At 44.7% G+C, this 60,948-nt stretch overlaps 3 protein-coding genes and 8 non-coding genes across 13 annotated transcripts; 3 read left to right on the forward strand and 8 right to left on the reverse strand.

Moving 5' to 3' along the window:
- The first annotated feature begins 1,075 nt into the window (after window positions 1-1,075).
- On the forward strand, window positions 1,076-4,058 carry LOC129327323 (neurotrophin receptor-interacting factor 1-like). Of its 2 annotated transcripts, none has more exons than XM_054975867.1 (4): window positions 1,076-1,124; window positions 2,416-3,377; window positions 3,693-3,798; window positions 3,964-4,058. In XM_054975867.1, exons 2-4 carry the CDS (start codon window positions 2,610-2,612, stop codon window positions 3,972-3,974), a joined length of 885 nt encoding a protein of 294 aa, XP_054831842.1. In that variant the 5' UTR covers window positions 1,076-1,124; window positions 2,416-2,609; the 3' UTR covers window positions 3,975-4,058. The 2 variants fall into 2 exon arrangements, with proteins under 2 accessions (XP_054831842.1, XP_054831843.1); XM_054975868.1 differs by having other exon boundaries at window positions 1,088-1,174.
- Window positions 4,059-25,940: 21,882 nt separating this feature from the next.
- Window positions 25,941-57,998, forward strand: LOC129327777 (zinc finger protein 721-like). Its single transcript, XM_054976532.1, has 6 exons — window positions 25,941-26,782; window positions 28,656-28,785; window positions 32,116-32,565; window positions 34,656-35,351; window positions 40,581-41,630; window positions 56,711-57,998. Exons 1-6 carry the CDS (start codon window positions 25,997-25,999, stop codon window positions 57,961-57,963), a joined length of 4,365 nt encoding a protein of 1,454 aa, XP_054832507.1. The 5' UTR covers window positions 25,941-25,996; the 3' UTR covers window positions 57,964-57,998.
- LOC129327322 (zinc finger protein 239-like) lies at window positions 39,114-43,163 on the forward strand. 2 transcript variants are annotated; one of them, XM_054975866.1, is made up of 3 exons: window positions 39,114-39,216; window positions 40,414-40,469; window positions 40,581-43,163. In XM_054975866.1, exons 2-3 carry the CDS (start codon window positions 40,436-40,438, stop codon window positions 41,681-41,683), a joined length of 1,137 nt encoding a protein of 378 aa, XP_054831841.1. In that variant the 5' UTR covers window positions 39,114-39,216; window positions 40,414-40,435; the 3' UTR covers window positions 41,684-43,163. The 2 variants fall into 2 exon arrangements, 1 of the variants encoding a protein (XP_054831841.1); XR_008596809.1 differs by lacking the exon at window positions 39,114-39,216 and having other exon boundaries at window positions 40,411-40,488; window positions 40,581-40,663.
- On the reverse strand, window positions 46,508-46,579 carry TRNAE-UUC (transfer RNA glutamic acid (anticodon UUC)). The gene has a single exon. It is a non-coding gene; the product is annotated as a tRNA-Glu (tRNA).
- Window positions 50,790-50,861, reverse strand: TRNAE-CUC (transfer RNA glutamic acid (anticodon CUC)). The gene has a single exon. It is a non-coding gene; the product is annotated as a tRNA-Glu (tRNA).
- On the reverse strand, window positions 50,946-51,017 carry TRNAE-CUC (transfer RNA glutamic acid (anticodon CUC)). Its single transcript has one exon. It is a non-coding gene; the product is annotated as a tRNA-Glu (tRNA).
- Window positions 51,102-51,173, reverse strand: TRNAE-CUC (transfer RNA glutamic acid (anticodon CUC)). Its single transcript has one exon. It is a non-coding gene; the product is annotated as a tRNA-Glu (tRNA).
- TRNAE-CUC (transfer RNA glutamic acid (anticodon CUC)) lies at window positions 51,258-51,329 on the reverse strand. The gene has a single exon. It is a non-coding gene; the product is annotated as a tRNA-Glu (tRNA).
- TRNAE-CUC (transfer RNA glutamic acid (anticodon CUC)) lies at window positions 51,414-51,485 on the reverse strand. The gene has a single exon. It is a non-coding gene; the product is annotated as a tRNA-Glu (tRNA).
- TRNAE-CUC (transfer RNA glutamic acid (anticodon CUC)) lies at window positions 51,570-51,642 on the reverse strand. The gene has a single exon. It is a non-coding gene; the product is annotated as a tRNA-Glu (tRNA).
- Window positions 53,086-53,158, reverse strand: TRNAI-UAU (transfer RNA isoleucine (anticodon UAU)). Its single transcript has one exon. It is a non-coding gene; the product is annotated as a tRNA-Ile (tRNA).
- Window positions 57,999-60,948: the final 2,950 nt, after the last annotated feature.

Below are 60,948 nucleotides of genomic sequence, written 5' to 3' on the forward strand. Positions count from 1 at the left end.
CCCAAAGAAAATCAAATCAAGTGTGTGACTAGAAAGACATGGTCACAGTGGACATGAAGTCTTGAGCCACTCCTGTAGGTCGGTCTCGGCATGAATGTTGAAGTCCCCAAGGACAACAAACTTCAGAGTCCATAATGCCAAATATGAGACTACCTCTGTCAGCTCAGGCAGGGAGACCATTGTACAGCAGAGTGGGCAAATCCCCATTCTAACCCAACTCCCCAGCATCAGGTACAATTACTCTAAATTGGAGCTCCAGGTGACAAAACACCTGCTGAGGGCCACAGATATCCAATAAACCACTGCCATTCTTTGTTGGTGTCCCTATTATGGCTAACAACTGCCTGGAGAAAAAAATGCCCGGTCCTTGTAACAGAGGTTTAATAGGCCATTTATTTTATTTTTCTTTATTTATACCCCACCTTTCTCTCCAATAGGGATCCAAGGTGGCTTGCATAATTCTCCTCTCCTCCATTTTTTTCCTCACAACCACCCTGTGGGTAGATTAGGCGGCGAGTGTGTGACTGGCCCAAGGTCACCCAGCAAGCTTCTACAGCAGAGCAGGGATTCGAACCTGGTTCTCCCAGATCCTAGTCTGACACGCTAACTTACCAGGTGATTCTACTTTCCTCCATGCCATGAAAAGCTCCATCTTCCCATTTCCATACATTAAGCCACTAGTGATAGGACATTTTCCTACAGGCCTGTCGGCATCTGGAGCTACAATGGTCCCCAGAAAAATAATTCCTCCAAGCTCCCATCACCACCCAGACTAAACCAACCCAAACAAATCATAAGACCTGTTAGCGAAGTTTCTAGTTGGTTCTTGAGGCTTTCACAAGCCCTGATGATGTGAGCACTCAGAAGGAAGAGGCTGCCTTGGAGGGGTTCTCACCTCTCCTTCAGACGTCCCCTTGCAAAACACAAACTAGAGCTCTAACCTGCAAAAGCCTTGAAATCAGCTGAGAGGTGTCTGCAAGGGTTAAATCCTCTGAGTTCTGCTCTCAGTCCTAGAGAGACCAGGAAAATGTGAAAAGGGATGTATTGTAAAATGATTAGAGAAACTACTTCCCTTCTTTACAACTGGTGGGAAAGCAGCTTTTGAATCTCTATCCTGCCCTCAGGTAGGATGGGGGAAATTCCATTGCATTGCTAAAGTCCTGCATGGGGAGAGGTGAGTGGAAAGGGGGATTGTTTTTGAGGAGTGGGAAGTGCAAGTCTGGGGAGAGAGAATAGAACTGCAGGAGATGCAAAGAATTCCTGGATGCAAAAGATGCAGAGGAGTTAGCCGTGTTAGTCTGTGGAAGCAAAATCAAAAAGAGTCCAGTAGCACCTTTAAGACTAACCAATTTGATTGACTCTAAATCAGGGATGGCTTGATAGTGCCAGAGCAGCAACAAAAAACCCAACAAAGTTGCCTTCGAGCACTTAAATACACACACAACCTTTACTGGCATGTTAACCTTCCAGTACTTTAAAAGCTGACCTTGGGGGAGTCTAGGGTGGATCGTAATGATCTGGAAGGATGGAACTTCAAGGCCGTGTGTAAGCCTTCACTATCCCCTGTTCTAGAAGAGTCAAAGTAAACTAATGGTGCAGCCGTATTTATTTATTTAGATATTTATATACAGCTGTTCTTCCCAATGGAGATCCACAGTAGCTTACAGCGTCATTCTCCCCTCCTCCATTTTATTCTAACTCACAACAACGTTGTGAGGTAGGTTAGGCTGAGAGAGTGACTGACCCAAAGGTTGCCCAGCATCTGGCAGAGTGGGGATTTGAACCAGGGTATCCCAGATTCTTAACCACTGTACCATGCCAGCTATGCAGAATTACTCCATTTTAAGCTAACTGAAGTCCCTTGTTCCCATTCAACGCAGAAAGGAGTAAATCTGTATAGGACCGCACTGTTAGTCATATAAGCTAGTTGGTTTTACTTTGTGCAAATTCTATAGGCCTAAGAGTTTTATCTTAATGAAGAATGGAAAGAGTATATTTAAGACTTTCATTGCTAACACAATCCTGATACCAGGATGGGGCCTGGAATGGAGCCTGTTGTAGATCACGAGGAGGAACTCAAGTGGGTATTGGTAGACATTTCAGAGGAGGATAGAAGTGCTCAGGAGGTGTTTTGGGCAGGACAGTCGTGAAGTGGATCTTTGATATACAGTTTAAAAACTTGTGGGCAGGGTTAAGCCCTTTATGTCCCCAAAACAAAATGAAAACAAGCAAACATATGAACCAAATAACCCCACCTTCTGGTCAGTTATCTTCTCCCCTTCATCAACTGACAATTAAATTTGAGATTCGGTTTCCTGAGTGTTTGATGGCAGCGGGAATGTTAGCCTAATATATGAGGAAGAATCTCCTCCCGTCTGCACATCCTATCATACATATTTATTTTTCCCCATGTAGAAGAAATCCTGTCTCCCTAACTGGACCCTTTTTCTAGAGATCCTGCGTTGTCATTCAGGACTCCACATCGATAGGTTGTAGAAGTGTGAGACCCCACCGTATGGACTGAAGGAGGCTCAGCCTTAGAGGCTAAGTCGTCACCTGACTCTCAACGTTTTAAGCCTGTGAGACAAATCTGAAGTGTGAAAGTGAAGATGTCTGTTGGGGAGGGGGCAGGAACACTCCTACCGACGGTGAAGGAGAATCTAGATGCCTTTAAATTGTGTTCAGATATAGAGGGAACAAAAGCCCCACGCATTCTACATGTAGGAAGTGTTGGAGAATTACAGAATATAATATCTCCTCATCACATTAAAAAGGAACCAGAGGATGGGGAGCAACAGTGTTGGGAGACCCAGTGGCAGGAATTCCTCGGGTCACTGCAGGCTCCTCACTCAGTATGGGGAAACACACAGATGTCTGAGGAGCCCACACCATGGGAGGACGCTAAAGCTTTCCTGGACTCCTTTGAGCAAGTTGCGTTGGCATGCCGATGGCCTCAGGAAAAGTGGGTGACCCTCCTCTTACCAGCCTTCAGTGGAGAAGCCAAGCAGGCCTTCAGCAGCCTCAGGGTCCGAGACACAAAGGATTATGGGAAAGTGAAGGCAACCATATTGCAAGCAGCAGCCATTGCAAGAGAAAAGCAACGTCAGCGCTTCAGGCAACTATGCTACCAAGAAGCGGACGGCCCAAGAGCAGTTTATGGGCAACTCCAGCAATTGTGCCATCAGTGGCTGAAAGCAGAGAGACACTCAAAGGAGGAGATCTTGGAACTGCTGATCCTGGAGCAATTCCTGACTGTCCTGCCCCAGGAAATGCAAAGCTGGGTCCGGGAACATGGCCCTGAGACCTGCATCCAAGCTGTGGCCCTGGCAGAGGATTTCCTGTTGAAGCAGAAAGAGGCTATAAAACCAGAACAGCAGGTAAGAGAGTTTGATGGTGATATTTCCAAATAGGCCCAGATTCCCTTCACAAGGACTGAAAGTGGATTCAGATAATCATTGTTTGCTTAATGTTTGCAGTTCCTCAGTCACCACCACACTGTCTGCCATCTAGATGTTGACCGCATGTTTAGAATTGATTGGTGGTAGGTTCCTTGGAGGATCAGCTGGAGCCCTTGAAGGATCTATTGCAGAGGGGGGGAGTCTTGGGGTGGGGGCAACTGATTTTCGGAGGATCTCTGTTTTGCTACCTGGAAGCATTTCCTACTTCGAATGAGGTTTTCACTGCTGTTTTAGGTGCCAGAAGGTGCACAGGAGGTTGTCAGCTGTGTCCCTCCACCAGATAATTGGGACTTTGACATCGAGGTCAAGCAGGAGTGGGAAGGAGAAGACAGATTATTAGGTAAGAAGAGGCTACCTTTGAATTGTTTTCTCTCTTAAAATTTCAAGCACTGAAGAATGGAAACGACATTACCTCAGGGGAACAGGCATGTGCCTCTAACGTTTTGTTAATGTAATTGATTTATTTATAATGTATTTTAACCTGCCTTATCTCCTCTGATTCAAGGTGGTTTGTGAAACTGATGCTCCCTCCTGTCTAAAGAAGCTTTGGATAAAGCACTGATCTTCAAGTGGGTTCTTTAACAGTAGAGAATGGGAAGAAAAAACATTTTCCTAAATACCTGTACTCCACCACCAATCCACTCACCTGTCCCCCTCCTTCCAAAAATTTCAAATTTCCTTCCTTCCGTTTGCCTGTTTTTCATTATTTTGTTGTATAACAACATTCCTATTCACAAAGGGTGGTGTTTTCCACTTGTGGGGGGGGGGAGAGGGTTGGTTCTGGTTCCATACCACTTTGGTTTATCACCTGATTTCTGCACATTTTTTTGCCGTTATTTTTCATTTCTTTTTTTTTAATCCTGGTTCTTTTGAGACCACTTTTACCCCAATCTTTTTTTGAAGTCAATTCTGAGTCACCTTTGTTCCTCATGCATAATGTTCCTTTCAGTTTGGTTTGTCCTGCCCACTCCCACCCACTTCTATCCCACTTTTTAATAATTGGATGTTAATCATTGTCAAACCATTCCTCCCCTTGCCTTGCTTTACCTCCTCCTCCTGTTTTGTTTTTGATCACTTTAATATTGCTATATTGACTTTCCATTGTAATAATAGATGCAGTCTCTAGCCCCTTCATTTGCAGAGATATAAGGAGAAAGGCATGCCTCAGCAATAAATAGACTTTTTTTAAAAGCTGGGAATTCAGACAACTTGCTGCATCTATTATTACAATGATAGGTCAATATAGTGATGTGAAAATGATGATTTTTAAAGGAAAAAATGCAAAAGCCCTGGTGGCTCATGGGAGATGCCCACTTCCAGCACCAGAAAAAACAGCACAATTTGAAAGGGACATCACTGCTGCTGCTCCAAGTTCTATCCCCATAGATGTCAGTTTGCCCATGGGGTACTACTGGCCATTGCTTTCTCACTCTGAGAGTGGAACTACAAGTGACAAAAGGCACAGATTGGACACTTGTCAGCTTCCTTCAAGTTTTGATGGGAAATGTAGGCAGCTTGGCGGAATGTTGGACAAGTGACAGTTGAAAAGTCGATTGGACAGCAGTCAGAGAGCCAAGCTGCAAGACCAGGATGCCTACATTTCCCATCAAAACTTGAGGGAAGCAGACAAGTGGCCAATCTGTGCCTTTTGTCACTTGTAGTTCCGCTCTGAGTTGGCCCAGGTGGGGAGCTCCAGGTTGAACCATGGTGGGAGGACGTAAGCATGGTGGCAGAGTACTCCCCCCCATGTCCTATGGAGGTTTTCCCATGTCCTAAACAAAGACAGATATTGTGTTCATTTTTGATCTTTAAAAAAAAATTCAGTCCTTATACTGATGCATCGATATAATAAAAAGGTGTGTGTGTGTGCTGTGATGCCACTGATGACAACAGCACCCCTCCCTTGAAAATCCTGATTATTTTAGGTCCATAAGGAAGAAAATAAATGGACTCTGTAACTATAAAAATGCACAGGGAGGGGAGACATGTGGAAGAACTGTACCCAAACTGATTCCAATGCTGGTGGATTGACTGCTAAGAAAATCAGGAATAAGGTGAGCTTATGGAAAAGGCCCATGTGTGGGTTTCATTTAAAGGTGTCAAATTTGGTTGAGAAAGAGAACTGCAGTCTTTCACAGCTACTTAGGCCTAATTCCCATGGAAAATAGGAACATAAAACAAGCCCTGCAGGATAAGGCCAGCAGTCCATCTAGTCCAGTATCCTGATTCTCAGAGTTGCCAGCCAGTTACTTTGGATGGCCAACAACAGGGCATAGAGGCCGAGAACTTCCCCTGATGTTGCCTCCTGGCACTGGGATTCAGATTTACTGCCTCTAAATGTGGAGGTTCCCTTTAGTCTCCATCGCTAGTAGCCACCGATAGGCTTCTCCTATATGAATCTGTCTAATCCCCTTTTAAATCCATCTGTGCCAATGCTCATCACTACATCCTCCAGCAGCAAATTCCACATGTTAATCACTTGTGTAAAAAGTATTGCCTTTTGTCCACGCTGAATCTACAGCCATTGGATATCCCTGAGTAGGGGTTGTGCACTTTTAAAAAATGGTATTGTTCAGATATATCTTTGGCATTCCAAATAGGGTTCACCGTAAGTCAGACAGGGCTTGCGGGCACTCTCCACCACCATTCCAAATATACAGATCCAAAAATACTGGTATAGTATTCGGATTTGGGTTTTATTTGGAATTCTGAGTATATTCAGCTCCATTATTCCCTATGGGGAAATATTTCCAGGGGGCTGGAGGGGTCATTTTTCAAGCGAACTACACCAAAATGTCAGGGAACCTAGTCCTGCATGTCTACTAAAGACGCCTCCTCCGAATTTTAAGTGAATTGGACCAAAGAGACCATTTTTACAGGCCCCAGAAGAAGTTGTATCCAGTTACTCTTTGTTTCCTGGGGTGGGAGGGAATTCGAGGCTTTCTCCTGGACACAGGAAGCTTTAGATAAACACATAACAGCAAACAAGGACCAAAAGCCTCCCAATGCAAAGAGAATCAAGAAAGCCCATCAGAACCAACATCAAATCAGAGAATCCCAGCAGAACCAAACTGAAGCAAGGGACACTGTTACAAGCCAACAGACCCAGTGTCACTCAGAGATGCAGGCAGAACCCAGGGCCAATGAAAGTCCAACAGAACCAACACCAAACCAGAGTATATCCGCATCCAACCTAGTAAGCCAGTAATACCAATGCAGCAGGCAGACTTGGCAATGGCATATGACAAAAAACCAACACTGACATATACACACTTTAATGCTGCCTCCCTCCCTCTCCTCCTGATGCCTGGGAAGCCCATGGGCAGGGCCGGCGTGCCCATAGAGGCCAGGTAGGCAGTGGCCTCAGGTGCGAGGGCCCTGGAGAGGTGCCGGAGGGGGTGTCGGGGGAGGAGGTGCGCGCCGCAGAGCTGGCGTGGCTGGCCCGCAGCTACTGCAGCCAGCAAGCCCCGTGCTGCGGCCACTGCCACCACCACATGCCCCCAGCCGGGCGCAGCAGCCACGAGCCGCTGATGTGGCAGCATGCGGAGCACACAGCAGCCTCCGCCCGCCACCCCAGCCATCTGCCGGCAAATGCCCTGGCTTGCACTATGCAATGATGTCATCGTGCAGTCTGTGGTGTGCGTGCGCTGTGCACGTGCGCGGGAGCAGGGTTGCCGCAGGCGCCAGAGACCCTGTTGCCGTCAGTGCCCATGGGCGGGGGGTGGGGGGAGGACAAGCTGCTGCAACATTTAAAATGAGATTCCTGGATATTCCCCAATTTATTTATTTATATTTAATTTATATTCCGCCCTCCCCACATCAGCAGGCTTAGGGCGGATCACAACCGAGTTTAAAACATATTTCATCACATATACAATTTAAAATCATAAAACATCCCAATACATAGATTAAGATACATGTAAACATATTCACACACATGCACGCACACACATATATATGTGTGTGTATGTATGTAAACACAGCGGCACATATATCCAGATTATTCAGGTATGTAAATACTGGTTTATCAGAATATACCCAAATAAGCCAGATGTATCAGGATATACCTAAATAACACCAAATCGGTATTTTTTCTTTGTTTATATATTCGGTTTGGGAATACTGAATTGCACACCCCTACCCCGAGTTCTAATATTTTGGAAGAGGAAAAAAAGTTCTCTGTCTACTCTCTCTATCCCATGCATAATTTTATAACCATCCATTGTCATCCCTCCCCCCTTAGCTGTCTCTCAGCAAAGGTACTCCAACTCCCTAATAATCTTGGTTGCCCTCTTCTGTATTTTTTCTAAGCTCTGCAATGTGAATGTTCCACTTTTCTCCCCAGTGGGTACCCATAACAGCTTACAACGTCATTCTCCTTTCCTCCATACAAAAGGGTCACATCATGGAGAAGGCTAGGCTAGCCACCGTTTCCTTCACGAGATATTTTTCTTCGTGTAGAGTTACCAGCCCAGTGAGAACTGGGCCTTAGACCCCTGTGTCTAAAGCAGATAAGCCTGAGGTGGGTATGATTACTCTGCTGAGAGAAAAAACAGATAATGGTTTGGATCCAGTGATTAAGTTTCCACTAATAGAAGCCCTTTCCCCTGCTGAATCCCCCCTTTCACTGCAAATTCACCCCTTGTGGTATACCTGAGGGTCCACTGTCCCTCCAGAGCTGCATTTCAGTGAGCCCTCTGGACTGCAGTGAGATAGAGGAGCTGAGACACTCTCCGGCTGAGGGAAATCCCTTCCACCAGCTCCAACCCTATATTTGCACAGAGGCATTATCTCCTTTCACACCTTGCTCTTCACCTTCTGGATCTCCATATTCTTTACTGTCTTTGCTGTCTGCCTGGCAAGTTTCCCCAGGAAAATGCGGGTGGCTGTGTTTCTTTCCGCAGGTGATGTGCAAGTGTGTGTGATTCAAGTGGACAAGTTTCATCAGAGTGATCCTCCACAAGAGGAAATGGAAGAAGACGCGTTGCTAAAGAGAGGGCCTGCCTTCCTGTATGGTGATGAAGGGACAGGGCTTCTGAGTCAGGAGACACTGAACACCAAGCAGATAACGGAGCACAGGAGAAGTGTGGATCCCATTGGCAGCAATTTGTGTCAGGAAGAAGCCCATTTCTGCCAAAATACCCACCACTCTGGCTGTAGAGGAAGCTTCAGAAATAGCCCAGACCTTAGAATGCATGATCAGACTCCCACTGGAGAGAAATCGTACAAGTATTTGGAATGTGGGAGAATGGTCTGCGGTTCCACTGAACTTACAGCCCACGAGAGGATTCCTACAGGAGTGACACCTTATTCAGCATGCCAGGAAAGTGTCTCTGGGGGTTCCAGGCTTCTCTTGGGGAGCAAATGGAAACAAGAGGCGCTTCCCCGTGTTGACAACAAGAAGCCCCCTCAGTACCTCCTCCCCTCTACTCCTGCAGGCCCATCGGTACCAAAGGCAGCAGTCCCTATCAGTTCCAGCGGGAGGCGTGGGGGGAAACGGCGCAATTCAGCCGTGTGGGAGCACTTCCGCATGAAGGAGGATCCCCGATTAGCAGATTGCCTTCTATGTGGGAGGGAAGTCAGCCGGGGAAAGGTGATGGGGCATCTCACCAATTCTGGCATGGTGCATCACCTCAAGACCCGGCACAGCTCTGTGCTAGGGATGTGTACACATTTCCAAGCAAACGAAAAAACAAAGCGGAAAAGCCCCATTTGTTATGTTCGTTAGGACAACAAAAGCAAATGGAAATAACGAACGAACAAATGCTATTTGTTTCCCTGGTGCCTGATAATCTTCAAGGAGGATGCGGCGGAAGGGGGAGTATCAGATGATATTACACTGACATTGAGGCTTTCCAACCATCCAGCCAATTTTTTAATAGATGACATATCTCAAAACTGAACAGGATTTATAGGTCAATTTTGTCTTTGTGTGTGTGCTGGAAATGTGATGTGAATGATGCAGGGTTCGGACATACCCAATGGCTTAGCCTCAACGAGGATCTGGAATAGGGTCATAAGACAGATTTATGCAATATATGGACACAAGGTCAGAAATTCATCTTGTGTGGTCTTTTCCCCGGGGGTAAATGTCAATGCAGATTCATTTGTAATGCATTTATTAACGGCATCAAAGAGGCCACATAGTAGAAATCTATGATAGTAACAGGACCGAGAGCACATTGAAGTAAAATGTGATGGGCAACAAAAGTGGAGAAACAGAACCATATTAAGCAGACCTCTGAACATGGGAGGATTTGTGACTGGTCATTAATATCTGCTATATAGTAAGATGCCACAATGTGTATTTAATATTCTGTACATGGTCTATAATTTTTTATGGACACAAGTTAACTAATTACAAGAAGACTATGTCAATTAATTAATGTCATATTACAAAGGTGGGCTACCGGTGTCATGTTTGTGGCTTTACAAAACAAAAACAGAGTTTAAAAATATTTCTGAGAATGTCACCTGCCACATCCAGAAACATAACTAATTGCCTCTAAAACTGGGTCCCTTCCTCCTAACTGTTTGGCGTTTAGCTATGGGGATCTCTCATTGAGGATTCTAATCTGTGAAAGTTTTGTTCTCATTGAATGGAAAATGGTGACATCCATAAACTTATTTCCCCTAGCAAGAAACGGGAATGCTAATGCATACAGCAATGACAATAAAAGAGGGGGGGGAGGTGAAAACAAGCTGCTGGAAAAACAAAGATTTTCCATCCTCGAATATCTTTTGCCTTTATTGCCTGTAAAAACAGGGTGGGTCACATGATACATTTACTCGAGCCTTGCATTCTTTATTTATTTACTTCAATTACAGCCCATCTTTCTCACCGAGTCTCAAGATGGATTACCCAAATAAAAACAATGCAATCTGAGCATTATAATAAGTGCAATAAAATGGGATGACAAAATTAGAGAGTAATGCACAAAAAACATACAGTAAAACTGTATAATAGATGCAACACTGAAACAAACTGGGTCATTCCTTGCGGGGTGGGGGGGAACATCAAATCCCTGCATTGCTGGCCGGGGACAGGTGTGAAAGAGTTCTTCAAGAACCCTCCCCCCCTTGACCCAAATTATATTTCCAACTGCTGTCCAGTTCTTTAGGAGCATTATCTGTCCTGTGGGGGGACATTACTTTTAAAACAGACATGTGGAAACAAGACAGCCTTCTAACTGAAGAGGAATCAGAAGTTTACTTTTATTCCAGGTGTAAAGTGAAAACTATGTATCCCAGCCCAAAATCACTCATTGTTATGTTTAAGGCACCTATCAGCAAATAATCATTCAATACAACAAGGATAATGAAAGCAGATAAGCATACATGTCATAATCCCTTATTCTACATATCTTGGATTTAAAAAACAGAATACCATTTTAAGAATCTAACGAAAGCGTTTTCTGAAAGATTAGTCTCATGCAACTCATGTGTGAGAGATTCAGGGGTCTTGGGTTGTGGTTATCTAATATAGGCTCAGTGATGTGAAACCAAAAATCCTATACCACAATCCTCTGATTTGTCAAATCCAGTATTATGACATGAGCTCCTTTCTGAGCTTAAAACGTTTTCTCATGCTAATATATGTATTAAAGCATTTATTATTATCAGACTTAATTCTGGGCAACTGTTCAACCTTTTCAAAAAATTATCTTTTTGAGGCTAGAACAAGAATTTTACACTCCGTTTTCAAATATATATAAAGCAACTTCCAGGCCTGCTTCCTTTGTTTAATCCATACCATGTCATCAAACAAATGCCTGCAACACAATTGCAAATCTTCCCTTTCTGAGCATCGTGTTGAATAAGGGGTGTGTGTGCTTAATTCCAATTGATTTTCTAGCCGTTTCAATCTAGTTTTCCACCCAACAACGGGCTTGAAACGACCTTGTTTAGAGATCTGCCAGTACAATCCCATTGGCTCTCCCAGGCCTCTCAGCTTTTTTCATGACTGTGGTATCTTTTTGGATCTCCTATACGAATCCTTGGGGTCAGGAGGCGAAGTGCTGTGAAGGTTCTGTTTCTGTGTGGGAGGATTGCTCCAAAAGGTATGGCTGAGGGACTACAGCTCTGGGCATGGCATTTTGCTATAGGATGCTACGGGATTTTGTCTTGTCCTCTTAACATCTACCTGAATCTCTGGGAATTTGGAATGTTGTACCTTTATGACACTGATAGCACTCAGCTGTACATTTTCTTTTCATCTAGTGTGAGGACATGAATGTTCAACACCAATGTCTGGAGTCCATAAAGGGACCAGATGGGGGCAAAGAAACAGATGCTCAAGATAGGGTCACTGTTGGGGAGCAGGGTTACTAACCAAGGTGATAGAATTAGTCTTGCACTTTAGAAGTGCCAGCTCTCTTCCAAAGGGTAAAGTCAGTAACTTGGCAGGGTTTTTATTAGGTTCATCTTTTCTGACAGAAACGGCACCTATGTCTCTATATGCCAGCTGCAGCTCTTTCCTGGGAAGCATCCTTTTCCCACAGTGATCCATACATTGGTAACATCAGTGCATTTTTTTTAAAGGTACAAGTTCTCATATACACGATTGTGTTGCTTCTCCTTAATTCTCCCCTTCCGGCTCAGATGCCCACTAGGTTGTTTTGGAGCATCCATTCTGTCTTCTGGCTGAATAAAGTGAGCCAGCACGTGAAAATCAGGATTTGGGAGATATCTGCCGGTACTCAGTACTGGTGAATACTGTCACAAAAAAAGCCTGAGGTAACATGAAGGTTAAGAGTTCTGAAATGGGTTATGTGTGGAGATGTCTTTGAAAAGCGTTTGGAAACTGCAGCTGGCTCACAATACAGGTGCCACGTAATTGACTGAGTCTGGCGAAGCTGATAACATCTCATCAGTGATTTTAAGATTTCTACTGGAAACAAAAGCAGAGGTTTTGACCTATAAAGGAACAAAACTGGAGAACCTGCCATCTTATAGGCACCAGGGAAAGACATCTTTATCTCTCCATGCCTTTTGCAATGTTATTCACCCAGCCCTCTTTTATTTCTGCCGGCTCATTTGTCATTTTTATTGTTGCTTAGAGTAACCGTGGTGCTTTATCTCTGCTGTTCTCTTTCTGCCATTTTTATTGCTAGTTTTAAATTAGGACACCGCAGTGCTGTTTTTAGCTGATTTTTATGCCACTGGTTCTTATTTGCAGCCAAGTGGATTCTGTATGCTGCCTCTTTGGCGTGTTTTTCATTGGGTATGGTGCCTTGTAAAATAGTTTAAATAAAGAGTTTTTCTCAAGGAATGTCTGCTCCTATATGAACTTTTTTTGTTACAGATCTCATCAAGATGATGAAGGCCATAATCTTCAGAGAGAATTTATTTATATAGAAAAAAAATTATACCACCTCTCTAGTGGACCCTCTCCAGACAACTTACAAAATAAAAATAATAAAATCAAAATAGTAAAAACCGTTGATTAAAATCCAGCATTAAAAACCCAACCATAGCATAAAAACAAAGAACACTGGGCAGCTTAAAATAGCCATATCCAGACTAAAAACATTAAAATGATTATTAAAAACTTGGGTGAACAGAAACATTTTGGCCTGACACCTAAAAGAGAGCCAGTTTGGTGTAGGGGTTAAGAGCAGCAGGACTCTTATCTGGAGAGCCAGGGTTGATTCCTTGTTCCTCCACTTGAAGCCAGCTGGGTGATCTTGGGTCAGTCACACCTTCCTAGAGCTCTTTCAGCCCCACCCACCTCACAGGGTGATTGTTGTGGGGATAATAATAAATAATATACTTTGTAAATCACTCTGAGTGGATGTTAAGATGTCATGAAGGGCAGTATATAAATCAAATGTTGTTATTGTTGTTGTTATCGGCATAGGTGCCAGTTGAGACTCAAGGGGGAGGGCATTCCACAAATGAGGTGTCACTACTGAAAAGGCCCTGACTCTGGTCCCCACCCACCTCACCTCTGAAGGCAGGGGCACAGAGAGCAGGATTTGTGAGGAGGATCTTAACTGGTGGGCTGGATAGTATGAGAGGAGGCAGTCTCTTTGGTAGCCTGGCCCCAAGACTCTTAGGGTTTTCAAGGTAAGAACCTCCAGGAATTTCCCAACCCTATAATTACCCACTTACACTGTGATCTAATTTTCTGGCAAGCCTGGGATTTAATTCTGCTTGGACAACACTCTGCACACGTGAAGAGACTCTCAGAATGAGATGTCAGATTTTTTAAAAACATCGAACGGAAGTTGGCAATTGCATGCTGAACAAACGGCAGGAGATTTCTAGAATGTGAATATGCCAGGTCCAGCCCACCAACACTTTTCACAAGGGTGAGCACAGCTTTGCAGTGAGTGCAGAGTGCAGAGGTTAAATGCGCCGAGTTCATCTCTGGAGTCCTAGTGAGACCAGGAAACGTGAGAGAGGATGTATTATAAAATTATCAAGGAAGCCACTTTTCCTCCTCAGAACTAGCATCCAAATAGCTCTGGTATGTTCTTGGCCCCAGGTCAGGAGGAGTTGCACTGTACAACCCCTGCAGAGAATAGTGAGTGAAAAGGGGGTTTGAGCTGGGAGTGGAAAAGAACAAATCAGTGGATATGGACAGAAAATAAAATTGTTGGAAAGACAGAAACTGCAAAAGAACCTGAACCAGGGTGGCCCAAATTGAGGAGGGGGGAGAGAAATCATGCTTTGCCTCCCCCAAAGACTGTCTCCTCGGCCATCCATGTTCCCTTTGAGAAACCAGATGAACCACTGGTCTGATGCAGCTCTAGTTTCCTCACTTGCGCCATCTTCTCAACATTTACTAGAGATGCTCCCTATTTAGGGTTGCTAACAGCCTGGAGGGGGAAAATGCCTTGCCCCTTTAACAGAAGTTTAATGAGCTGCTCTCTACCAGCTGATGTGAAGCTATGAAAAGCTTCAGCTATCCATTTCCATGTATTAATCTGTTAAAGAGACAGGAAAATCCCACCCTCCGTTGTTGACAACACTTCCAATTTTCTATTCCCTGTAAATCGCTGGTCTTTTAGAGAGATGTCAAGGGTGCTTTTTAAACACTTTGTTGATGTGCGTATATTGGGTTTACCTTCTTCCACTGTGTAAATATTAAACCTCTGAGTGGACATAAGCAGTGAGAGTTTTGCTTCCATCTCTCTGAACCTTGTATTCAGTTACACTGCAGGGGCAGTGGTGTCCATGGTGCCCTGGTGCCCACCAACACCTTTCCTGGCACTCATTGGGTGCTTTTAGAAATTGGGCAGGGCCAGATGGGGCTTTTGCCCAGCACAGCTTCTGATTAGCTGTGCAGATTAAAAGGCATCCTGTTAATTTGATTTTTTGATACTGAAAAAAATTATTTCTGTATTAGAGGGAGAGCCTCATTCTCTCTGCATATCCCCTTATATTTGTGTACATCTTTCCCTTCCCATATGAGAAATCCCATATCTCTGACTAGAACTACCTCTTTTCATAGAGAATCTGCTTTGACATCTTGAAAGAGAGGTGTTGATTGGCTAAGAGGTAGGGGCCCTACAATACAGACATAAAAGAAGGAAACGACCCAAGAAGTAGAGAGTTGTCTGAGAGCCAAAACAGACGTGACGAATTTCCCAACGTTTCAACTGGGTTATGAGTAGAAAGATGGAGATGAACATGTCTGTAGAGGAGCAAGCAGTGATAGTCCCATGGCTGGTGAAGGAAGAGGAAAATATCGACGCCATTACCTTGTGGGCAGAAATGGAAGGAGAAAAAGCCCAACAAATTGCACATGTATTGGGGAATTATGGACAACATCATCTTCACATCTTATTAAAATGGAACCCGAAGAGGGGTTGCAACAGCAATGGGACACCCAATGGCAGGAATTCCTGGGGTCACTGCAGACTGCCGACTCTGAATGGGGGGACACTCAGATGTCTGAGGAGCTCACACTATGGGAGGACGCAAAGGCTTTCCTGGCTTCCTTTGAGCAGGTTGCATTGTCGTGTTGGTGGCCTCGTGACAGACCCTACTCCTGCTGTCCCTAAGTGGAGAGGCCAAGCAAGCATTCGGCAGCCTCAGTATGCAGGACACAGAGGATTATGGGAAGCTTGCAAGGGGCTGCTATTGCAAGGGAGAGAGCAGTTCTGCTACTGGGAAGAGGAGGGTCCAAGAGCCCTTTATGGCCGTCTCAGCATCTTTGCCACCAGTGGCTGAAAGCAGAAAGACACACAAAAGATGAAATCTTGGAACTTCTGATTCTGGAACAGTTCCTGACTGTCTTGCCCCAGGAAATGCAGAACTGGGTCAAGGCACAAAGTCCAAAGACCTGCATCCAGGCAGTGGCCTTGGCAGAGGATTTCCTGTTGAAACAGAAAGAGGCTATGAAACCAAAAGAACAGGTAAGAGGAGATGGATGGATGGATGGATGGATGGATGGATGGATGGATGGATGGATGGATGGATGGATGGATGGATGGATGGATGGATGGATGGATGGATGGCCTCCAAGACACACAGATGGACAGATAGAGATACTGTATTTCAAAGGGTTCCAGACATTTTGCAGAGACCAAAATTGGATTCAGATAACCAGTAATTCCTCAGTCCTTGACTGGTGAAAATCCAGTGAGGTTTATAATCTGGGTGATTGTTGTGGGGATAATAATAAAACACTTTGTAAACTGCTCTTAGCGGGCATTAAGTTGTATAAATCGAATGTTGTTGTTGTTGTGAAGGGAACCTGTGTGTAAGAGGTTTACTTGCTACCACACGTGCTGATCTGCTTACTGTATTGATCTACTGTATGATTTATGCCGTGCTCACTTTGTGCTTTGTAAGGTAGCCACATATCATGCCATTCTTGGTTTGCCTAAAACCAAAAGTACTAATGCTGATTTCACAGAGAAAGTAACCAGCCTGTTATCTCTGAAAATATGTGGTGCTGGCCTTGCATTGCAGCTGGAACCAAAAATGTAACCATTTCCCAGGGGAGAAAGACTTTGCTTTCTTTGCAATCTTCTACTGTTTCTATCCAGACTAAGCTATTGTGTTCTCACACAGCTTCTTAGATTTTCGCGCCTAAATGCAAACTGCTCCAAGGGAGGGGGGAATAGTACTCCCTATATCAATAGTGCCTTTGCTTGTGTATTCATTTCTGCCAACCTTTCCCATCTATGGATGTACCCGTGAACTTTTTTTTATAAAAGTTTTTATTGGTGAATACATAAAATATTACACAAATTCCCCATCTTACCTAAATTATATCAGCCCCCACCCTTCCCCCCTCCTTATAGACTTCCAACAGCTTTCCAACCCTTAGCCCCTCTTATTATTTAAGTTACTCTTAACTATAATTTTTCTAAATCTTATATATATTATATCACTTATTCTAAGCATATTCAAATTCTTCTATATCTCCAATTTACTAATGTATCTAATCTACATCTCCCTGTTTAACCTATCTATTTTTAATATATTCTTCTTAATACTAATATTAGCTTAGATTAATTAATAACTAAATTTCCCCATTAATGGTAAAGTTACTTCTCTCTCCCCTTTATAAAATCACACATTAATAATTCTCAAACTGCCACAGTCCTCCTTTCACATCCCATTTTTTTTCTAGGTATTGTTTCAATTTCCCCCAGTCTGCAATATATTCTCCTGGATCAAGATCTTTCAATCTTCTTGTCATTTTGTCCATTTCTGCCATGTACAACAATTTGTAAATCCAATCTTCTATAGTTGGTATTTCTTGCACTTTCCATTTCTGCGCATACAAAAGTCTTGCAGCTGTAGTCATGTAAAATAACAATGTTCTGTACTGCATTGGAACATCTTCCATTCCCAAGTTCAGTAGCAGCAATTCTGGGTTCTTATTTATTTGGGTTTGCAAAACCTCATTAATTATTTCTATTATATCTCCCCAGTATTGCTTAGCTACCTCACAAGTCCACCACATATGATACAATGATCCTTCATGCTTTTTACATTTCCAGCATTTATCTGACATGCTTGCATTTCCAAGCGCAATCTTCTTAGGCGTTAAATACCACCTATACATCATTTTGTAAACATTCTCTTTAATATTAGTACAAGTTGAGATCTTCAGAGTGTTTTTCAACAAGTATTCCCATGATTCCATTGTTATTTCTTTATGAAAGCTTATTGCCCATTTCACCATGTACCCGTGAACTTAATGGATCTCTGAATAAAGACCTTTTCAACCAATGTACTGGAGCGCTTGCTGTGAGAGGTCTGGGGGTCTATCTGCCATGGACTGCTGTCCCTAGAACTGGCACAAGAGAACAGTGTTTTCACTCTATTGGGGAAAGAGGAGGAGAACCCAGATGCCCTCAAACTGTGGGTAGAGATGAAGGTAGTTGAGTACCTCACACATAATAGGACTGTTGGGGAATTAGAGCCTGTTGCATCTTCACCACAGGTTAAATGTGGACAAGATGAGGAGGGGCTACAGGCATGCTAGGAAGCTCAGTGGCAGGACTTTCTGAGGTACAAAGTCTCCTTCCATAGCTCTAAACCCTCAGGTGCTTGATGCTACTTAGTAGGGGAAAGATAAGGAGGAAGTGAGGGAGAAATAGGCATTGTGGCAATATCCAGGCCTCATCTGGAGGTTGGCAACCATCCTGCCACCAGATACTTGGCACTTTGTCATGGAGGCCAAGAAGCAGGAGTGGGAAGGGGGCAAGATGTTTGTGGGTAAGTACACGTGTTTCAGCCTTGTGTTTTTCCTCTAAATTTTCAATTTGAAAAGTAAAGCATCAAATCAGCTATGACCAAATGCATATAACTTCTCGGAACCAACGATATCAACCCTGCCTCATAACGCATACTCTGTTTCCTATTCCACAGAAGCTTTGGGTAAATTATTTATTTACTTATTTATCCATATCTTGTTTTTCTGTCCAATAGAAATCCAAAGTAATTTAAAATACAAAAAAAAAGTATAATAGAAATAAACGGGGTTGGGGGAAGGGGGAGGATTCTGTATACAGAGTAGGTTCACCTCTCTCTCCTAATGGATCTTCCTGCCGGCTCAAAGCTGCGACCCCCTTGGGCTAAGAGGGTATTAATTGTCAGCCATGTGTTTTCTGTCTCTCTTTTACCCATAAAAAGCCAAGAAATACTCTCTCTTCTAAATTCCAGACTTTTATAAATCATTCCTTAAGCTTGGGTATCTCTCTAGATTTCTTGGGGGGCGGGGTGTAGAAAAAATTCTAGCCACCATGTCTGCATTCAGTTGATCCTTTTCAAAGTTTGGACAGTACCTCTAATGTGTGTGGGTTTGTATGTACATATACAATATAAATTATTGATGCTTTGCCCCAGATCGAAGCACACAATCCATGTTTCTGGTTATGGGGAGATGGACAGGGACGTTAAAATTCTCTCTCAACAGCTTTCCATACCTTTTTGTATTACATATCAATGTTAATTTAAAAACTGTTCCAGTCATTAAGAGTAGATTTTTTTTATTTAAAAAGGTATGTCTGTATAAAAGAAAAACCACAACAATATCTTTCAAAAAATCACGTTTCTCCTGTCCCATGAGATGCCTCTTTTTGAATATCGGCAGGCTGTCTTCTAATAATTTATCTGGCAAAAAGCCTCCCAGCCAAGATGCTTTCTGAGGCAGCATCCATTAAAAAAAAGGACTGCCATCATTAAAACCTCTCAACACAGAATCATAAATAGTTAAACAGCAGCCAGAAGCATAAAAAGCCAATTAAAATATATTGGTCAATAAAAGCCAGCGAATAACAGAGTCAAACGAATCAACGAAGCAAGGAAAAAAGAAATCCTGCAGCAGCTTCACTGATGGCTAATTCTTTCTCCATAAGCGCATGATTTTCAGAGGCCACCCAGCTTCTATTATGCCCAGGCACTGGGTGGTTACAGAGAATCTCTTTGCCTCGTATATGCACCAGTGTCCATGGTAAATTTGTCTCTTTGCTTGACCAGAGGGAGGACTTTGGTTGTCTTGTACAGACTCAGACAGAGATACTGAAACCACCAGCAAATTTGGAGATTGATTTCGAATTATGTCAGTGTTGTGTTTTATGAGACCTACAAAAAATTATCATCGGGGCGGGGTGGGGTGGAGTGGGGAGTGGCTGTTAATCGACTGGGAAATTCCACCTCTTCAAATTCCCCCATAATGGGGGTTAGAGGAGAACAATCCTGTTTCCCTAATCCTGAACTTCCGAAGTCTAGCACAATTGCCCCACAGAGCTGACTACTAAGGAGGATGCTACACATCTAGCCCTGAATCTGACTGGGACAGCATGTGGGACGGTGGTGGTGGTGGTTATCAAGACAATTTACTACCTCACTCCCTCTCTTCCCCAACCCACAACTGATGCTCACAGTCCTGCGATTTCTGGAGAGCACCACATGTCAAACCATTATGGCAGATATAGGAAGTTTCTTTTTAAAAATTTGCAATGCAGGACTTTTCTGCTTTCCTCAGGATTCCCGAGTATATTTTGTTTGAGGGGGCCCCTAAAGGTTGCCAGCTGAAGAAAAAATGTCTCTTTAACAGAGGCTGGAGGAAAACATGTCTTGTCCCTTAACAGAGGCTTAACAGGATGATATTTACCCAGCAATGTTGTTTACCTCCAGGCCATGAAAAGCTTCAGTTGCCCAATTACACACACTTTATGCTTCTATTAAAGGGACGGGACATGCTTTTCTTCAAGTCAGTTCTTCAAGCTCCATTTTGCTGCCTTATTAATCAGTCCTAGTTAGAATGTCACACTGGGATCTGGGAGGCTCAGATTTGAATTCCCCACTGCGCTACGAAAGCTTGGTGGGTAGTCTTGGGCCAGTCATATCCTCTCAGCCTAACCTACCTAAGAGGATACAATGGAGGAGAATGATGTATGCCGTGGTGGGTCCCCGCTGAGGAGAAAAGTGAGGTGCCAGGACTTGTGCTTTCTCTGTGGTAGCCCCAACCTTATGGAATGGCCTGCCAGAGGAGGTCAGCAAAGCTCCCACTCTCCTGGCTTTCTGCAAACTATGCAAGACTGAATTATTCAGGAGGACTTTCTACCCAGGTTATAGGACTGTGTCATAAGAAAGAGCTCAAACAGATGCCTTGGTAAGGACAGGGACAATACACTACACTGTTGCTGATATAGAAATGTGACTACTGGGGAGTTTCCACATTGCGAAACATGCCATGTAAATTAGTTATGCTTTGTTTCAGAAAGGTTTCATCTCTGGGCTCAGCTTTATGCTTGTTTTCAAACTTTCTGCTACCATAACTTGAGTGATTCCGCACACGTTGGATAATGCACTTCCAATCCTCTTTATAGATCATTTGGAACAGAATGTCCTAACTGTTGTTCATTATTGTACTTCGCCCAGCGAATGTCCTAGCTTGTTGATTATATTGTATTTAACTCGCACTGTATAATCTGCCTTGGATCTCAGTGAAAATGGCAGACGATAAGATAAATAAATAAAAATAAAGTGAATATATAGATAAAAATACAGTTTGTAATTAGGAGTGATAACTGAGGGTCCATGAGGAGTCAGGAAAGGGGGCAACAACGTGACAATCTCCACCTTCCAAATTTTGTCTAGGATTCGGTAAATCTTCCAGGGGTCTAAGCAGGCCAATTTCTCCATTCCCTCTGTTACCTTCCTCCACATTCTTTGGTTCCCAAGAGGTCTCACGCCTTGTAGAGTATATTAAGTCCTCATTAAGTCTTTAATGGTTTTTAATTAATTTGCAAGGTCGTTTTTTATATCTAGGAATTTCCCTATGTTGAAACCCCCTTCCAGGCCTGTGAGGGGTTTGTGACTGCTTATTCTTGCAGGAGATAGACATAAAAACATCTCACACTTTCAGCAAGATCCCTAGGAGGCTCTGGAAACTGTGAATAGGTGAATGGAGGCAGTTTGGGGATTGATGAGGGATAATAAACTGATATTTAATCCGGGCAAAACAGAGGTGCCCCTGGTGGAGGGAAGGTCTGACCTAAGAAATGGGATGTCTCCTGTTCTGAATGGATTGCACTTCCCCTAAAGAAGCACGTTCATAGCTTTCAGGGGATATTGAAAAAAGAGACAGAAGAACTTATATTAGACGCACAAGAACACGCATTAGGAACAAACTATACGAAAGCAAAAATTGAAAAGACCATGAATGACAGCAAGTGTAAATTATATAACAAGGCAGATAAAATGGCTGACCATCAGCGGGCACAGAAAGATCGTACAAACTAGCTATAAGAAGCACCATAAGAAAATAGCTACAAAGCTGCATTGGAATTGATCCAACAAGTACAAGCTACCATCTGTGAAATACTGGTAGGAATATAAACCCAAGAGAATTATTGAAAATGAGGAAGTTAAGATCTTGGGGAAATTCAAAATCCAAATGGATAAGAAGCTAGAACAAGAACATAATATTCTGGATATTGCTGTGGTTGAAAGTAAAAAAGTGAAACTGATTTATGTGGCAATCCCAAGTGACAGATGAATTGGAAAAAAATAATCAGAAAAAATAAAATATTAAGATCTAAGTTTTGAAGTTCAGCTTCTCTGGGAGAAACACGGGCCATTTCCACACATGTTGAATAATGCACTTTCAATGCACTTTCGTAATCCTTTAGAAGTGGATTTTTTGTTCCACACATGGAAAATCAGTTTCAAATGTTCACGAAAGAGTATTGAAAGTGGATTATCCAACGTGTGTGGAAGCAGCCATGCAACAGTTATTTGAGTAGTGACAGGAGCACTGGATGTGATTCCAAAAGGACTAACTAAACACTTACGCAAAATTGTCAAGATAACAACTGGACAGTTGTAATCAGCTGCACTACTTGGAACATGTCACATACTAAGACGATACTTCACTAACTCCAAGATTCTTAAATAAAATCCAAGTTGATGAGGGACAAAAAATTCCAGCCCAAACATCTGGTGATAACATAAGAGAATAATAAACATGGTTTTATATTGTAACCTGCCTCGAGCTCCTGCAAGGTAGAAAGGTGCCTAATACATGCTTTTTATAACAACAACATCATCCTTTGTGCCATTAAAATCGTAAGCTGCCCATTTCCACACACAGGCCTCTGTTCAAAGGACGGGACATTGTTCTCCAGGCCTGTTGGCAACTCTGTCTACACCACACCAGCTCTTCTTATGCAAGCAACTCTAACGTGTGAATGTTGTTCAGAAATAAAACAGGAGGCCAGCACCATCCTAAAGATTAACAAATCCCAGTCTTTTTTTTTTTAAACAAAATTCCTGCCCTACTTCTGCTGCAACACTCTAAAGGGCGCAACGCGGCTGCCCCTCCAGTGCTGGGGTGTCCGCACAGCTAGACACATTAGGCCTGCTCTGAAGACGTAGGGTTGTAGCTCACGAAAGATCATATTAATATACATGTTTTTCTTCTTTAAGATGCCTCGGGGCTGTTTTATTTCTCTACGATATAGACTTAACGCTGCCACACCTTTGCAATTATGCTTCAATGCAGCCTCTTAAAGTACAGGAGCGAAGACTAAGCACGACCAATCCACCTCCTGGAAAAGAGGGGAGAGTTGCCAGCAGCAGGGGTTAAACACACCGAGCTCTGCCTTCAGTTCCTAGAGAGCCCTGGAAATGTAAAAAAGGGGACGTGCTGTAAACCACAAAAGGCTGCAGTTTGGATGGTGCTCTGACATAACGTCCGATACTCAATCGCAGGTGGGAGAGGTACGGGTGGAAACCTGTCTTAAGATTGCATGTAGAAATTCAGTTATCCATTTGATTGCAGGAGAAAATGCGTTTTTTTCTGGCAATGCCTCCCCCCTCCCAGCATAACCTCAGAAGAAACAGAAATTTAACCAGCGGTGGAAATGATTTTGCCTGTTGACTTTCCATCTACCTCAGTCTAAGGTCACAAAATAACTGTTATGCTTTTATTGCTGTGCCTTGAAAGTTTATCCAGTTATTCCCTCTCCCCCAAATAAGAGGGAGATGGGTTTCAATGATAAGCCAGCATGTCATAGTGGTTAGAGTGCCAAACTAGGCTCTGGGAGACTCAGGTTCGAGTCCCCACTCTGTCATGGAATCTCACTGGGGGACCTTGAACCAGTTATTTTCTTTCAACCTAATTTATCTCATAGGGTTGTAGTGGTTGTAAAGATAAAAGTAAGTAAGTAAACAAATAAAGCCTGTGTGTAATAAAACTGTGTGACAGGCAGAAATTTAATGGGTACAATTATCCCCCATAATAAAAAACAAATGTGGTGGGACCAGCATCACCTGTTGAATTTCTGCTTTTAATGGAGCCTGTTAGAAATGGTCATAGATCCAGAGGAGTTAGCCATGTTAGTCTGTAGTAGCAAAACAGTAAAGACTCCAGTAGCACCTGATGCATCTGACGAAATGAACTGTGGTTCTCGAAAGCTTATTCTACAGTAAAGTTGGTTAGTCTTAAAGGTGCTACTGGATTCTTTACTATTTTCCTGTTAGAAATGGTATCCTCAGTTGAAGCCCATGACCATGTCTGAAATGGAGCCTCTAAGAAAAGAAGCAGTATACCCCTGAATACCAGAGGCTGAGAGGCACTGAGAGGGAGGGAGGCTTTGGCATCATCTTTTTCTTGTTTACTATATATATATATTTGCTGGGAACTTTGGTGCATGTATATTAGCTTTTAAAACTATATATATTATTATTGACCTAGGTGCTTTGATTTATAAGCCACTTTGTTTGTAAAAGTTGGATGTGATGTATTCAATGAAGGTCAGCTATTGACATGGTTTTTCCCAGCAAGGAACCCTGTCAGGTACCTTGGACAGAGAAACAGCAAATTGCCCAAGATCACCCAGTGAATCGTATCTGGGTCTCTGCAGTGACCCTTGACTCTGTCCTAATAAGGGGGGGGGGCAGGTTCATCAGCTGGTGTAGGGGTGAGTGTTGAAATCCAAACAACCCCTCTACCCGTCTTTCTTTTATTCATCCTCTTTGGTGATCGATTCCTATGTAATTCTGTCACTCTTGCCCCTCAGATGGAGAATTATAATCACAACCGGAAATGAGGGCCGGGTGGAACTCTTGAGTTAAAAAATAAAGGGGAATCTCCCTGTGCTGTAAACAAGAGCATAGAAGCTGCTTCCTGTCCTGTAGTGCTTTTATTCCTGGTGGAAAATTGACTGTTGGATTTCTTTTCCTTGGGGAGGGGGAGAAAGCCAGAGCTGCATTGCCACAGTTTTCCAAACCAGGGGGGTGGACTAGTGGCTACCCTGCAGGGAGAGGTGAGTCAAGGGGGGGGGTCTTCAAGAGGGGGACAATGAATAAAAATTGTCAGAAAGGTGGGGAAGAGTGGGGTTGTGAAATCAAGGCAGGGCTTGTTGCTTTCCAAAGCAGCCTCTCTTACAGAGTTGAAATATATTCATATATTCTGTATGGTCGGGGAAAGTTGATGCCAAAGTTCCCAGTTATACACATTAAAGGTTGCCTATGTTCTCCCCAGCCTCAGTAGCTTTGCCCTTGGAAATGCAACATTGAACATGGTGCTTTGCTTTGTGTGAAGGCACAGGAACAGACTGGCTAGGTACTTTCTGGTCATTTGGCAGCCTTAGGTTACCACCTTTTATTCTCCCTGGCAGGGATCCTGTGCTTTTCACAACTAGCCAACTAGCAGAGATTCAGCAAGTAAAGCTTTCCCCATGACTGACTCTGAAAACCCCACATCAACTGGTCTTCGCTTCTCATGCAAACTTTTGTTACAGAAACGCAAGGCTCAAGGCCCGGTTAAAAAAAAAAGAAGGTAAATGCAGCCTTCTGTATATTTCAGAACCTGGTTTGGGGGGTTCAGATATAATGGGAAATGTCTTTTCCTGCATGATTCCATCCACATACATACAGAAAAATCAGGCCCTTTTACAATCATCAGAGCCAAATCTGTCGTCTATTAAAAACTGGGCTGTTTTCATGGTGGTCCCCAATTTCATAGTGGTCCCCAATTCCCAGCTATATGCTACCGGCCCCTTTATAAAGAAAGCAGGAGATCTGAACTTTGAATCTGAAGAATTATGAATCATGTCATTTCCAGCTGTTCATAGTTTTATCATCACATCGGCTCTTTTTAATGACATTGCATTGCTTTAAGTATTGCTAGCCTCTTGGGACATAACTAGTTAAATATTTAGCTATTAATAGAAATAATGGCAAAAACGAATAATACTTATTAGGATTTATTCTATCTCTGTGCCCTAATCCTGTAAGTGATACACCAGTGCGTTTTTACTTTTACATTCCTTCATCCCATAAAATGGGAAGGGCATGTGGATGTAAGCCAATACAACTCATTCATTCTCTCTCTCTCTCTCTCTCTCTCTCTCTCTCTCTCTCTCTCTCTCATCCTAGCTCACCTCATAGGGTTTCAAGGCAAGCTCATCCTGCCTTACTGCTTTTCACCCTTCATCTCCCTGCTGTTCCTCAGTGGACGGCCATTTTGCAAGAAATTCCTTGGGGCAATTGTGAGGAGTGACGATTCAAAGCCCATCAGAAGCCGAATGTTCCTCTTTTTGCATTTGAGCTGAGCAATGGAGACCTTGAGTGTGGAGGTGAACATGTCTGTACAGGCAGGGGCAGCAATGGCAGACCTGGAAAAGGAGGCCCAGAACACAACCAGCTTTAAATTATGGGCAGGAGCAAAAGCCCCACAAGTAGTCCACACAGGCAGTACTGGAGAACTACATATGACGGATGCTCCAAAACAGATTAAATGTGAACCAGAAGAGGGGCTGCAACAGCACTGGGAGGCCCAGTGGCAAGAGTTCCTGAGGTCCCTGCAGGCCCCTGACGCAGGATGGGGGAACCCACGGATGACCACTGAATTCACACCATGGGAGGACACCAAAGCTTTCCTGGCCTCCTTCGAGCAAGTTGCTTTGGCCTGCCAATGGCCTCGTGACAAGTGGGTGACCCTCCTCATGCCAGCCCTCAGTGGGGAGGCCAAACAAGCCTTCAGCCGACTTGGTATGCAGGACAGAGAGGATTATGGGAAGGTGAAGGTGGCCATTTTGGAAAGAGAGTCCATCGTGAGGGAGAGGCAGCGTCAGCACTTCAGGCAGTTCTGCTACCAAGAAGTGGAGGGGCCCAGAGCCGTTTATGGCAAACTCCATCAACTTTGCTGTCAGTGGCTAAAAGCAGAAAGGCACACGAAGGAGGAGATCTTGGAGATGCTGGTCCTGGAGCAATTTCTGACCATTCTGCCCCAGGAAATGCAAAGCTGGGTCCGGGAACATGGCCCTGAATCCTGCATGCAAGCAGTGGCCCTGGCAGAGGATTTCCTGTCGAAGCAGAACCCCCAGAAATGGGAAGGTCAGGTACGACATTTCAATGTCAGCCATTCAATGGGCTGCTTGTTTCCTTCTCCAGACAGCTGCTAGTTCTCCAAGTTCTCTAACTTGCAGGAATCCAGGAGGGTTTGGTTGTCTGAATAGACTCTGTGCCAAAAAGGACCGTTTGAAGCTCCATTTTTTTCTCTAGTCACTGTCATTCCTTTCCATCTCACCTCAGAGCGGGACCACAAGTGACGCCTGACACAGGTTGGACACTAGTCAGCTTCCCTCAAGTTTTGATGGGAAATGTAGGCATCCTGGTCTTGCAGTTAGGCTCTCCGACTGCTGTCCAATGGACTTTTCAACTGTCACTTGTCCAACATTCCGCCAAGCTGCCTACATTTCCCATCAAAACTTGAGGGAAGCTGGCAAGTGTCCAACCTGTGTCAGGCATCACTTGTGGTCCCGCTCTCAGTTTCAATTAACTTAAAAATATATCATTCTATTATTTAAATGCTTATTTGAAAACTACCCCTAGAATATTCATTTATATGACAAACCCCCTAAAGATAAAAGATCATCACTAACAAGTTTTTTTTTTCTTTTACACCATTTCCATACCATCAGTGCCAGAGTAATGAAGAAGTTATGTTTATTTTGATGGGGGGGAAATTCAGTGGCAGTCAAGAGGAAATAGCAAGAATGTACGAAGGAGAAATGAAACCAAACCAATGCAATTTGATCTCGTCCCTAACCTTCACATCTAGAAACCAGGCCTGAGCCTGAGGGGTATGGAAAATGGGCATGCTTTATCAGGTGTCGTTAGGGGGCCTAAGTAAGACTTCAAGCCCACTACTATATCATTTTTAAAAATAAGATATTAGAGTTTCTTTCAAAAAGAGTCCAGTAGCACCTTTAAGACTAACCAATTTTATTGTAGCATAAGCTTTCAAGAATCACAATTCTCTTTGTCAGATGCATGGAGGGCAAAAAGAAACTCATCAGATATAGAGGAGGGGAGGGGAGGGCGGAGTAGATGCAAACATCTCCTTCTGATATGGAGATGCAAACAGCTCCTTCTGATATGGAGATCAGTTTGCTTCTGTTGAGGAAATCAGTTACGATGTATTGTCGAAGGCTTTCACGGCCGGAGAACGATGGCTGTTGTGGGTTTTCCGGGCTGTATTGCCGTGGTCTTGGCATTGTAGTTCCTGACCTTAAGAATGAACAGAGCATGGTTTCCAGTTCTGAAAAACACCAGGCTAACTAAACATTCTATCCCCGACAATAGCCCTGCAGAGAAGATTAGCACATCAAGTACCAATCCATATGCAAAAGAACCTCCTCAGGATACAGTGAAGCCTCCCTCCATTAGCATTCCACACCCTGGGAAACTCTTACAGGATGACTAAGCTCAACCCCACCCCTCCTGAGTAGATACAAATGACCTACATCTTTTCCACACTGTGACACTGAGAGATCTCTGTCTTTTGGTGCTACACCTCTGAAGATGCCAGCCACAGCTGCTGGCGAAACATCAGGAACTACAATGCCAAGACCACGGCAATACAGCCCGGAAAACCCACAACAGCCATCGAAATCAGTTACCTGTGATAATGAGATAACCATTCATAGTCCCTATTCAGTCCCAGCTTGACAGAGTCAAATTTACATATGAATTCCAATTCAGCAGCTTCCCGTTGGATTTTGTTTTTGAAAGGTTTCTGTTGAACTACAGCAACCTTTAAGTCTTTGATGGAATGTCCTAGTAGACTGAAGTGTTCTCCCACTGGTTTCATGACTGAAGTGATTCCTTGTATAAGATGCAAGCAAGGTGGGACAGAGGAATTTGTTCCAGGTCCACAGAAAGGATCATTGGGCCTTGCTTACCTGAAAATTTTCCTTTTTGTGGTTTTAGGGTTTGCCGCCTTTGGGGATGGTGGGTGCAGATTCCTCTGAGACAGACCAAGTTCTGTCGTCTGATGCCTGGAAAAGTCAGCTTGGCAAGGTAGCTGAGCAACACAGGAAAGGAGATGGAGACTTGGTTGGTAAGGATTTGCTTCTGCCAAACTGCTAGATGTTAGGATGCTTATTTTTTTTAATATTCAGAATATTTTAAAATTGCAATTTAAAAATGAACAGGGTGTGTATTTTAAAAACTGAAGGTATCATAGGGAAAGCAAATGAGGAAAAGGCTAGAGTAACCCCATCATCTACAGCAAACAATTTTTTAAAGATTCAGAATGTGAGAGTAGAAAAAGACAACACAAGGTTTTTCATCAGGACTTTTGTCATGGAACAAACAATGCAGAGGGTCTTAGTCAGATAAATGCCCCATAATCTCAACTGGTTGTCAGGAAAAAAATCACATTTTTATCTTGCTCATCAACCAAGTAGCTCAGGAGGACAACTTAATTTTAGTCTAGTGGTTAAGAGCATGGGACTCTAATATGGAGAACCGGGTTTGATTCCCCACTCTTCTGCTTGAAGCCAGCTGGGTGACCGTGGGTCAGTCACAGCTCTCTCAGAGCTCTGTCAGCTCCACACACCTCACAGGGTGATTGTTGTGAGGATAATAACATACTTTCTAATCTGCTCTGAGTGGGCATTAAGTTGTCCTGAAGGGTGGTATATAAATCAAATATTATTATTATATATTATTATTTTATTTAAAATATTTGTTAGCCACCTTTCTACTTTACAGTAGTCAAGGTAGCTTACAATGTAAAAACAATAATAAAAATACAAAATAAATACATACATAAAAAACTGCCTCTGTTGGTAGAATGGCAGTTGCTTGGATGGTGGCTCCCTCGTCACTCCTCACAGGGTGAGAAGTCTTCAATATCCTGTAGGCCAAACAGGGAGGAGCCAGATCCTGCTCTATCTCTGATGGTACTTACACAGTCCCTCCTAATTTCATCTTCACAACAATCCTACGAGGTAGGTAAAAGAGAGTGACTAGCCACCTAGCAAGCTTCTTGGCAGAGTGATAATTTTGACCCAGCACCCCCCCCCCATCCTAGTCCAAACCCTCTGACCACTATACATACTGTTTTAATTGTGTCCCCCCCCAATCTTATAACTTCATTTCCTTTGCTGACATATTTTTATGCATTCTTATTTAGCCCTTTTAAAATGCCTTCTACATACCTTTAACTGCCTTCGGTGATTATGCACAAGATGAGAATTTGAAAGGGCACGATCTAGCCCACATTACGTGCTTTTATATCATTTTTCTCCCAGTTGGAAAATTAATCATAATATTCCCTATCCTTAACTGAAGTCAGTGGGAACTAAGAAAGCATTTATTTGGGCTGGAACATAAAGAAAACAGCCACTTTCTTGCCAATTAAACCAAACCTTACGTACTCAGTGTATTCCAAGGAACAAATCATGGAGATCAAATGCTCCTCCATTTTTTTGAATATTGTGTTTTAATATTATTGCATTGTTTGTTGCATGTATCACACCATTCCTTTCTCTTGTGTGGTTTTTCAGTTTTGTAATCTGCCTAACCCTAACCCACCTCGAGTCTCCTTGCACCTCAAAAATTAACACGTTCAAATAGTTCCTTTGAATTATATGTGAGGATAAAAATGGGGGGGGGGGGAGTGTTGAAAGCCACTTTGCATCCCCATTGGGGTAAAAAGTGGGGTATAAATATCTAAATAATACCTTTTCCCCCAGTAAACCTCTGAATAAATTGTGTATGGCCAAAGGCCTCAATGCAAATAGACTATGGGGGAAAGAGCTTCATTTTGCTTGCTAATAACCTGCACGAGTTCTGGGCCTACACAAACTGTCAAAGTGTTTAAAACCAGACTAGGACAATCCTGGGTTTAGATTAGAGTTTCTAGGCCTGCACTAGCAACCACAGGAAGACATGAGGTGGAATTACATCAAATAGTATCACACTGATGCTGCAACATCACCTTTAACGTGAATCTGGAAGTGATGTCACAGTGATGTCACTTCCAGGTTCATGCTGGAAGTGCCATTGCAGCAGCACAATGTCACCTGACAACCCCCCCCCCCAATTTGGAAGCAGGGGTGGGAGGTCTCCCACCTAAGAGGGAAACCTGATAAGCCTAGCCTAGATAGACAAGAAACAAGAAAGCTTTTAGTTAACTTTATTTTTATCGCCTGCCGTTCTCACTGAGACTCAAAGCAGATTACACAGTATAAACCGATGCAATCAGTAGGATGAGACATCTAATAAGCAATGTAGTAGGATTAGGATTACAGAAACCTGAAACATAGGACAGAGTATTAGATACCACAATGCAGAAAATGGTATTAGATCGATAGAAAACAATACAGTGAGAGCAAGATAATGCATATAGCAAACCAATAATACATAACTAGACTATAATACATACTATACTATACACAAGTATGTAATCCACAGTCTTATTCTCTTTATTAAAAACATTTTGTTAGAATATAGCTCTATTTCTTTATTAGTATTAGTAATAATATATATTTATTGTTTTTTACTATTATATTTCTTTTCTGAACCAAATTGTTGCACCTAAGTGGTTGATGGCAAAATTAAGCTATCAAGTTAAGGAAGGTGGGTGTTTATTGTTACTCCCTATGCAAGATTAATTATTAGGGATCTAGTAGTAGGAGAATACTCTTACCTCTGTGCTCTGATCTAGCAGGGTTCTTCTTATGTTCTTTGATAGGATCAGATACATTTATGCTGTGCTATATCAGCAGCTGCGTCAGCAACAGAGAAACCAAACAAGTCCATCTCCCAATGACAAACATCATTGACATATCAAGGTCTACAATCCACCATGGGTATACACTTGCTGAAAGGTCTGGTGGAAGACTGGTAAGGGGTGGGCCTTACCCTGACAGTGTCCTGCAATGTCATTACTAGCTGTGTAACCAGAACGGACATCTCTAGGTCACAGGACACACTAGGGCCATTTCCAGATTGCTTACCTGCCTCCGGAACGTTGTGCCATCTTGCGGGGAAAACGCGAAATATCGCATTTTCTCGTGCGAGTTTTGCGCGATGTCGTGCGACGTCGCGCAAAACTCATGCGAGAAAACGTGATATTTCGCGTTTTCCCCACAAGATGGCGCAACGTTCCGGAGGCAGGTAAGCCATCTGGAAATGGCCTAGGATTCACTGAACCTTTATGGTAAAAACAATAGATTTTGGGATGAATCCTAGAGTGCCCCATGACATAGTGACGTCACTTCCAGTTACACAGCCAGAAGTAATATTGTGAGAAGCTGTTTCACACACATACCATTTCCCCTCGCTGTCTCACTGAGTGGGGGCAGGTGATGCCAGAGCATCAGGCAAATGGCAACTCTACTTATCAATGCAGTTTTTGTGCCTGTGTTTACTTCTGAAGGTGACAAGCAAGGATGTGAGAATGTGATGGAGGATCATCATCAGGGAAGTTCTGTGCTGGTGGTGCCAAAAGAGGAATCGCCAAAAAGAGGCCACACCTTCCAGTATTATGAGGAGGCCACAAGGGTGCGGATTCAGCAAGGATCTGAGAAGGAAGAGGGACAGGATCCAGAGGAGAGAGTGGCTGAAGCCATTTCCTATTGGGAACGTGATTCTTGCAGGAAAGTAAGCGAGGCTCGGCAAAATATCATGTGCAACAACGGAGAATCGACATTTGAAAAAATCTGCTCTGTTGAAAATGTTCCGTACCAAGGGGCAGCCCCCAGCCCAAGCCCAGCCCTTGTGGCCAATGAGATGACCCATCTGGGAGAGAAGCTGCATAAATGTTCCTATTGTGGGAGGCGCTTCTGTCATAGCTCAAGCCTCGCCGCTCATGAGAAGATCCACACAGGTGAGGAAACAGTGTCAATTCCGCGGGATCAGGCTTCTTTGGTATTCTAGGCTTAAAGGGGGAATGAGAGAATCCACACAGGGGAGAGAGACCATTTATGCCCCTTGCTAGAATGAAAAAAATGCAGTCATGCACCTCTGGCTCATCAGATAGCTTTGAAAGAGGATTAGACAAATTCAAGACAAGAAGTCCATCAGTGGTTAGTGGCTGAATGGCGCCTCCATGTTCAAAGGCAGCGTATCATTGAATTCCATTAGCTGCTGCCTGTTGGCATTTAGGGAAAATGTGCTATAGGAGTAGCTTCAATTTTGTTCCAATCCGTCAGGGCTCCCCCAATGTTCTTAGCATTCAGACTGCCTGTGAGGGAGAAAAAACCTTTAAACGCTGTGGGTGCAGCAAAGACTCTGGTAGGTAATTATACTTCATTACACAGGAGAGAATCCAGACCGGTGAGGACATGGAAATATTCAGCGGAAAAAAGGTTCAGTTTGAACACAAGACTTATGTTCTTGTGGAGAGGGGTAGGAATACAGTGGGTTATTGATCAGAACTGGTCTGTCAGAAAAGAATCCAAAGGAAACAATAGAACAACATTTATGCAGATGTTTATACCCCACTTTTCTCTCCAGTGGGTGGTCCTAAGTTTACAACTCTGTGTTGGTAAGGTTGAGAGAGAGACAGAGAGAGAGTCAGAGACAGAGAGTGTGACCAGCTCAAGTTCTGAACTCCTAACTTCACTTTCTGATGAGTCAAGCCTGCCACAAAGAACCACCATTGCTGTTTCAAATAGCTACTGCTGTCGTGATCTTGCAAACAGAGCCAACTGCAATTTTACAGGGTGATTTGAGAAAGTAAGAACAGCACATGGGGAGGAAGGCTGAAGTTGATTCTACCTCACATACCATGGTCATGAAGAGAAAAAGGCACACACAAATCTGGAGAAGTACAACACTCCAACTGAATATCTGATACAGACAGGGCTTTTTTTCAGCTGGAACGCGGTGGAACGGAGTTCTGGAACCTCTTGAAAATGGTCACATGGCTGGTGGCCCCGCCCTCTGATCTCCAGACAGAGGGGAGTTTAGATTGCCTGCGGAGGGCAATCTAAACTCCCCTCTGTCTGGAGATCAGGGGGCAGGGCCACCAGCCATGTGACTATTTTCTCCGAGGGCAACCCACTGAGTTCCACCACCTCTTTTCCCAGAAAAAAGCTCTAGATACAGAGTTGTTATGCTGCCCACTAGCAAGCACAAGGACTGTGCAAAATGTGAAGTGGCCCTTGGGTTCAGATTCCCGTGAAGCTTACAGGGTGATCTTGGATGGTCTCAATCTACCTTAGCCTACTGCAAGACTTCATGGAGGGGTCCTAACCTAATAAAATTGGCTGAAAGGGGGTAGTGGGAGGAATAGGTCTTGCTTTTTCTGGCAAGTGGCTCAAAAGTGGAGGGATCTTCCCTCCAGCCTCCAAGAGGGGAAATCTAGGACTGGGTAAGAATGGTAAAAACTAGCCCTGCAGGAGGAAGGCTGGTCTTTGACCCTCAAGGAATCTTTCTACCTGGGGAACATTCAGAAAAAAACATGGGGAGTAGGCTTATGTGATTTCCCGATTACTGCTCCTGTATGCCAATATAGCATAGTGACAATGGGGCAGATTTCTTCTCATTTTCTCTGCTCCAGTCTCCTGTGGCAGCCATTCCACACATGTTACTGTGTGTGTGTTGTTTTTTAATTGACAATTGACATACAGTAACACTGTAATAATCAGTCTAACAGAGAAAATGATATCCATATGGGCAGAACAGGGAAGATCCAAACTTTCCTGCCCACATGAGTGCCAGCCTGGCTTTGCTATGATGTTTCTCAAAACACTGCAGCAAAGGAGGTTTGGAAAAGATCTCAAGGAAGATGGGGAAACCCTGGGAAGCACATGGAAGCATCATAATGTTGAGGGGAAGTGAGGGGGAAATAACCCTACTTCCCAATAACATTGAACCCAGGACAAACAATCCACATGAAAGGGACCAAAATGTCCTATCTGAAGTGGTATAGTGCAGTCTACCTCCACAAAAACCTATCATTTCCTTCTGCAGTGTTTGTAGACTGGACCTTTGCCAGAGTGGTGAATTTTTCTCAAGAGCCTCTGTCTGTTTGCACAGGAGAGCTTGAGGGACATCATCTTCAGTCACTGGAGATTCAAGATCCATCACTGAAAAGAGGCAAGACTTCCCAATGCAATGAAAAGGGAACACGACTTGAAGGTCAGCAGGGGCCCAGGCCAGAGAAGAACCTGGAGGGAGATATTCCCAGCAGAGGAGGGAACTTCAGGTGTGAAGATGTTAAAGGCCTCCCCAGACTTCACCACTGTCACTGTGGGAGGAGCTTCAAGCACCGCTGTAATCTCAAGGCACACGAGAGGACACACACTGGTGAGAAACCACACAAGTGTTCTGACTGTGGGAGAAGTTTCGGCAAGGGTTCAACTCTCCGGGCACATGTGCGGACCCATACAGGAGAGAAACCGTACATGTGCTCAACATGTGGGAAGAGGTTTACAACACGATCGGGTCTCCTGACTCATGAGAGGATTCACACAGGAGAGAAACCCTACAAGTGCTCGGACTGTGGTCGAAGCTTCATTCAGAAGTCGTGCTTGCTGGCCCATGAGATAAGCCACAAAGGAGAAAAGTCGTATACGTGCTCTGACTGTGGGAAGAACTTTGGGCATAGCTCAGGGCTTCGTGTGCATAGGAGAATCCATTCTGGGGGGAAAGCCATAGAAAAACTCTAACTGCAGGGAAATCTACTTCAGTCGGATATTTACCTCAGATGAATTAATATAGACGGAGAACCTCCTAAAACCTTGGAATGTAACACTCCTTAGCTGTAAGATACATGAGTGGCAGAAAGGCTGTACCATGTCAGAGTATCACTCGAGCTGAATGAGCTGAAAAAGATCTTTCCGTCTAGTAAACTAGCATGTCTGTGACAAATGTTCTAGTATTTTCCCTGATATGCTAGTTTTCTATGATTGGGGATTTTTTTTAAAGTATAGAAACTATACACAAGAATAAGTTTTTTCAGCTTTGGATATAGTGATAGAAACGGTATTAGCCTTATTTATATAATGTCACATAAGAAATTCGATGGGGCTTTAAAAAAACCTTTTAGCTTACTAATTATGTGTTTTTGCCTCTTATTTATTATTGCAAAATTGTCTCCTTGTTGTTTTTGAAAAGTTTATGCCTCCAGAACACTGGATTAAAAAATACCATTATTTATCAGTTCTATAAACTGTTGTGCAATTCCATTGCAAAGAAACTGCAGCATTTAGATAGGGTAAGGAGAATGGGCAGTTTTCTGTATGCAGTTATAAAGACTTTGTATTTTGTACGCAGTTATAAAGACTTCATCTTTTAAAAAGCATCTTAGATTGGAAATATATCTTGGGGGAGGAAGGACGGGTGCCATGTAATTCCATGAAAAATATGAAGCTTGTCTGTGTGTAATTATTTTGGGGGTGTATTCATTCATTCATTCATTCATTCATTCATTCATTCATTCAGAGGACTAATAACCCCTCTTTTTCCATTATAAAAACTAGCAACAAAGCCCATTGTGGGGAAAAATACAACGAGCTCTAGAAAGGGGAGGGCAGGTCGACGGGCATTCCCTCTTCCTCTGTCACTTATCCTGGCTGGATGAAGGCGGGGGGAGGGGCATTGCCACCTCCTCTGCTTCTGATCCCGGCTGGGTGAATGGGGGGAAGGCATTTCCTCCTGCTCCACAGCTGATCCAAGCTGGGTGAAGAGCGGTTGGGGATTTCCAACTACTCTGCACCTGATCCCAGCTAGGTAAAGGGTGGGCAGGCATTGTCACCTGCTCTGTGCCTGATCCCAGCTGGGTGAGGGCAGTGGGTGGGCATTGCCACCTGTTTTGCTCCTAATCCCAGCTGGGTGAAGGGGGCTGGGCATTTCCACTTCCTCCACTCCTGATCCCAGCTGGGTGAAGGTGGGGATGGGCATTGCCACCTGCTCCCCTTCTGACCCCAGCTGGGTGAAGGGCAAGTGGTCATTGCCACCTGCTCCACTCTTGATCCCAGTTGGGTGAAGGTGGGGGACGGGCATTGCCGCCTGCTTTGTTCCTGATCCCCACTGGGTGAAGGCGGGGGTGGGCATTGCCACCTGCTCTGCTCCTGATCCCAGCTGGGTGAAGGTGGGGGGCAGGCATTGCCACCTGCTCCGCTCCTGATCCTGGCCTGTGTTCCCACCACGGCATGCTCTCTGGAGGTCTGACTGCCTCATCTGGGCTTCCCTCCACAGCATCGCCTTCTGGTGGCACACCAGGGTAGGAAGTGAGTTGTCTTGAATACGCTTAGCCTTTTATATAATAGGATACTATAAGGCAGCTTACATTGCTAAAAAAATAGCAGTAAATAATTACTACTAAAAATCTTAAAACATACATAAAACAACAGTCTAAAAGAGTAGCTAGAAGCAAAACTCCACTGCTGCATAAGCAGTGATAAAAATTCAAGGTGAAGAAAAACACCTCAGAGCTAAAAATAATACCAATCAATTATTTGGAAGGCAATGAAGGTTGCTGATCTTCCCAGCTTTCCCTTTGCCCCAGAAATCTTTTTGACTCAGGGAAGTTTATTCCCAGAGTCCTCGGGCCTGCATGGACTAAAAGCCACATGGGGCAAGAGGCTGCAGTGGGGTAAAGGGGCAAAATCACTCTCTTCTCTGTCAGCTGACCTTCACTGATGGAAGAAAAGGAGGATGGCCATGTGGACCCCGTGAACCCCAAAACAGACTTTCCTGGGGTCAGAGAGAACTGCTAGGGGGAAGGGGAGCACAGGAGAGATCAACTATTCTTGCATCCAAATTGATAATTTCCTGCAGAGTCTGGGGTGGAGCCTGGAGAGAGCAGGGGTTGGGGAGGGACCTCAGCTGGGTAGAATGACATAGGGTCCACCCCCCAAAGCCGCCATTTTCTCTAGGGGAACGGATCTCTGTGACCTGGAGATCTGTTGTAATTCTGGGAGATCTCCAGCCACAACCTGGAGATTGGCATGCCTAGTCCCTGGATTGCAGGCTCCAGTCTGATAATAAAAGCTCAATGATGAAGGTAAACAAAACTAAAACTGTGCATTAAAACTCAAATCATGTCAAGGGTAAGAAAGGAATATATATAAAACGTACAGTCATCGTGACAGATGTCAGGAAGATCAGAATTGGCAGAGCTTGATAGAACTCATGGGGGAGGATGTTCCACAGGCTGTGAAGAATCATGACTGAAAAGGCCCTTTCCTTCCCATCCACCAGAGAAGCAGAATAGGGAACTAGAAGCTGTTCTCAGAACACGGGTAGCCCCATGTCCTCTCATACAACCTCATTATAGTCAATGATATTTGCAGGGGCCAACTTACTTGGTAGCCGTAATGTAACCTTTTCCCTTTCTCCAGACTTCTTTCTAGGGGACACGATACTTGCTTTGGGTGTAGGAAGGCTTGGTTCAAACCCTGGACTAGTCTGTGTTTGTGACTGGGGGTGGGAGGGGGAAAGAGAAATAGGGTCTGTAGCATACACAGAAATCTTGCCACCTCTCACAGTCAGACTGGCCAGCGTGCTGTCAAGGTCTAGCCAGGAAAAGAACCCTGTTCTGGATAACTGCCCTCCTCCCAACCATAGCTGTGGTAAATGGTTTTTAAGGTGGTTTGGTCTTCCTGGCCTTCTCCAAATAGCAACTGGCACAGTGGCAATTTTTCTTTTCAGGACTGGGTCGGTGTTATCAGGTAGCTGCAACTGCTTCAGTAGATCCTGCTGCTGTGAGCCACATCCATCCATCCCCTAGCCAGAGAGCTGCATGAGCAACTCACAGTATAAAAATAAAACAATAGAATTGTTTTTGAAAAACACCATAAAGACCATCTATAAATTCTAAATACAAAAAGGAACCTTGTGGCTTCTTAAAGACTGAGTCATTTATTGAAACGTAATTTTTCGTAGCCTAGAGCCCACTTAGTAGACACATGGTAATTTATAAGGTAAAAGATAAAAATGCTCATGTCATCAGATTAACCCCACCGGATGTCCAGTTTGTGTCTATTTATTCATTCCTTCACATGGAGACAAACCTGTGATGCTGTCAGTTTTTAAAGGTACCCCTCCCCACAAGACTCTTCGGAGGGGAGGATCTGCAGCAGACTTGCTAATCGGCTATTCCCTGCCCGCCCCCGCCCCCCCCCCACACCATCTCTAGATTTTAAAAAAATGGAATGGTGGCTGCATTCATCGCCTGAGATGAGGTCGCAAAAGAAATGTCAAGATGCATCCAAAACGGGGAGAAGAGAGTCCATCTCCCTCAGAGAGAACCCTAAAAGACTAGGACATAAGATCCAGGCATAACAGACTTCTCCCAGACCTCCCAAGCCAGAAAAAAGCCGCCGAGAGATTCCCTAAAAGGTTAAATCCACTGAGTTCGGCTCCACTTCCTAGAAAGGTCTGAGATAGGAAAAACAATGTCATAAGGGAGAAGAACAGACCAGCCCCTCGTTATCCATTCCCCTCTTCAGCCCTAATGGGACCCTGACTTTTGAATTTTTCTTGAAAAGAAATGGGAGTTGCATTTATTATGCCTCCCCCCAAACAGGTGAGTGAACGGGGTGTTTACAAGCCATTCCAGAGAATGCACAGCTGTAACAGGCATGGTCCCCTGTTTGCAAAACTGTGACCTAGGATAGCCTGGTTCCTGGAGCATGGATGGCTAGGAACTTTGTGGAAGGAGATTCTGGAGGAGGGGTGCACCGGCTGGTTTAAAAATAGACTCTGGATATTCTAGGAAAACAGCGAGATTTTGAAAGCCTCTGGAAGGCGTGGCAAAGGTGGTCAGCTACAGAAGGGGAATGGATTGGTTGCTGGCAATGCAGCAGTTGATGAAACAAAATGAGGAGGGCATGACTCTCTATCAAGGCTACTGTCACTCAGTTCAATCAAATCTCACAGTGCATTGCAGGTCCCTTAAATCACAGGTCATCAATTAGATTTGCCTATAAGCGAAAAATCCTATCTGAAACAGTTTTGTGAAAATCATTTTTAGATGGTACTTAAGTATACTGTAGCAGAAAGGCATGTTCAGTTCATGCATTGCAAGGTTGTTTCTAATTTGGCATGCCAGAATCTCTTCAGTTTTCTCCCTCTCTGCTTCCTTTAATTGGAATAGTTTGCCTCTGTGTATGCTTTAAACAAGAAATTCAGGGAGGGATAAATTTACTCTGTTTTAACCCAGGTTCAAATCCCTGCTCTGCCATGGAAGCTCATTGAGTGACCTTGGGCCAATCATACTCTCTCTGCCTAACCTACCTCACAAGGTTGTTGTAAGGATAAACTTGGAGGATGGGAGAATGATGTAAGCTGCTTTGGGCCCCTATAGGGGATTAAAAATGGGGACTGACTGACGGAATATTCTGATCATGAAATGGCAAAACTGGGCCACAGGGGCTTTTACACAGTTGAGGGACTACCCAGTTATATATGATTTTCCCACTTCACCGCCAAAATGGAAGAGGGGAAATGCCCCAAAACGACCACAACGAGGGCCGTGCATGAGTGCTGTTGTCACATGTGCTTGGATTCCTGGGAGAACAAGAGCTGAGAGTCCTGACCAATAGCTTCCCATCAGCCTAATACATCCTAAACTACTTCACATGGTTGTTGTGAGAAAAATGGAGGAGAGCAGATGATGTAAGCCATTTGGTGGGGTGGACAGGCAGGATATAAATGAATAAAATAAAATAAATCAATAATGTGAGCATCGCTGACTTTTCAATTTTTTTCTTTCTTCTGCCAGCTGCCGGAACGCCATCAGGCACATGGCAACGCTATCTATATATGGCCTTAAGAGAGGTAGATCTCTTCTGAACTTGTACGTTAATTCTTAATTTTACTGCTTTATCCATCAGAGCTTTGATCTAGAGCTGGGGGTTTGTTTCTCATGATTCTCTCCTTGTCTTGCAGGTGTTGGGCAGAAACACAAGAATTTGGGAAGTAATCTTCAAGAGGAAGGTACTGAGCCAGTGGGACCAAGTGATACATCAGTGGAGAGGGGCAACCTTCTCTGGTACTACAAGGATGCAACAAGGTTAGGGAGTCAGCAAGCCCCAGATAGTGAGAGGGGACATGATCCAATGGAGGGTGTAGATGAAGCAGATCTCTGTGGGGAAGATCAGTTAGATAAGGAACAATCCCAAGACCATGATTGTGAGGGACAGGAAACATGTGCAGATGAAAAAGGAAACTTTGGGCAGAAATCGGGCCTTCCGAGATGTCAAATAACACACACAGGAGCAAAACCATATAAGTGCTCAGAGTGTGGCAAGAGCTTCAGCCGAAGCACCAACCTTCTAGTACATGAAAGGACCCACACAGGAGAGAAACCGTATGAGTGCTCTGACTGTGGGAGAAGCTTCACCCACAGCTCCAATCTTCGGGCGCATGAGAAAATCCACACAGGAGACAAACCGTATGTGTGTGCAGACTGCGGGCAGACCTTTTACCACAGTTCAAGCCTTACGGCGCATGAGAGAATCCACACCGGAGAGAATGTGCACAGATGCCCACACTGTGAGAAAGTCTTCACCCGTAGCTCTGTCTTTCGGAAGCATGTCAGAATTCACACGGGCGAGAAACCTTTCAAATGTTCCAAGTGTGGGAAAAGCTTCTCACAGAGGTGCAATCTTATTATACATGAGAAGACCCACACAGGAGAGAAACCTTTTAAGTGTTCTGACTGTGGAAGAAGCTTCAGTCGAAAATGTGACCTCCTGGCTCATGAAAGAATCCACACAGAGAAAGACCCATATAAATGTCTGCACTGTGGGAAGAGTTTCTCTCAAAAGTCCAACCTTGTGATACATGAGAGAATCCACACAGATGAGAATCCATATCCATGCTCACATTGTGGGAAACGCTTCCGTCAGAAAGGAAACCTCATGATCCATGTGCGAATCCACACGGGAGAGAAGCCGTACCAGTGTACAGACTGTGGGAAGAGGTTCAGTCAGAAGGGTAGCCTCACATCACATGAGAGAACTCACTCCAGGGAGAAAAGGACCATCTAACAGTTCGTCCAAGGGATGGGAGAGCTTTGTGGTTTTCTGATTTGCTTTCACTTGAACAGAGTTTTCATTATTTTAAAATACTTTTTTCATCTTAGAAAAGTGTAGCACACAACACACAAAACTCATCTAAATAATTCATAAATCCCATTTGTTACTGCAAATGTCAGTTGTAGGCATGACCCACTGAAGTATTTTATATTTAACCAACTGGGAGAGGGGAGGCATGAGGAATCCTCCAACTCAAGTTTCCCTTTCCAAGATACTATAAACTCTTGGAGGCATGAGGAGGCCAATTTCTCCCCTCCTCTTTTCCCTCACTCCCAACGTTCTGAGGGCAATGAGCATGCTCACTTCTCATCCTAACATAAGAAGAGCCCTGCTGGATCACACCAGTGGTCCAGCATCCTGCCTCACATAGCCGCTAACCAGTTACTCTGGAGGGCCAACAACAGGGCATAGAGGCCTTCCCCTGATGCTGCCTCTGAGCACTGAAATCCAGAGGTTCACTGGCACTGCATATGGAGATTCTCTTAACTTGCCCTGGCTAGAAGCCATTAATGGGCCTAACCTCCATGAATCAGGAGGACTTATCCTTTTCGATATTTGCAAATTAGTATTTTTCTGCACAGGGAATTCTCTGGACATGGAGAAACCCTGACTTTGTCTGGGTTTAGACTCCTACACAATAGGTACTTGCATTTGAAATTTGCTATTAATTGTGGCTTGGCAAGGAATCACTGAGGTGGGGAATAAAGAAAAGTGGAAATCTCACATCCGCACACACCAAATTCTCCCCCTTTTGATTCTGTAAGCTGTCAGGGAGTTCAGCAGCCAGTTCCCCCGTTTCTCCCTCTACCCCTGACAATGGACTCTCAACTGCTGTCAGTGTTCCATGCCTTCTGGAGCAAGCTCATTCCTTAGCAGGCACTTTAGGGGTATTTTTTAGTTACTCTACAAAATCAATTTTCCTTACATATTTGGGGAGGGGGGCACTAACTCTGCAGAGACCCCTGCCTTGCGGCTTTCATGATTAACACCAGCCACCCAGTTTATATTAGACATAGCAATAATGATTATTGATTGTCAAGTTCAGGTTAGCTTGCAAGATCTTCTGAATCATTTCCTAGCTGATCCCTTTTTTCCAACGGCTGTTCCAAAAATGTCTACCAAGTCTAGCAGCAACTAAGAACTATAAACTTGAATATTGAATTCTTCAAGTGTTGCACACTCCATGTCATTTAAAAGAAATATGATTGACTCCAGAGGTGAACAGGCATGCAAGAATGCAAGCCCTGGGTTCCTCAGGACCCGGTTACATGCCGTTTCTGTGTCCTGTCAAACCAGGCATGTGTTGGGACGGCCTTGCTGAGATAATTCTCAGGTATATGGAGACCGAACATAGGAAACATTAACACTGTAATCCTGAACAGATTTCAATGGGCTTAGATTGGAATAACTCTTTTTAGGATTGCACTGTAAGTCTCCCCACATAAATTATTTCCCCAGCCTGTAACATCTCTCTGGAGCTATTTATTGAAGAAATTTACATGTTGTGATGGGCTGCACATAAGTTTCCCCAGTGCAGTACCCTGGGACTATTTCAGGTTAAGAAAATTATGGGAGGGAGGGCTTAAAACCCCTCAGTATGTCATTTCCCCTTTTTTCTTTCCTTTTTCCTGTTCTGCCATTTTTCCTACCTTCCTTTCTCCTTTGTTCCTTCCTCCCATTTCCGTAGAAGGAAAAAAAATTGCGGAAACTGAAACAAGGATCTGACAGAGAGATGGAAATATCTTATTTGTGGGTGTAAATTGTTTTATATACCACCTTATACCAAAAAAAAGCTCTCAAAGCAGTTTGCATAAAAGAAGATAAAATTACATAAATTTACAATGACCTCAATGAAACAGCAGCCATAAAGCACAGCCCCATAATTCCTAGCAACAATAAAAGGGAACCCATAAAATGCAGCCGTAAACCATCCAGCCGGCAATAAAAGGGCTACATTAAAAAGAAAGCAATAAAAGGCAGACATAAACCACCCAGCAGCAATAAAAACAGGCCTGAAAGCCAAAAGATCTCTTCGCTGAACAAGGATGGTGGAAAGCGCCCTCTAACAGTTCCAGATGGGGCTTAAATTGCTTCCATCTCGACGGTGAAGTGATCGTGGGATATCTGATGCTCCGAGATAGGAGCTTGCTGCAGGGTACCTCTTTGTTTTGATGTTCTATCTTAATTTTAGGGGTGTCGTTTTAAAAATGTAGTGTTCGTTTTGAATATAGCCCTATCTTTCTGCTAGGAGAGTCATCCGACTGCTGCTTTCTCTGCTCCTGAAATGAGAAATTATTGGCAAGCCTCAGGCAGATATAGCACAGAGAGAGACCCACTTTCTGTCGACCTGAAAGAGTTAGAAGGACGGCATCCCCCTCTCCACAACAGCATAAGTGCACAGTGGTGCCTTCCTTCCTGCTTGAGGAGATGGGGAAAGAGTGTTTGAGAGTCCCTGCCTGGCTTGAGATACAAAAGGGGCAGTGCTCAGATCCCCTGGAGAAAATCACAGCTTTGGAAGGTAAACTATAAGGAATCACATTCCAGCTGAGCTTCCTCCCGTCCCCAAAATCCACCCTCATCAGGCTCTGTCCCCAAATTTCCAGGAATTTCCCAACCCAAAGTTGGCAATACTAGGACTCAAGGTTGTGCCAAAGTCTTCACAGAAAACATTGTGGAAGGATTTGGATGAAGGGAAAGAGGCAGCAACAGTCAAGTGCTCTGGGAAAGAGTTGCAGGCATTAGAATTGATTGCCATAGTGCACTCAAAATATTCATGGGTTTTTGCCACAAGGAGGAGCCAGTCACAAAATCCCTGCTGTGGGTGTGGGGCCAATCACAAACAGGCTGCTACTTGGGAGCATAGATAGAGTTACCAGCCTCAAGATGGGGCCTTCATGACTTTGCTTCATGGTGCATTTTCTGACATCATCGCACCACAAAACAAAGTCATGTCAGGAAATCGCGCCGTGAAGGTGCGTCATTCCATAAGTTTTGCGCTATTTTTCAGGAGGGGGAGAAGACGTGGAAACGGCCAATGTGTGTATGTATGTGTGTGCGTGTGCATGCGCGCATGTGCATCAGTGTCATGTTTGCCATGATGTCACTTCCAGGGAAACTGGAAGTAAGGTCACATTGCTCTAGGAATTGCCAGAAACTCTGTGGTAAATAAGTTTCTGGCAATTCTTAGAGTGCATTTCCCCCAAACATGATGACACACCATGATGACACACTGGAGGTCCCCCTACTCCCCACTGCCACCGGAATGGCAATCTTTCAAGACTTCTGGATTTTATCCCCAGGACTCAAGAAGTAAGTGCAGTAAAACAACATCACAGCTCTGGACACTGAGCTGGAAGGTGTTTTCACAGTCCTTTCACACTGCTTATTTTTATTTAAATAATTTCTTTTATTTTAAAACCTCTGAACTCAGCCTTTCCTTAACAGCTTCCGGTGAGGTACATTGCAATGTGCATTTACTGCATTGATTATTGATGATTATTTATTAAAACCATATCCTGCCTTTTTTTGGTTAATGTGCTCAGACTACAGAAAATCAAAGGTGCATTGCAACAGAATACATGCTTGTCAAGAGCATGAGGTAACAATTCCGTCCCTTTGGCTTTCCCTGTCCTGCGAAAATTAAGCTGTGGCGTAGCGGTTTGCCAGTTGGTGGGAAGAGCTAAGACTGTCTTGGAAGTTCACTCCTTCTCAGTGGCCCTAACGAGAAACTTCTCAGCTCTCTCTTACAATAGGAAGTGTTCTGATGCCCTTTTTCCAGTGGGAAGGTCTGATGATGTGCCACCAGAAAACAGCTGAAGAAAAAGAGGAACGGGCCCTTTCCCTGACTGGAAACGGAATTCAGGCTGTGGCGGTTGGGAAATACCTTAAGATTTGGGGGCAGAGTCTGGGATGAGGAGGGACCTCAGCAGTATACAATACCAGAGAGTTTACCTTTTCAAAGTCATTTTCTCCAAGGGAATTTATTTCTGTCATACGGAGATCAGTTGTAATATGATATCTCCAGTCTCCACTGGAGATTGGTCATCGTGCCAAATCCTAACCACTAGACCACTAGGGAGAGAGGCAAGGCAGTGGTCATTGTGCTCCAGCTACTGGACAGGCAGGCTGACACTACGCAGAGAAGACAGCCCACAGGACAACAGACCTCCCTGATCAGAAATCAAATGCCGGCCGCTAGGGACAGGCGCAAGCTCTTTCTGGCCACTTGGGCTCTGCAGGTCTAGCCAATTCCTTCCTGGAACCTAGCTCCTTTCAAGAGCACTCCAGTACAGAGGATCACAAAGGCCTCCAAAATACCTTCCTCCAAAGATCGTTGCAGAAGGAAGAGAAGTCACATGGGGCAGGCATCCCTATTCTGCCTAGAACATGTCAAACAACCAGCCTGTCTGTTCATAGGGAACAGTGGCAATTTCTTTCCATAGGCATTCTCCACTAGTACAAATCACAAACATGAGCTTGTATGATATTTGAACCTGAGCGTTTTCATGCCTGAAGTAATCATGTTTCTAAATTAATAAGCCCCCCACACCCTTGCTACCACTCTCTCACCAGAGGAAAAGCTCTGGCCATTTGCAAAAACCAGACAAGGGCACCATGCCAGGCTGTGGTTTCCCTGAGGCTTGAATTCAGGATTGCTAGATTATGAGACTGATGCACTACCAGCTGCACTAAGAAGCCAGCTAAGAACCTTTGCGTAGAAAGCAAAATAATGTGTCAGCAGAAGCAAATGAGGAAGAAAAACAAGGCACATGACCCTTCCCTGACCGGGAATCGAACCCGGGCCGTGGCAGTGAAAGCGCCAAATCCTGACCACTAGACCACCAGGGAAAGAGGCAAGGAAATAGTATCTGTGCTCCGGCTTCTGGTAGGCTAACATCACACAGACAAAGCACGGAATGTGAGAGTCACTAGCATCGGGCAAGAACTTTCTCTGGCCAGGAATCCAGTACACCCGAGACAGACCCGAGCCTTTTCTTCTCCTCTCTCTTGTCCTTGACAGGCCCGGCCAAATCCTTCTTGGGACCTTAGCTTGTTCCACGTGTATTTCTCTGTGTGAGTTGGGCAAAGGCCTCCAAGGCTCCTTCCTTCAAAGACTAGTTGGGGGAAGAGAAGTCACCTAGCACAGGACTCCCTACCGTGGTAAGGCCGTGTCAATTCACTGGCCAGATTTAATCATGAGGAAGAGTGGCAATTTAAAAACAACAATCAAAGCCCCCATCCCCCCCTTGCAGGTCTCAATCAGAGCCAAGCTACAAGTGATGCCTGACACAGGTTGGACACTTGTCAGCTTTCCTCAAGTTTTGATGGGGAATGTAGGCATCCTGGTCTTGCAGCTGTAATGGAGAGCCAAGCTGTAAAACCAGGACGCCTACATTTCCCATCAAAACTTGAGGGAAGCTGACAAGTGTCCAACCTGTATAAGGCGTCACTTGTAGCTTGGCTCTTAGCAGTTGGTTCAGTGTTAGAACCTGGGCTCTTGCACCTGAGGGCCAAGCTAGAAGTGACAAAGTACACTTGAACAGCAAATGAACAGACTCACATGTATTCCTCCCGGCTCACTTGCGCTCCACTTGCGCTCTACTCGTTCACGTGAGGAATACGTGCGAGTCTGTTCACTTGCTATTCAAGTGTAGTTTGTCACTTCTAGCTTGGCCCTAAAGCAAGAGTCACACCTGTAAACCAAAGAGCTATCCAAATACCTGCCAATCCTCTTTTGCAGGTGGAAGCTCGATGACCTCCTGCAAAAATCAAATAGGTTGCCGTGCTGAGCTATACCTTCTCAATGTGGTTAGCAACCTCCAGGTGGAACCAGGCGTTCTCGAATTACAACTCATTTCCAGACCACAGAGATCCATTCCCCTGGAGAAAATGGCAGCTTCAGAGACCAGACTCCATGGCATCCTGTCGCTCAAGCTCCGTCCCCTGCCCAAGCACCGCCCGCAAATCTCCAGGAATGTAGCTAGCCAGCCCTACTTCTCAGAGGCTTACAGTTATGGCCAGATTATGAGACACGTGCTGCTGACTGTGCTAAGAAGGCTGCTGAAGCCTGTTGTGTAGACAGATGATGCACCATCATTCGTGCATGATGAAAGAAAGCCAGTGAGGAAGAAAAGAAGGTAAAGACCCCTTCCATGGTGAGGAATCGAACACCGGGCATAGAGGTGAAAGTGGGAAAGCCTGACCACTAGACTATTATGGAGACACTCAAGTTTTTTCTGACCTTCTCTGTACTGTGCACTCAGCAGGTTAAGCAAAGCCCCCCCCCAAAAAACCTGGCACCTTTCACATGCCCCCCTCTGGAGAAGATTGTGACTGCAAAGGCAGGGCTCCCCAACATGGTGCCGCTGGGCACCACGCACCTGGTGAAACCTTTTCTGGTACTCATAAAGTGTCCTTTCAATATGGGTGGGGCTTTTGCCCAGCAGGGCTTCTGACCAGCCTCTGGAGATCTGATTGTGCAGATATTTTAAAAGTTGCTTCAGCAACAGCTACCACAACAACACAAGGATCTTCACTGCATTATTCTGTGCATGCAAGGAAATATCTTTAAACAATATGTTCACTTTAAAAGGCATCCTGTTAAAAAGAGCTTCTGCCTGAAACGTTGATGAGTTATTATTAGAGTTATGCATAATCTCAAGCCCTGTCATTCTGTAGCTGGCTCCACCTCTTGTAGCAGCGATTTTATAGTCACACCCTAGGGATGGGCACCTGGGGAAAAAAAGTATTTTTTCCTATTTGAGTTTCTGGAAAGGCATATATATCTGTGTTCTGGATAGTTGGATCCTCCCATATGGGTTCGGTATGCAGATCAGTTGTGGGTTTTTTTGAAATTCCAAAAATATTTGGGTCCATGATTCTTTATTGGGGAGTCAGCTGGAGCAGCTGTTTTTCAAGCAAATTACACCAAGATTGCATGGGGAGGAGTGCTGCCTTGCACAATTTCAAGTAGATTGGGTCAAGGGATCCAATTCTATGGGTCCCTAAACAAGATGCCCCAAGCTACTCTCGATTTTTCCTGTGGAGGGGTGTGTGTGATCCCATGCTTTCTCCAAGGCAAAGAAGCCAACAATAACAAAACACACAAGAGCAACAACACTGGCCAAAAGCCATGCAATGCAACAAGAAGCAACAAGCTTACCAAAACCAGCATCAAACCAGAGAATCCCAGATGACCCAGCCAAAGCAAGGGACACTTCTGCAAAGCAGTGTCACTCTGAAAGTGAGGAAGAGGGTTTTTTGGACACCCAGCCAAGTTCTCATCCCTCTGCAGTCTATAGCCTATACTGTTACTGGCTCAGAGGAACCTCAACACGGTGCTGCAATTGCTCTTCATCATTGCCCCCCTCTATTCCCTAAACAGTCGAGAGGGACACGGCCAAAGCTACCCTACCAAATATCACTCCATGCCCAACTAACTAAAATTAAATACCGTAGCTGAACTACCATGTAACAAAAATGAAAAACCAAACTTTATTAAACTTCACATTACTCTACAGGCAGCAGTTAGCTATCCAAGCTCCAAATTACTGGTGAACAAAATGCTCTTACCCCACCGAAGCAGGGAATGTCACACAGTTCTCCCAGCAGCACTTGCTTCCGGAGCAAACAGAATTATTTATATTGCACACAGGCAAAAACAATTCAATATAATATCAAAAAAGGTGTGAACAATTCAGAAAATGACCACTAAGGGTCTACAATAGTATAGATACTTCCAGACTTGCAATAGACGTATAGAGGTACAAAATTTCCCACAATACATCAATCTGTAACAATAATATTTTCTCAAGGACAAATTATGTAACTGCTGACGGGTTCGCCAGCAAGAGGTTCCCGTTTCCGGATGCCCCTTCCTCAAAGCAGTTACAAAGACCACAGTTCAGACGGATATACAATCTCAATAAATAAAGCAGCAAGTCCAAAAATCACAACCTCTAAAGTGCATAATAGCAGCTCGCTCAATGGCTTACGCCTCTTGCTGGCGAACCAATCAGCAGTTACATAATTTGCAAGTCTTGAAGTATCTATACTATTGTAGACCCTTAGTGGTCGTTTTCTGAATTGTTCACGCCTTTTTTGATATTATATTGAATTGTTTTTGCCCGTGTGCAATATAAATAATTCTGTTTGCTCCGGAAGCAAGTGCTGCTGGGAGAACTGTGTGACATTCCCTGCTTCGGTGGGGTAAGAGCATTTTGTTCACCAGTAATTTGGAGCTTGGATAGCTAACTGCTGCCTGTAAAGTAAAGTGAAGAAGTTTAATAAAGTTTGGTTTTTCATTTTTGTTACATGGTAGTTCAGCTACGGTATTTAATTTTAGTTAGTTGGGCACGGAGTGATATTTGGTAGGGACCCCTCTATTCCCTGGCAACCCTTGTGTTAGAATAGTAAAGGTGCCTACAGGCTCAAAAAGGTTGACGACGCCTGTTGTTGGGGGGAAGAGAACTTGCATAGGACAGGGCTCCCCATCCTCGTTCATCCTTACTAACCCAGTGGCCAGGGTGACCCTGAGAAGGGAATGGCAAAATTGTGGCTGAATCGCGTTAGAGATACAAACCATACTTGCCACAGATCACAAACATGGGCTTGTCTGAGATACAAACACAAGTGCTCTCACTCTGAACCAAGGATCCTATCCCTAAATTTGCAAGCATCTCACACCCTTCCAACGCTGCTCATAGCGCTATGGAAACACGCAAAAATTAGAAAAGGTCACTATGCCGGACTGGGCTCTCCTTGAGGCTTGAACTAAAGACCATCAGATTACAAGACTGATGTGCTGCCAACTGCACTAAGAAGTCTGCCAGGAATCTGTGTGTAGAAAGCTGGATAATACATCAGCAGAAGCAAGAAAGAAAGAAGGCAAGGCATACATCGTCCTTTCCTGTCCAGGAACAAATCCTGAGTTGCAGCGCTGACAGCACAGAATCCTGACCACTAGACCACCAGGGAAAGAGACAAGGAAGTACTCTGTGCTCCAGCTTCTGGTAGGCTGGCACCACTTGGAGAAAGCAAGGGATAGGGCAAAAAAACCTTCCCTGGCTGGGAATCGAACCCAGGCCGTGGCGGTGAGAGCGCCAAATCCTGACCACTAGACCACCAGGGAAAGAGACAAGGAAGTATTCTCTGTGCTCCAGCTTCTGGTAGGCTGGCACCACTTGGAGAAAGCAAGGGATAGGGCAAAAAAACCTTCCCTGGCTGGGAATCGAACCCAGGCCGCGGCAGTGAGAGCGCCGAATCCTGACCACTAGACCACCAGGGAAAGAGACAAGGAAGTATTCTCTGTGCTCCAGCTTCTGGTAGGCTTGCACCACATGGAGAAAGCAAGGGATAGGGCAAAAAAACCTTCCCTGGCTGGGAATCGAACCCAGGCCGCGGCGGTGAGAGCGCCAAATCCTGACCACTAGACCACCAGGGAAAGAGACAAGGAAGTATTCTCTGTGCTCCAGCTTCTGGTAGGCTGGCACCACATGGAGAAAGCAAGGGATAGGGCAAAAAAACCTTCCCTGGCTGGGAATCGAACCCAGGCCGCAGCGGTGAGAGCGCCGAATCCTGACCACTAGACCACCAGGGAAAGAGACAAGGAAGTATTCTCTGTGCTCCAGCTTCTGGTAGGCTGGCACCACTTGGAGAAAGCAAGGGATAGGGCAAAAAAACCTTCCCTGGCTGGGAATCGAACCCAGGCTGCGGCGGTGAGAGCGCTGAATCTTGACCACTAGACCACCAGGGAAAGAGACAAGGAAGTATTCTCTGTGCTCCCACTTCTGGTAGGCTGGCACCACTTGGAGAAAGCAAGGGATAGGGCAAAAAAACCTTCCCTGGCTGGGAATCAAACCCAGGCCGCAGCGGTGAGAGCGCCGAATCCTGACCACTAGACCACCAGGGGAAAAGACAAGGAAGTATTCTCTGTGCTCCAGCTTCTGGTAGGCTGGCACCACATGGAGAAAGCAAGGGATAGGGCAAAAAAACCCTTCCCTGGCTGGGAATCAAACCCAGGCCACGGCAGTGAGAGCGCCAAATTCTAACCACCAAGGAGAGACGCAAGCCTTTGCCCATCCTCTCATATTCTTGTGTTTACTGGGCACAGCCAAGTCCTAGTTGAGCCCTAGCTTGTTCCATGCACTCCCCATCAGACAGGGTTGTGAAAGCAAAAGTCTCCAAAGTTCCTTCCTCCAAGGAGCGTTATTAGGGGAATTGGGGTCACCAATACGAGCAGTCAGTGTGATGCAGCAGCAAAAAAGGCAAACACAATCTTGGGGTGTATCAACAAAGGCATAACATCCAAACCACAGGATGTCATTGTCCCACTGTGGTCAGGACCCACCTGGAGTATTGTGTGCAGTTCTGGAGGCCTCATTTCTGGGCCAAGACTTCCTAAGTCTTGAATTGCTTCAGATTATGAGACTGACATACTGTTAACTGCACTATGAAGGCCACCATGGACTTTTGTGTGGAAAGTCAGATAGCACATCAGCAGAAGCCAGTAAGGTGAAGCAAAAAAGAATAGGGTGCCTTCCCTTTGGGAATCACACCTGGCCCATAGTGGTGAAAGCCCCAAATCCTGGCCCCCGGAAAGAGGCAGAGGAGTTGCCTCTGATTCCCAACTTCCCTCCAGCTGGCACAACTGCACGGGAAGTAGGGATTTGCCCAGCATATTGATCCTAGGATGAGACCAACACCCTCCCTGAAATGTAAACAATAGGTTGCCAACCTGTAGGCGGGGCCTGGCATTCTCTGGGGATTACAACTGTTCTTCAGACTACAACAGAGATCCTCCAACTTTTTTCAGCTTGCAGGCACCTTTTTTTGAGAGAGAGTGGTGAGCACCTCCCCCAAATGGCTACCACGAGAGGTGTAGCCAAACCCAAAATGGTTGCCTCAGAAGGTGGAGCCAAATGGAATAACTCCCCCCTCCCCTCCTCACATCTTCTGGGAAGAATGAAATCTTGAAGAGCGAGTGGAACCACACATTGCCTAAGGACAGCCGAAGTGTTGACCAATCATCTAGTGGAAATCCTTTATTGGAAAGAGGGCAGCCAATAGGACTGCCTTACGGTGGCTTCACCTACTTTCTGAGAAGCTCAGTGAGCACCAAGGGAGGCACTGGTTGGGCACCGTGTTGGGGAACCCTGTACTACAGAGATCAGCTTGCTTGGAGGAAATGGCAGCTTTGAAGGACAAACTGTAGGGCATTATATCTCTGCTGAGCTCCCTCCCCAGGCACAGCCTCCAAATCTCCAATAATTTTGCGACCCAGAGTTGGCAACTCTAGGAAATGAATCCACTGGCCTCCAGCATAGCTGCTGGCTCTTCACAAAAAGCTAGAAAGGGGCCTTCTCTGAGGATTGAACTCAGGACCTTCAGATTATAGGACTGACATGCTACCAACTGTGCTAAGAAAGCTATAGCACCTTACCTGGGAAAGCCATATGCCATACTAACACAAGCCGGGAGGGAGGAGGAAGATGGGTAAAAAGTGCCTTGCCTCACCCAATGCTCACTACTGAGGAGAAAAGTGAAGAAGCCGCCTTCTGGCCAGCTATCATAACCCTGTAAGCAGGGAGGTGCACAGCACTCCGTGCTTCCCTTTGGGCAATACTGGGTATTGAATCCAGGCCATAGCCCTGACTAGTCCTAACCACTAGACCATCAGGGACAGACAGCGGCCTCTTCTGATCAGATCTGGGGTTTTTTTTGCCTTCTGGGTCAGCAGAGGCAGCAAAACAGGAGGCAGGGGTACATCCTTGCTGCTGGCCGTCTTCCCAGGCCTAAGGGGGAAGCTCCTGGGTGTTTGCCACAGAACCCAGTCTATGCCTCTGGAAGAGAGACTGCTGTTTTATTGTGAATTGCTGCCTCAAGAGAACATAAGCAAAGCTCTGCTGGATCAGACTCGTGGTCCATCTGACCTTACGGCCACAAAGACAGGAAGGCAATCTTCAAATGCCAAAAAGAGAGGCCTCCACACTTAGCAGAGGATGGTTTCAATCCATCCACCTCTAGGTTATGGGTCTGGCATGCTTCCACTGCACCCCTTTGCTGGCTGGCTGAGAAGAGCTTCTCTCTGGGTCCCGCCTACTGCCTTGGCAGCTAGCTGTCACTTTCTGAAAGTCTGCCCCAAACCAGTGGTGGGCAAAGGAATGCCAGGACTCTGCAGTCCAATCGGCAGGTGCTTCTGGCTGTTAACTGGATGGTAATTCAAATGCATGCAGAGACATCTTTGGATGTGTCTCATTGAGGCAAAGGACTGAAAACAATGGGATACTAGTTCCTGCCCCCTTCCCATCACCAATCTACCAGCTCATGTTGAGTAAAGCTGATCTTCCTAGACTGGCAAAGGTGCCAAAGTCTCACCCAGGAAAGCTTTACTTTTGTCCAGCAGCTCATGTTCAGCAAATTTATCTCTGCCCACTTGCAAAATCCCACCAGGAAAGGTATGCTTTGTCCTAGCAGCACATGTCCAGCAAGCTGATCCCCATGGACTGGCAAATTACCAGGAAAGCTGTGCTCTAGTCTAGCTGGTCATGTTCAGCAAAGCTGACGTTCTAGCAGCCCATGATCTCCTGGCATGATATTCTAACCACTACACCACACCAGCTCTACAGAACATTCTCAAAGTTCAAACTCTATCTCAGTGGTTGCAATGAGTCAGTGGGTAGAGCTGATCGCTACATAAGACCTTAGCATTCATGTGCTGCCTTTACATGCACTTGTGCATGCACTCCGCACCACACTTCTACGTTTTCACTTTACTGATCCCTGGAGAACGGCAACTTTAGTAATCTGAGCTAAGAAAAACTAATAACTGCATCTCTGCAAAAGGCAGAAACCGTGCTCCAGGGACAACAAAACCGGAGGCCTCTGTTACCACTCCCTCATTGGCATCCCCCCCCCCCCTCCACGCCCCATTAAGGGTCCACGAGTTGCCAATTCTCCCTTCCGGTGCTTTTCCTGACCTCCATTTCTTGAGGGGGTGTGTGTATGTTTTTAACCGAATGCTTATTTTTCAAACAATTAACCCTCAAAGCATTAAAAACCAACCAGCAACCATTGCTTCCATAGGACTACAGAAAAGAGAGAACAGGATGCGGCGGATCCCGACGTTATTTAGTCCCGCAAGAATTTGCAACAAGCGTTCCCGAAGCGTTCAGATGCAGATAGAAAATTGCACTTTGCGTCGCCTTCCCTGGGTCTCAGCAACGTTTCTTCCTTGCAGTCGAGTGCCAGGGTGGGTGGTGGGTGGTGGGTGGTGGGTGGGAAGGAGCATGATGAGACACGCTTCCCGGCTGCCTGTGAGAATGCAGGGAAGGGAGCGAAACGGCCCGGGCTACGGCCAGCAGAGGGCTCTGAAGAGGAGGCAAAGGCGGCTCTTTCTCTCTGTCCCTCTAGCTGGAGCGCCGGAATGCATGCCGCTGAGCTTCCGAGGTCAAACGCGTGCAAGATCCGGGTCGGCTCCTGCACCCCATGTGAATGATGCGGGGTTTGATTGTATAAAGAGGCAAGGGCTGGAGAGCAGCTGCGAGGTTGGTGCGGACAAAGCAATCCGGTTTGAATCTCCCTTTCTTCTTTTCTAAACTAAAGCGAAGGCGGCCCCGATCCTATGCATGTTTGCTCGGAATAAGCCCCATCTCGTTTAGTGGCGTTGACTCCCTCCGAGTGGAGGATGCCAAGGAGGGATGGACGGCATCGCATCCTTTGGATCCGGATTAATGACATTGCTATTATTCCTACCCTCTGCCTCCGTACTTTCAAATTTATTATTACGAAAGGTACCTAAATGTTGTGGTTACAGCTACACACTGAAGGAAGCTACAGGTCTGAGCCAATGGTTTGCATATAACAATAAAGTTAAATGCTGTGCTTGTATATAATGAAAGAAAATTGAATGCCCCTGTATATGGTTTACAATCGATCATATTTATTATAACTATTACAATTATAATAAATTATTATTTCTTTATAGTCCACCTTGCTTGCTGAGACTCAAGGTGGATTACAAAGTTTAGAGACCAATGCCATAAAAAAGCAGAATAAGAGGTACTATAAACAATGAGAAAACTGCATTACAAGAAGTAGAAGACAAATGCACTAGATGCAAGTCATACAATAAATGGTGTAATAGATGTTATTCCTTAACGTTGCTCAAGGCACTATACAAAGAAGGGAAATGGCATGCCCTGGCCTAAGGCTTGCAGTTAATCATACCTATAATGATCATAATTAATAACTGCAAGGCTTAATTGATGTGCTAGACTCTGTACAGTGAAAACAAATGATGAACCCTTGTATACAGCTTTCAGCCCTTCCATTGTATTGTTCTTCTTGCAATTAGCACTGCTATGGCATTTTGCAATGCAACCCTCTTTCTTCAGCTAGGAATGGTTGGAACCTGCATGCTCAGAGGCAGTATACCTCTGGATATCATGGGAGGGCCAGACAAAGGCAAGCTGTTCCCTTCATACCATACTTGTGGCTTTTCTGGAAGCATCTTGTGGGCCACTGTTGAAAACAGCAGCTTGGGGATACAGGCCAGACATTTCCACTGGTGTAAGGACTTCCGCCTGCAAAGTGTGGTTTTTACTACCCTCCCTTCTTGCGAGAGAAGAGGGGACTTTCCAGGAAGAGGATTTCAGGGGACATTTCTGCTACTCTGGCTGTGGCTGTGGGAAAATAATGTTCTGTGGTGTAAGTCCTTACATGCATGGAAACATTAGTCTGGATCCAACCTAGGCTGCTGGACTTAGATGGAGCTTTTGGTCTGCTCCAGCAGGGCTCTTCTGATGTTCTAGAACATTCCACAGCAGTGGAACCACAACTGAAAAGACCCTGCACCTGTTGGAAACCAATCTCCTTCATTGGCTGGTCTTACAGTCTCTAGGGTGGGGGTGTCATGTGACTGAGCTGACTCTTCATCTTTTGTGACACTGTTATTCTATTGTATTCAGGCTATGGGTCTTTAAATGAGGCAGAAGACATGCTTGACACCACAGGAAAGCCTACCACATGACAAAAAGCAAGAGATGTCATCAGGATGTACTAAAGAGAGAATGTCCTTGTTTCATCAGCAGGGAGATGATGTTGAAAGCCAGCTTGCAAACTCAGCAGAGAAGAGATCTGAGAAGTCTAATTATTGTCCAGGGGTCTACAAAGACTTAAGTGATTCAACCAAGCACCAGAAAATCTGTAATATTAATGAGGGGCATGGGACTGAATGGGAGAAAAGCTGTGGTCAGAGCTCGGTCCTCATTCCATGTGATGAAACTAACATCATCGAGAAACTTCACAAATGTCTGGAATGTGGTAAAAGCTTCCATTACAGATCCAACCTTATTGCGCATGAGAGGACCCACACAGGAGAGAAACCTTTTCAGTGTGCCCATTGTGGGAAACGGTTTCGCTTGAGTTCACATCTCTACAGACATCAGAAGCTGCACACAGTGGAACAGCCATACACATGTCCAGACTGTGGGAAACTCTTTCGTCACAAAACCAGTTTCGATGCGCATCAGAGAATCCACACAGGAGAGAAGCCCTTTGTGTGTTTGGACTGTGGGAAGAGCTTCACTCATCAGTCAGGCCTCATTGTCCACAGAAGAATCCACACAGGAGAAAAACCATATTGTTGTGCAAAGTGCGGAAAAAGCTTTGTTGATAGGTCAACATTAGTGAGTCATGAGAGAGCGCATACGGGAGAGAAACCACATAAGTGTTCTGAATGCGGAAAGACATTTATTCACAGATCAAGGCTCATTGTCCATGAAGAAACCCACACAGGAGAGAAACCATACAAATGTTCAGACTGTGGCAAAAGCTTCAGTTTAAGTTCTGCCCTCCTTACACATCAGCAGATACATATCGGGGAAAAGCCATATCAGTGCTCAGACTGTGGGAAGAGCTTTGTTCAGAGAGGAAACCTTGTGGCCCATGAGAGAACCCACACAGGAGAGAGGCCATATAAATGCCCAGACTGTGGGAAATGTTTCATTGTCAGCTCAAGCCTCCGAACTCATCGAAGGACCCACACAGGTGAGAAGCCCTATGAATGCTCAGACTGCGGGAAGAGCTTCAGTCAAAGTTCGGTCCTCATGAGACACCAGAGGATCCACACAGGAGAGAAGCCGCACGAGTGCTTGGATTGTGGAAAGCGCTTCTCTCAGCGGTCAAGCCTCATTTCACACACGCGAACCCATGTGCGAGAGATACCAGACTGATTAGGAAACAGAATTAAAGAGACCAGGGTACAGAATTAAAGAGACTAAAATTGCATAAGTTGTCATTCATTGTATTTTTAAAAACATATTTAGGCAACAATCCAATCAGAGAATCATAGGGTTGGAAGGGAACTCCAGGGTCATCTAGTCCAACCCCCTGCACAATGCAGGAAATTCACAACTACCTCCCCCACATCAAAACACTGTCAGGATCCCAAACTGGCTTGGGGAAAATTGCTTCCGCACCCAAAAGTTGGCCCACAAGTGTTTTCTCCCCCCATTTTGCTTTCCTAAGCATTCTCATTACTATCCTAAGACTAAGAATGCACTCAAGGAGTTTCCCTCCTTTTTGAGCCTGCAGCCACCTTCGGAATTTTGGCATAATGCAGCCACAAAATGGCTGCCATAGGTCACAGAGCCAGCCACAAAATGGCTGCTGCAGCTCATCTTCAGTCACAGTGAAGATCCTTGTGCTGTGGTGGTAGCTGCTGCCGTAGCAACGTTTTTAAAAATCTACACAACCAATCAAATCTCTAGTGACCAGTTAGAAGCCTTGCTAAGCAAAAGCCTAAACACCTAAAAACCTTTGGCAGGCACCAGAAGAGGTATTGACAGGTGCCATAGTGCCCATGGGATACATGTTGGGGATCCCTGATATATTCTCTCAAAAGGAAATATTAAGGGGGGAGAGAAGTTAAGCTCATAAATTGAGCCAATCCAGCATCCCCTTTTCCACACTGGACAACTAGATGCCCCCAACAAGAGAAGCAGGGAGAAAACAATCCCCACAACTGGTATTTAGAGGTTTTCTCCTCCAAATATGAAGGCTCCATTTGCTATCATTTCATGGGGCAATAATCTTTAAGGGGTGTGGTTGTTATCGTCCAGCCTTGCATGATTCAAAATAGGAGGCTCCATCTTACCATGTTGCTGGAGGGTGAAGGAAGAGGGAGAGGAAAGAGACAGAGAGCCATGCTTCCATTTCAAGTCAACATGTAAATATCTCCGAGTTAGGTGACCTGGTGGAACTATCTCCTGCTGAAACCCCAGAGCCTTCACTGATGCTCTCCTTCTACCTGGGGAGTGACTGTGGCTCAGTGCTGCAGCCCCTGCTTGGCATGCAGAAGGTCCCAGGTTCAATCTCCAGGAAAAAGGATTAGGTAATGTGAAAGACTTGGGCCTGAGCCCTTGGAGAATTGCTGCCAATCTGAGTAGATGATACTGACCTTGATGGACCAATGGTCTGATTCAATGTAAGGCAGCTTCATATGTTCCCCTCCCAGCAACTGGTATTGAAAGGTATACTGCAGGGTACATGGAGGTTCTGCTTAGCTATCATGGCTGTCGATAAATCCATGAATTCGTCTAATGATCTTCTAAAGCCATCAAAGCTAGTGGTCATCACTCTAAAGCCATCAAAGCTAGTGGTCATCACTATAGCCCATAGCAGTGAGTTCAGCAGACAGTTCTTGATAAGGTTAAAACCTCAAGTGACTGAAAGAAAATCTTTATCCCTGCTTGAGGATTAATTTTTAAGTACAAGTAATATGTTTTTGACTGAGGAAGAGCTGGAAAGCTAAACATTGGCTGTGCCCACTGATTTATTCCAAAGCGAAGCTCTGGCAAAGGCTCTTTAACCACTTCTCTCCCATTCCGCTGCTTGCTACTGTTTCCCCAACCACAAACAAAGGGGGTTCCCTGGACTAGCAAGACACTATAAGTGCAAAACCAACTAATATAAATATAAACACAGTGTAGTCAATCCATAAATAGTAATGTCAAATCCAACAAGTCAAAAGTCCATCCGATAAAAATCCAACTGTTTTTGCGCTTTGCACCTTGCTTGTTTATAAAATTGTTAAATACTCTGTAATTGTTACTTTCCCTGGTTGTGTATATATAGTGTCTTGCTACTGTTTCCCCAACTGATGGTAAGAAGAGGTGAAGAGCATCGTAAGGGGTAGGGCTCTGCCCAACCCTCCCTTACTGCTCACCCAGAGGGAACATGTTAATTAGTCCTCTGCTTCCATCTCAGCTGGGAAGGTTTGTGATGACTGAGATCAGGTGGCTGTGGTAGAGCACCTGCTCGGCATGCAGAAGGTCCTAGGTTCAATCTTCATCTGAAAGGACCAGGTAGTAGGTGACCGGGCGGGGGCGCTGATCTCTCTAGTCTGGAGATCAGATGTTATTTCAGGAGAACTCCAGGCCCCACTTTTCATAGGGCTGCTCTGGAAGTCTTTCCTGCCCTCTTCCCCAGCCCCACCCACCCCAATCTCCAGGGATTTCCCAATCCAGAGTTGGCAACCTTATGCTGTTCTGCTCAGAAATATGAGAGAACAGAATTTGCAGCTGACGTCTGTTGTCTGGACACTGCTGATTGGCTGGTGCCTGTGTCCTTACAAACTCGTTTCTCTCTCTCCCATGACCAATTTTGCAATTCTTTTAAAATAATTTTTAAAAAAAGATTTGCTAAATATTTAAATGAATAAATTAATTTTAAAAACAAATACATGTAATATGTCAACTCGCATTGACAATATTGTATTTTTTTCTCTTGTATTGTTTCAAATTGCCTTTCTCGAAAGAAAGAAAGAAAGAAAGAAAGAAAGAAAGAAAGAAAGAAAGAAAAGTTTCTAGCAAATCTCCAAATTGAAACACTTCACCCCTTCCTCCCTGCTCAACCCTTACCAAACCAAACCCACAGCAGTGAAAAAGATGGTCAGAAAGCTCAATAAAAAAATCTAATAAAGAGTCTGAATATACAGAAAGCCTCTTTCTGCACGAAACTACACACACAAACTGGCTAGGAGCAGCCCCAAGGGTCAGAACCACTGAATTGCGCTTTGATGGGCAGTAACGGCTCCTTTCCTCTTGGCAGGGCGTAGGAAATGTCGTAGAGAAGCGTTTGGTGAAGCCACTTCCTCTGCCCTTCCTTCCCTCTCCTTCCTGGTGGGAATCTGACTTTTGAATTGCCTCCTCAGAGCT

The sequence above is a fragment of the Eublepharis macularius genome, chromosome 4 (genome assembly GCF_028583425.1).
Source record: "Eublepharis macularius isolate TG4126 chromosome 4, MPM_Emac_v1.0, whole genome shotgun sequence".
NCBI classification, from domain to species: Eukaryota; Metazoa; Chordata; class Lepidosauria; order Squamata; family Eublepharidae; genus Eublepharis; species Eublepharis macularius.

Coding starts and splice junctions, on each gene's coding strand:
- LOC129327323 (XM_054975867.1), top strand. CDS start 2,610: ATGTCTGTTGGGGAGGGGGCAGGAACACTCCTACCGACGGTGAAGGAG. Junction 3,378..3,692: donor CTATAAAACCAGAACAGCAG/GTAAGAGAGTTT, acceptor CTGCTGTTTTAG/GTGCCAGAAGGTGCACAGGA.
- LOC129327777 (XM_054976532.1), top strand. CDS start 25,997: ATGGAGACCTTGAGTGTGGAGGTGAACATGTCTGTACAGGCAGGGGCA. Junction 32,566..34,655: donor TCATGAGAAGATCCACACAG/GTGAGGAAACAG, acceptor TTCCTTCTGCAG/TGTTTGTAGACTGGACCTTT. Junction 35,352..40,580: donor GAAAGCCATAGAAAAACTCT/AACTGCAGGGAA, acceptor CTTGTCTTGCAG/GTGTTGGGCAGAAACACAAG.
- LOC129327322 (XM_054975866.1), top strand. CDS start 40,436: ATGGCAACGCTATCTATATATGGCCTTAAGAGAG. Junction 40,470..40,580: donor TATATATGGCCTTAAGAGAG/GTAGATCTCTTC, acceptor CTTGTCTTGCAG/GTGTTGGGCAGAAACACAAG.